Source organism: Melampsora larici-populina, assembly GCF_000204055.1.
Source record: "Melampsora larici-populina 98AG31 unplaced genomic scaffold MELLAscaffold_2, whole genome shotgun sequence".
Classification (NCBI taxonomy): Eukaryota; Fungi; Basidiomycota; class Pucciniomycetes; order Pucciniales; family Melampsoraceae; genus Melampsora; species Melampsora laricis-populina.
The window spans coordinates 941,464-1,013,552 of NW_006768766.1; the positions used below are offsets into that span (position 1 = coordinate 941,464).

General features: G+C 40.0%; 10 protein-coding genes across 10 annotated transcripts in view; 4 read left to right on the forward strand and 6 right to left on the reverse strand.

Moving 5' to 3' along the window:
* Positions 1-1,012: 1,012 nt before the first annotated feature.
* Positions 1,013-2,269, forward strand: MELLADRAFT_101668 (uncharacterized protein; the record flags this gene model as incomplete). Its single annotated transcript, XM_007404211.1, has 6 exons — positions 1,013-1,300; positions 1,321-1,340; positions 1,494-1,572; positions 1,608-1,644; positions 1,987-2,186; positions 2,237-2,269. 6 exons carry the CDS (start codon positions 1,013-1,015, stop codon positions 2,267-2,269), a joined length of 657 nt encoding a protein of 218 aa, XP_007404273.1.
* Positions 2,270-6,332: 4,063 nt separating this feature from the next.
* MELLADRAFT_58970 (uncharacterized protein) lies at positions 6,333-6,806 on the reverse strand (the record flags this gene model as incomplete). The annotated part of the gene is made up of 3 exons (XM_007404758.1): positions 6,333-6,475; positions 6,547-6,657; positions 6,731-6,806. The coding sequence occupies 3 exons, from the start codon at positions 6,804-6,806 to the stop codon at positions 6,333-6,335; spliced, it is 330 nt and encodes a 109-aa protein (XP_007404820.1).
* A 3,787-nt stretch (positions 6,807-10,593) lies between these two features.
* Positions 10,594-11,743, forward strand: MELLADRAFT_101670 (uncharacterized protein; the record flags this gene model as incomplete). The annotated part of the gene is made up of 5 exons (XM_007404212.1): positions 10,594-10,849; positions 10,930-10,994; positions 11,058-11,394; positions 11,519-11,645; positions 11,719-11,743. The coding sequence occupies 5 exons, from the start codon at positions 10,594-10,596 to the stop codon at positions 11,741-11,743; spliced, it is 810 nt and encodes a 269-aa protein (XP_007404274.1).
* A 3,072-nt stretch (positions 11,744-14,815) lies between these two features.
* Positions 14,816-15,337, forward strand: MELLADRAFT_32759 (uncharacterized protein; the record flags this gene model as incomplete). The annotated part of the gene is made up of 1 exon (XM_007404213.1): positions 14,816-15,337. A coding segment is annotated over one exon (522 nt), but the record flags the coding sequence as incomplete, so codon positions are not given.
* Positions 15,338-18,706: 3,369 nt separating this feature from the next.
* MELLADRAFT_89000 (uncharacterized protein) lies at positions 18,707-19,971 on the reverse strand (the record flags this gene model as incomplete). Its single annotated transcript, XM_007404757.1, has 6 exons — positions 18,707-18,793; positions 18,839-18,946; positions 19,104-19,456; positions 19,534-19,589; positions 19,633-19,775; positions 19,882-19,971. 6 exons carry the CDS (start codon positions 19,969-19,971, stop codon positions 18,707-18,709), a joined length of 837 nt encoding a protein of 278 aa, XP_007404819.1.
* Positions 19,972-26,533: 6,562 nt separating this feature from the next.
* Positions 26,534-26,879, reverse strand: MELLADRAFT_89001 (uncharacterized protein; the record flags this gene model as incomplete). Its single annotated transcript, XM_007404756.1, has 2 exons — positions 26,534-26,540; positions 26,620-26,879. The coding sequence occupies 2 exons, from the start codon at positions 26,877-26,879 to the stop codon at positions 26,534-26,536; spliced, it is 267 nt and encodes an 88-aa protein (XP_007404818.1).
* A 15,992-nt stretch (positions 26,880-42,871) lies between these two features.
* MELLADRAFT_89002 (uncharacterized protein) lies at positions 42,872-44,816 on the reverse strand (the record flags this gene model as incomplete). The annotated part of the gene is made up of 5 exons (XM_007404755.1): positions 42,872-43,323; positions 43,406-43,675; positions 43,766-44,125; positions 44,203-44,282; positions 44,368-44,816. The coding sequence occupies 5 exons, from the start codon at positions 44,814-44,816 to the stop codon at positions 42,872-42,874; spliced, it is 1,611 nt and encodes a 536-aa protein (XP_007404817.1).
* An 11,455-nt stretch (positions 44,817-56,271) lies between these two features.
* Positions 56,272-56,586, reverse strand: MELLADRAFT_101673 (uncharacterized protein; the record flags this gene model as incomplete). Its single annotated transcript, XM_007404754.1, has 1 exon — positions 56,272-56,586. The coding sequence occupies one exon, from the start codon at positions 56,584-56,586 to the stop codon at positions 56,272-56,274; it is 315 nt and encodes a 104-aa protein (XP_007404816.1).
* A 4,775-nt stretch (positions 56,587-61,361) lies between these two features.
* Positions 61,362-62,444, forward strand: MELLADRAFT_58973 (uncharacterized protein; the record flags this gene model as incomplete). Its single annotated transcript, XM_007404214.1, has 5 exons — positions 61,362-61,431; positions 61,592-61,690; positions 61,762-61,989; positions 62,070-62,094; positions 62,147-62,444. 5 exons carry the CDS (start codon positions 61,362-61,364, stop codon positions 62,442-62,444), a joined length of 720 nt encoding a protein of 239 aa, XP_007404276.1.
* Positions 62,445-68,922: 6,478 nt separating this feature from the next.
* The window catches only part of MELLADRAFT_101675 (uncharacterized protein), a gene marked incomplete at both ends in the record, with an annotated part of 3,769 nt that continues 602 nt past the window's right edge, over positions 68,923-72,089 (reverse strand). The window contains 5 exons of the mRNA XM_007404753.1: positions 68,923-69,005; positions 69,204-69,252; positions 69,472-70,032; positions 70,590-70,906; positions 71,863-72,089. The exon at positions 71,863-72,089 is cut by the window's right edge and continues 602 nt beyond it. Of these exons, the coding sequence (XP_007404815.1) occupies positions 68,923-69,005; positions 69,204-69,252; positions 69,472-70,032; positions 70,590-70,906; positions 71,863-72,089 (1,237 nt within the window). The remainder of the gene's footprint in view (positions 69,006-69,203; positions 69,253-69,471; positions 70,033-70,589; positions 70,907-71,862) is intronic.

The window sequence follows — 72,089 nt, forward strand, 5'->3', positions numbered from 1 at the left end:
TACCATGTAGATCTTCATCGTGCTGATAGCTCAGACATGAGCAGTCCAATGCATAAGCACAAGACTCATGCGCGAGTTGATCTGGGCTCATCCTTAGCGGTGGCTGAGTTTTTTGATACCCGCAAACAAAAACTGCACAAATGTTGCATGTCTGCTGTAAAGGAAGCTCGCCTGGCGTCCGGCGCAATTTGGGAGGACACTGTGTATCTTACCAAAGGAGCATAAGTGTTGATGTGATCTGCGTCCAGCCATTCCCATCACTTTCCTGATTACAGGGAGATCACAAACAACTTGCATGATCATTGCACGAATCATCCACCCATTGATTGGAAGTTCAGAGGTACAGGAGAAATGAACTCCATTCCAAAGATAAAGAAAATCATCCACAAGATCTTGCAATACATGGTTAATTTTGATTACATCTGGTTCCTGTGGGCCTGGTGTGATTCCGGCTAGATAGATGTTTTAGGGACAACAGCGGTGTTCTGGAGGTAGATTTAGACATATCAATGAGATTGCACCAAGTGATGCTGATAATCCTACCACTTTGTTACCTCATGGATTGAACCAATCCACACCCAGACAGAAAGCAAGGTTGCCACTGGTAGCAGTGAATGGCAAGTTATCACATCCTTTTTGATCCTTCCACATAGGGGAATCCCAGATACTAGACATGGTTGACAAAGGCGCTCTATGACGTAATGAGGTATCCAGGAGGTTTTCAATACCGGGTCTATTCAAAAACCTAGCAAGCCATGTGTTGAAAGATTGTGTGTAGTGGATACGGCGGGGGCGGGACCAATTTTCTTGATAGAATAATTCTTGAGCACATACTTGACTTCGAGCCGGTCCTTTATATATGCAGAGCAATGGAGCTTCTTTGTTTTCATATAAGCAAAAGCAAGCGGGGCAGCATATCTTCTTCCGTAATTCAGGCTCCAGCTTCAACTTCTTGGTGACTGTCCGGATATCAAGGGATGTACCTTCAGATCCAGGCTTAGAGGGATTGACAATGTTCAATATTTTGAGAGCCATGTTACTTGCAGAGGTGATCAAGTGGTTGAATAGATATAAACAGGCCACCAAGATCATGTTTGTAAGGGTTGTGTCCGGAAATTCCCGAGGCCCATGGCTATATGATTCTGAGGGCACATCAAAAAGTCACTTCTTAGTAAGGCTTGGTCGGAAAAAAATTACAAATGTCAACGAACCTGCATCAAATGTGGGTAGATTTTTATTGGCTTTTGAACTTCTGGGGCCGTTTTCTTCCAAGTTTTCCAACATGCCATCATCTGGTTGGGTTTGATTGGAACTGCACAGGGGAGTGGACGAGCCAACAGGTGAGGAATCAATTGGGTTTGTGGAGTTTTCATTGCTTGGGTCTCTTCTTGGTGTACTCTGAGCATGAGGGCGGTGATGAGCAAATTCTACAGTACACCAATCTCTTGCAGCCACTCTTGCGTGAAGTTCTCCTTTGTGCTTTCAATAAGCAGAAAACTTGCAATCCCATCTGGTGCCGTTTGGAGATTTGCTGAAGGCCTTGCATTCTTCACGTTTGCAGAGGATAAGCATGTTCGTTGGATTTGATTTGACGGATAGAAAACCAGGATAGAGATGTTCCAGGAATGAACTGTCAAATGTATGGTTGGTAATTTGTGATTTTCCAAATTTTGACTTTAGAGGTTGATAAAGATAAATTGAAGGTGGTAAGATAGGTAATGTAAACTTTTCTCCTTCACCACGAAGTGGATTATGATTTATGCTGATGTTTTGTGTAATTTAAATAAGTCTGTGATTTAGACATTCAAAGACTGCAAAAGGGTCAATACCTCTATTGAATTAGACGCCAAAATACATCCTCAACTAAATAGTAAGAGGTTCATAAGTGAATCAAGTGAACTCACCCAAAGACAATCAGATCTAGTATCCACTATATTCTTTTGATTCTGTTTGAGAGACATCTAAGACACTTTGGTTTGATGGCAGGTGGAGCCATGTGGTCACCCACCCATATTCTCAGCCATGTCTCAACAAGAAACCTTGGTGAAGTAACCGGTTACCAAACAATAACAGTATACCAGAATAGAGGCTTTGGAAGGATATGTCCGAAAATCTTGTCAGATGATATCATCTTCATTTATCTGATCTTTGAGATTTCATCCAGAAGCAGTGGGGAGCATTGCAAAGTAAGAATTGGGTATGTTTCAGCTCTAATTGATTATATAATCAATTATAGCTGAAACATATTGATGTGGCTACATATATGTAGCCACAATTTTACTTGCCATTCACAGCATTCACCCCTAAAACCATCATGAGATTCATCATATCCCCCACCATCACCCGGAACATAAATCACATTAAACTGCCTTAAATCCTTTCCTACCCGCCTCATTCATGGTAGCCTCTCTAACCTTCCGTAATCAATCTGGATCACAACCTCCATCTTCTTCAAAACCTCTCTACTAGTATAGGTATCCTCCTCACATCTTTGCACAACCTGGTCATCCTGCAACTGCTGATAATCCGGCAAAATCACAGAAGCTCGTGACAATACCAATTATCTTTCTGCCAAACTTTTCCATTCCCAGTGAAGTACCATGATAGACGTACCTCTAAAAAGCCACAAAGGACTAGTTGTGGCTGCTTGATCTAAATTTGATGAGATTTTGGAGTTGCCTGAAGATGCACTCCGCAAACGTTTTGGGGAACTGGCTCTCCTGGAAACTAATGAGTACTCGCTTGTACCAATAGTCAATGCTGAAGTCAGGACCAACACTCAAGGCCTCCCTCAAGAAAGTACTTCCAAACGCCCAGCCACATCTCAAGAAGGTCTTCAGTCAACCTTGGCTTTGGAAGACTTGGAATTGATCAAGGACTTAATTGAAGCTGACTTCAAGATGATTGAAGCAGCTGAGTCAGATTCAGATTTGGCCTCAGTATCAGCAGTCGAACATGAAGAAGATGTCTCAAGTGACTCAGCAAATGCAAGCAAAGTGGATGGAGATGCAGATCTTTGTCCCTTTTGTGTTGATCCACTTCCTGCTCAACTTTCAACCAAGCTCATCAGATTGAAGGCCACTTTATTGGCACTGCCCAACATCCGCAAAGGAATATGGCATGCAGGATCAATGTCCTTGCCGGTAAGTGTGACTGTTTCCAATCTCCTCAATTCTTTATTTGGTGTCAATGTCATATGCAATGTGTTTATGATTTATTGATTTTGTAAACAACAGTTGGCCCAAACTGCGGAATTTTGTTATTTACATCATGCCGAACTTGAGACTATCCCACTTGGTTTTGCAAAAGGATGGCCAACGACCATTGAATTCGATGCTTTGGAAGTGTATGTACTTTCCACTGACCCATTGTTTGTTCACAGTCTGCTAACTGTGTTATGTTATTGTTCCACAGGCGTGTTACCAATCACACTGAACTCTTGAGCAAGATAGTCGACCAAAGTGAACCATCTGTTTACTTGGAAGAGGCAAAGAAGAAGAGCAAAGGCAGTAGACGTAGGGCACCTGATCTGGGCAACTTTGAGATGGAGCAACCCGGATAGTAAGTTGTACTAATCTTTCTCTCATTTCAACTGCCTTTACTAATATTTTCTTCCGTCTATTTGACTTCCAGTTATGGATATCAAGGTTACATAATAATCATTTCCACACTTGAGACTATCTTTATTCAAGATCAATCATCCCAGCATCACCTTTGCTTGGAAAAAGCCGCTCCTCTAACTCCAGATTACTTCCTACAACAAGTTCTTCTCCCTGAAGTTACTCTCTGTTTGATTTCTGAAGACATGAGCTTCGATGGAAGGGATCCTCAAGTCCAGGAAACTTTTGAAGCAAGTCGTGAATTTGGTGCAGTGGTGTTTCCAATGCCAGAGGACTGGAGACCAACCGCACTAAAAAAACAACCACAAAAACACAAGAATCAATCATTGAGCGCATCAAATTCCGTCACTGTTATGAGGACCCATTCTGACAAACTGGTTTTAAAACAATTACCCAAAGTTGTTATCCCATACATTGAGACGGTTTTCAATTTACCCCCTTCTGGCAATTGTGGCTTCTGCGCCATTACTCAAGCACTCCGGATTTACAGCACCAACTGTTGTATTTTAATTTGCTATCAAATGCACAAGGAGCTCTCATTTTGCAGGGAAGCCTACAAACAGTTGATTTTGACTCCAGGGAGTACCAAGCCACGGAGGACAACTCGGCAAACAAAACCTCACACCACTGGAATCATTGATGATCTGCTTGTTTGACTTCAACCCCAGACTCAAAAGTTTTGGATGCTCATGCCGTACCCTGGCTACGTCATCTCAAGTGCTTACAAGTGCCCAGTGATCTCTTTGGATCCTAGCAAAGTGAATTCTTACACATTCTTTCCATATCACACGCCACCCAACAACAAATGTCCTATAATCCTTGCCTTTGTTGATGGAAATCATGTTGTCAGTCTGGGATTTGGCGCTAAATTAGTTCCATTTCCTGAAGTTTACAACCAGAATGCCTCAGCCTCAATCCAAAACTCCCAGGTACCGGCGTGGTTTAAAAAGTATAAAGTGCAAATGGGTTGGTGGGCAAATCAAGGTACTTAGTCACAGGGGCAAAAATTGATGCTCACAACTATGTGAGTGTTGAAATGTTCCTGTTTTGTTTCCCTTTTCTTTCTGGTTGTCAGCTGATTACGTGAACATCAGGAACTGAGCAGACAAACTAAGCCTTCCTCAGCCTTTATTCCTGAGCAAAGAAGTCTGAGGAAGGGCTGATCCTGAGCGGCATTCCCTGGTTCAATAAGTTCCAAGGAATGCCACTAATGTATAGCTTAGGGGCTGAGCTGAACTGAGTATTCCCTTAGCTAAGTCTCTGAAGCATCCCCCAGACGGATCACAGAGAGTCAAGCTTGCCTCAAGCTTCATGGCTCCGGAATGAAGCCTGAGGCCCGTCTGCTTGTTCAACTGAGCTGCTCAGCTATTCCTCAGGGGCATTCCTGAGATCAGAATGCCCCGGAGGAACTCACTGCTCATTGGCTGAGGGGCTGCTCAGTTCTGCTCAGCTGCTCAGCTAGTCCTCAGGGGCATTCCTAGCCGGATCAGAAGGATCCAAAGGATGTCACTGAGTATTGGCTGAGGGGCTGCTCAGTTGATCTCAGCCCCTCAGTGTGAAAAACTTTATCCGGGGATATCACTGAGGATTAGCTGAGCAACTGAGATAAACTGAGCAGATGGGATGGCACTTTTATCAGGCTTCATTCCTTAGCAAGGAAGTCTGAGGGAAGTCTGGCCCATCAGTGATCCAGTCAGGGGATGCTACTGAGTATTTGCTGAGCAGCTCAAAGGGGACGCCCCTGTGCAGGCTTCTTCACTGAAAAATGAAGCCTCAGGAAGTTATAGTTCATGTGTTCATCTTCATGTTGAACAAATTGCTGAGTATTCAGTGACCCATGAGCTGATCCTGAGTACTCATCGGAAATCAGTTATTGCTCATCCAAGATAGAAATGAGCCTTCTCAACAAATGTCAAGTAAAATATGAGCACCACAGGCTGATCACCGGAACACAACCAAGATTTTGAATTGAATCAATCTGAAAGAAAACAAATCTTTTTTGGAGAATTCCAAAAAGTCTACAACGCTCACATGTATGTGAGTATCTATTTTGGCCCCTGTGAGTGTGCTTGGATTGGTAGCAACCGTTTTTTCCAACTTTTTTCCATCTATTTTGTCTATGCTGTGCCTTTGTACCTTTATAATTCAATTTCTGTTGTACATACCTGTCTTTTTGTCAAAGTCTTCTGGGCATGCTTTTATCTTACTAATCTGTTGTCTTATCTTCTTCTATGTCATCTTTTGTATGCTATTATGCCACATATGTTCAATTTATGCTATGCTATGTTATTTATGCGCCATACCATTGATGTGTGCATCTGATTTCCATTGCAGCAATTTAGAACTCAAATCTAAAATGCAAGCAAGTGTAAAGAATTTTTAGCATTTCTTCTGGATCAAAAGAATCCCTATTTTTTTCAAATAGTGCTTCATTGTATCTGACTTGGCCACGAACCCTTCCCACCTTGGTGTATTCTTAAACATGGTGAGGACTCTCATGCAAAGCATTGCAACTTGAAAGTCCACCCTCTACAAAACACAGGTGGCTGCAAGATCCCAGAGGAAACAATTGCTTTTCAAAACAAAGCTTGCCACTTTGTTTTGATGCAGCAGTTTATCAAAAAACTTTTAGAAAGCCACTTTCCAATCTACCAAGTGAAAGAATCTTACAAAAACCTTCTTACCAGGATTTTATTGAAACTATTATTTTGCTCATTGATGTGGCTTATCTACAAGAATGTGGGCATTTTTGCCTGCCTCAATATCAATCATGGAAGCTTCTACTCTTCTAATCTCTGATAGGATCCTGCCAAGCTGTTGTATTGGTTCGTCCAGGGAAGTTGAATTAGATCTGTCTGTTAAAGAATTAAAACAAGTCAGAGGAAAGAGTTAGATCTAAAAGGGTGAAGAACAAAGCAATATTTACCAATTCCCAGTTGTTTTTGAAAGCTGATAATCACGTGAACCATTGGAACCTTTTCCTTCAAATCATGTAGATATCTTTTTGTTTGAGTATATTCTTCTCGCAACCTGCGGCCTACAGCAGTATATATAGATGTTAACTGAATGATAAATAAAAAAATAGTGATATGAGACAACATGAAGCTTACATGATTCCTGTAATTCCCCTTGTTCTGCCAGCTCATTATGAACATTTGCATCTTCCTTTGAGTCAAAATGCAACATATTTCTTATTGGAATGTGGAAGATTTAATGATGAATGATGTGCCACAAAACAAGATACAAAATACAATGAGTTGAAAATTTGAAAATACACTCACAATTAAAGAAGGACTGGTGAAATCAGATCAGCAAGATTAAATTGTTATTATGTTCGATGAGCCTTGTCCCTGAAGGACAGATAAGTTTGTGATTTTGAGAGCTCAGAGGTGTTTGTAAAATACCTGAGAGGATCAAGAGTGAGGCTACAAGATAATAGAAATGAAATGTATGATTAAGGGCCCGTTGTAGAACTCCTACGCAGTGTAGCGTAGGCTGAGCCGGAGAAGGTTAGAATCACAGTCAAGGAGGACGGATGAAACTACGGTTCTGTGAAGCTGCCTTCAACCTAAAGAAAGTTCTAAAAAAAATAAGTGAGACAAATTTTTACAACCCCGCCGTTACAAGTTTCCCGTAAACCTAATTTTACCCCGTACAAGGATTTTCAACCTTTCTAACCCTATTTATCCCTCCCACAATTCAGCCGCACACACAAAGTTAAAAAAAACACAAATTAAAAAACACAACTTGTCCTGGAATTGAACCCAGGTTCAGTCCTTTCTTTTGGCCCTGACTTGGCCATGATCCTAGTCTGACTCTTATACGCTAAAAAATAAATAAATAAATAAAATAAAATAATCCCAACCCTTCATCCACAACTTCAACAAAGCTCCAAGAACACACAACACTCAATATCTTGAATAAGTAAGTCTTCTCTTTTCTAATCCACCTTCTTAACTGTTTAACTAACTAACACACTTCTCATCCACTTGTTTTCTCAAATTTGGACTTCCAACACTTTAACACTACAGATAGATCACTTCGATCTTAACACAAACACTAGACTCAAGAAAAAACACAAGAGCCAAAAAACACTGCACTTTGATCGATTTACTACGATCTCCACACACATGCCACACACTTTTCAACACCAACAACACCCCCCCTTTTTATATCTTCCAACCTCTCCAACCACAACTTGGCCTCACAGCCCTTTCTCCCATTTGCTCCGATCGATTCCAATGGATTCCCATGCCAAGATCCTTCCCATTCGACTCGATTCTGGATCTTTTGAACCAGGTATGTTCTTCTTCTACTTTTCTCATCCTTGTCTTTCTTTCTTTCTAGTACTAATGACATCATCTTTTGTATTCATTCTTATTTAGCTTATAGTTCTAACCCTTCCCAGCTTAACTCCTTCCTTCAATACTTATCAATTCCAATTTCGATTTTTAGCTCTTCTCTCTCCAGGTAAGTTCCTTTCTTCTACTTCTCTTTTCTCATGCTAACTAACTGCAATCTAACTCCTGCCATTCCACTGCTTTTCAATTTTGATTTCGACTTTTTCCTTTGATTGTCCGAGTTTGAAATACCAGGTTTGTTCTTCCTCTCTTATCTCCTTCCTTTTTCTCCCATTCACACACTAACTTTGGTTCCCTTTTCTTTCTTCTTGTTGATTTCAATTCTAGGCCTTGATTTTGATATTCACCTTCTCACAATGATAGTCTATGTAGTTCAATCTTTGATTTTGAATCTTCGTCATTGTCCATATGTAAGTTCTGTTCCTTCTATTCTGTTTAATCGCTGAAACTGACATTATCAACTCTTCATCTTGATCTCAATAGTTTGAATTTTGATTTCGATTTTTGACCTCATTGAGTAAATCTTTATTGATCTTCTAAGTATCTGATTGATGATGACATGATACTTTTTATTCAGTATAGGTTTGTACACTAAAATCAAACCTAATCCCTTTTCATTTTGTTCTAGTCTTTGATTTAGGTATCTAATTGATTCAACTTGTTGTCTTATTATAGTTTTCTTGTAGTCATGTTGATTGTGTTGATATAGATGTCTTTAAATGTGTCTTCAGACTTTTACTCAAAAAAATAAAACTATGGTGAAATGAAATGGATAGCACTAATGATCTGTTCAAAACTTAATGTGCCATAGTGAGATGATAAAACTCATTTTAATATGTTATCTATGCATGATATCTTTCATAATGATGTTGATAGCAAAGCTGTAAGTTAGTTGTTTGAAAGCATTTAATTGTTGAATGATGAAACAGGTGGCTTAAGCAAAGCAAAGAGAACACTATGGCATGTATACATAAAATAATATCCTTGTGTAATTTGATTTCCACACCGTTTGGGTTGTTTTCAGATATTATCTGACCTGAAAACCAAATTTTGATTTGCCCCTATCTCAAGGGGCACATTGAGATACTGGTCTTTCAGATATTGAGACTGCCAAACAGTGATCCAAAAGAGGTCAACAGACGTCTGTTGACCTCGCAGTGATCATATTTCTGTTCGGTAACAACCACATGAGATTGTATGTATCTTTTCATTCTACTCAAACTTTTGAAACAATCATCGTTGACCTTCATTGTTCTCATCCCACTGTAATCTTTCCATTCGATGTATCCATTCTTCTTTTGAACTCAATCTTATCTCTTTAATAATCTAATCGGTCAATTTCTTCATCTATATACTTTGATAAATACATTTTAAATTGATCTTTTAATAATTTCATCATCTAAATCTATGTTATCAAATTGACGATTGATTCTAGTTCTACTACTGTTCAAAGGTAAGATCAATCAAACCTTTTGAATCAAAGTATCATTGATAGCATTTTTCAAAGTTTAGTATAACTATTCAAATAAGATCGTCGAACAATATCCTTTATAAGAATATCTAAACAAGGCAGAGATGAGATTATAAAATGATCAAAATAGTAAAAACTATTATGGAGTGAGGGCGGATGAGCAAAGCAGTGAGGATCGAAGAACATAAGGGTGTGTGTGGGTGATGAGACGTTGAGAAGGAGATGAACAAAGAAGATAGATGGAGGAGGGGCACATCGAGATAGAGCCTTCAGATACGGCCAAAAGGCTGTATCTTGATGTGGACCAATATCTTGTTATTGAAGATCAGATATTGACCTCAAATATTCGAACCAAACACTGATCTGATTTCAAATATCTGGTCGAGATTGGATCCAGATACAATATGGCCGTATGTCACTTTTTTGGTGTGAAATTTGGCCACATCGTATCTGCTCGCGGTGTCCGAACGGGCCCTAAGGCATTTGCAATGTCAATCTGGTGATTTAATTATGTTTCACATGATCTCAATTAAGCCCAATCTATACCACTTCCAGACCAACCAACCTTCCTGTTCAGAATTGAGCATTGCAGTTGAATTATGAGATGTATTATTTGTTTATTTTAATTGTGCATCATCAGTTTAAATATATTGAGATCCTCTTCTAAAAGTACAAATGTTACACGGAGGTTGTCAGAATGTTTGGATACTTTTCCAAAGATATCTTGTGACCAGATTCAACCCATATGTTCAAAAGTGACTTGATCAAACTTTTTCCTGGCTGTGATTGTTGATTTCACCATGCATAGAAACCCCATGCACAAACAGATGAGAATTGTAGTCAATTCAAGTCACACAAGTCACAAGGAATCAAATAGCATCGTAATTGGTGATTTGAACAGTGACTTCAAGATATAGTGAAATCAGTAAGGGAGTGGGGAGCATTGTGAAAAAAAGGATTATGCCCCAGTTCTTTTTTTCTCATTGAAGTTCAATGTTATCTCCCTGGTCAGGGAATGATCATTGTGAGGACTCCCTAAATATTGGTTTCAATCCTTCATCGAGATATTTTTCATTACATACTAACTATTTAAATCCAACCCATGTGGGATCCAGTATTCCCTGACTTAAACATTTCATGTATGTCTCCTGATCAGAAATTAGAGTCAGGAAACTCACCTCCATACAAGGACTTCCCGAACATGGCTTCTGTCAATCAACACAAGACAATTCCTTCAACTCGCCGGTTGTCCACTCAGAAGATCCTCAATCCCTGGAATGCCCCCTCCCAAGATTCAACCCTCACCTGGCAAAAACAGAATCCAGATGTATTGGGAAAGCGCAAAAGGGCTGCAGAATACAGGGGTACAATACAGGAACAAGGAATGATCACTGGTGGTAAGTTTGTTCTCTTGACCACTTTCAGGAACTCCATAAGTAGAATACCAAAGCATCTAACAACTTTATACTGTTATCAGATGGGAAAACATTAGATACTATGCCAAGAATATCCAGTCAAAGTGTGATTGCATCGGAAGTACTGGTAAGTCATGCACAAAACAGTACCCAAAAAGATTTGGTCTAATACGCAATGCTGTCCTTTCAGTCTGCCTATCATATTTGTCCAGTCCATCCAATTCATATCTCATCATCTTCAGGCATGAATATAGCGGCCAACTCTTTCAAAGAAGGTGGATTCAATTTGACACCTGAGCTTGAAACAGTCCAAAAACCATCACCCACAACAATGTGCAGTTCAAATAATAATTCTGGGACATCCACTGCTAAAGTTCTGAACAATAAATCAAAAAGAATTATAAAACAACCTAAGATTGAACACAGAAATGCTTTTTCAGTCAATCATCAGGTCCGGAAGTTGATATTCTTAGAACCTTTCAAACAACTAAACAAATCACTTCCAGTCAGGAAAAATGAAGCCTTAAGTACAGTATCCAAGGGAAACCCCAAAGATCTGATATCATTCCACAATCTCAATTGGTTTTGAGCCTAAAACAGTGGTTTGTTCATTTGTCAGAAACATTTGCAATGACCCCTTGGTTTCTTTAGTGGTCCAGAAAGACATCCCACCAATAAAAGCTGAGGTTTCCAAGCAATACAGGCAAAACCAATTGGCCAATAAATATCAAGTCTGGTGTCAAAATGATCCAGGGCACAAAGCTCAACAAAGACGAGGGTGTGTGGTGCATTTCCTTGACCTTCAAGGACTTCATTCTAATTATACTTTGTTTGAATTGTTGCACAACCAGTCACGGTATTAAAGGAACAGGTTAACATTCTCAAATAAAAGTTTTGACATGTTGAACAACTTCAGGAAGAGGTCATATTTTTGAAGGATCAAGTACATATTCTTCGGACAGAATTGAAGGTAGCTTGTCAGAAGACAGATTTTCTTGAATGAGATCTGGCTGTGGCTCAAATTGTTGTGGGACAACTTATTCATGTTTTGGAGACCAAGCAATCAAGTTTGACTGACACCACCATTATGACTTCAAGGATGCCGCTGGCAGCAGCAGCCACGGCCATGGCAGCTGACCCTGCCCCAAATGTGTCTGATTATTGATTTGTATTGCGGATCCTACACCCAGATAATCTACTCTTTCAGGAGAGTTGATGTATGAGATAAGCAGCACTCTGTATGGGTATCTTTCATTTATGGTAGATATGTAGTACTTCCAATTATCAAATTGATTACGACTCTTTCAGCTTTGAAGTATGTCTCCCGACTGGAGGAAGCACCTATGATTCATCCTTAGAATTACGATCAAGGATATCATACTATTGTAACAGTCAAGAGCAACTTGGATTGGGGAGGCAAATGATTGTTTGAATCACATTTACTCCAAACACATTGTTGATAAGGATTTTCCCCTGGTGTACTGCCTGGACTGCTTCTGGCTCTCTTATCTCAATACTGATCATTCTTATCAAGATTTTAATCCATTTGAGCAGAACACCAATGAATGTGACAGACCTTGAAATCCAAAGCCAATGATTCCTCTGCATAAGCTTTCTCATAGCTAGGAGTCCATTTGACACTAACCCGCTGGGAGATAGCCTTAGGGCATGACAGAAAGGGACCCAAAAGATAGGTAAACTGATAAAGGAATTTTTAACCCAGAGATATCAGTGATAGTTACATACTAAGGATCCATGTTCATACAGCAAAGATTACAGGCTGACCAAAATTTGGTATCTGCGGAGCAGAGAAGGATAGGTGTCAGTAGATGAATGGGAAATTTATGAATTTAAGCCTACCAAAATTGGTTTGTTTGGAAGATAAGATATTCAGGCAACACAGCGGGATGATTAGGCGTCAATATAAGTATGATTAACTTCAAGACCAGAGGAGTGTCAATCTTGATATTGAATAAGCTCAGAACCATATTTGATTGACTTCAAAAGCGAGGTGTTTCTTAATCTTTATCTTGAAATTTGATTCAAGAATCCACTCAATGACTAAGGTTGACTGTATGCCTTTGTATTGCAAGTCATGTTCTTCATACATCTCGGTCAAACTGGCATCAAGCTAACCCAACTGACTCAGTGCAGGAAGAGGATTTCTTTCTTTTGGTGTAAGCTCAAATCCTCCCTCTAAGATCATACTTATTCTTTATATCCTTTGGGGTCTTGTGCAGATCATGGACACTATTAACCTTCCACTTATCAATTGCTCACAAGATGAATCAGATATTGTGAAGCACAACGAAAGCACTGTGTTAACACAAACAGTGAGTCGTTTTTTTTACAATTTAACTCCAGACCCTTTGGAACTGCAATCACTTTTCACTACAAAAAATATAATGTTTTCTGGGCAGACAACGCAAATATTGATATACAAAAATATTGGGCGGTCAGGAGGAGGGCAAAAAATACAAAAAAATATGGCTGTTGTTCCTGGTGTTGAGAGCTTCAATTTGAGTATCTTGTTTGTATTTTTAGAGTGCATATTGTTGAACGTACTAACAGAAAACCCCATATTCATCAGATGTATACCTGTAACAGATGCTGAAATTTGGTTCCTCAGATTGGAGAGGACAATTTGGTTTCTACAAATGCTCATAACTTTTTCAATTGGCAAGGAAAACACTCGATTATTGGCTCATTAGAAAGCTGAGCTCTGCTTCCAGATCTTTCATTAAGGTGATGGGGCTGTGTCCAGCTTTGCAAAGAATCTATGTGGCTTTGAAGAAGATATTTCAAAGTGACTATAGCTGCCTTGTGAGAGAAAATGAAGCCTTGAATTGTTATGAAGACATTTAGAGAGAGACTGTGGCTTTCTAATGAGCCTAAAAGCGAGTATTTTGACCAAGAATTGCGAATTTTATGAGCATTTGTAGAATTCAAATTGTCCTCTCCAATCTGAGGAACTGAATTTCAGCATCTGTTACAGGTGTATATCTGATGAATATGGGGTTTTTTGTTAGTACATTCAACAATATGCCCTCTAAAAATACACAAAAATACTCAGCTTGAAGCTCTCAACACCAGGAACAATATCCATATTTTTTTGTATTTTTTGCCCTCCTCCTGACCGCCCAATATTTTTGTATATCAATATTTGTGTTTTCTGCCCAGAAAACATTATATTCCTTGTAGTGTTTGACAAACTTGAAGGATATAGCTGACAAGCCCTTCCCTGCAGGTGGACACATTTCAAGAAATTTCAAAAAACTCAAGTCCTAAACCAAGTGTAAAACTTCCCTGCTCAACATCTCTTGTACAATCCACAGGAGCTTCAACAATCTTCCATCAAATTCTGCCCTTGGCTATGGAGCAAAATCAAAAAGTTGACAGCCTGGTAAAAAGTTTATTACTCTTGGTGATACCAACTATCTTGATACTCACCAGGTTTTCTGGTTCTAGGAAGCTGAAAAAGATACCTTACCAGGTTCAGCTTGGCCAATAGAAAAACTGAAGAGATTGGGAAAGGCTTTAAATATCAAAATTTTACTGTCTGCTTTGGTGATTCTCTTGGCCATGAGTTGAGTGACATGTAATTTCTCTTCCGGCAAGGATGTCTCATCAGCATATTCTGAATACACTTCAAACCACCTCATAGGTATACTACAAATTCTGAAGAGGCCGGAGAAGAATTTTCATGCTGAATCACATATGGATACGAAGAAAATCTGGAACACACTGGAGCAAGAAAGAATAGAAAATCACAACCAATTTCAACAAGGCCAGGTACAGGAGGAACTTTCTTGACTCAAAACATCCCTGAACCTCTTGGAAGCAGACATTGCCCGTATCAAAACCAATTTTGAGAAAGCCACCAAGGACCAAGACACTCGCCTTCGTTCATGGATATCTAGTATCTTCACAGCAGGCCTTAAACATTCACAGAGGCCTGACTATGCCCTAAGTTCTGGTGGAGCTCAGATATATTATTGGATGACATCACCCACATACAAAGAAAAGCCAGCTACTAAATTGGCAAGGTTGTTTAATTGGTTGGTTGGGGGTCCTGTCAAGATAGAATTTCATCCACCCTCTGTTGCTTTGGATCCTGACACAAACGTAGGAAGATGTTGGGCCATGGAAGGACAGAGAGGCAGTCTTGGAATTTTTCTGGCTCAAAAAATCATTATTGACGAATTGGTGATAGAACATACTGATCCAAGCATGGCATTTGAGTTGGAGTCAATTCTTCAGAAATTTGAACTTTTTGGACTGAGTGAAATGCTTACTAGTCCTGTTAAGCTAGGGGAAGGGGTTTTCAACATTTCCAGTGCACATATCCAACACTTTTCTATACAACCTCAAATTCCTGTGGTCATAGTCATATTCAATGTTCTCTCCAATCACGGGGACCCAGATTTCACATGTATATATAAGTTAAGGATTCATGGACAGATGGTGTGATGTTGAGAATTACTATACATGCTAGCTACTAACATTTCTGTTAATAAAAGTCTTGCCCTTTACTATTAATGATGTTTACCAAGCTTGGACAATTGTCAATGACTATTTATGAACATGTGACTATCAAAACTATGTTACAGATTCATCAATATATGATTGAATTCTGTTTGTTGGCATTGAGGTATTTGTACTATTGGCCTCAAATCACCGAGAATTCAGCTCAGAAAAAAACACCTAGAGGTTCATTATCCATATTTCCCTGCTTCCTTGTTCACTTTGTATGACAAGACTAAATTTTGAGAATAAAGCAATGGAGGAACAAACTAGCTTCAATGAGAGAATCCCAAATTTTTTGATTCACCCCTGATCCCCTATCTCCTAGAAATAATTCTTGTGAACTGTTTAATTGTTCTACTGGCTGACAGAATTGAATTTCAATGATCTTTCTTACATCTCTTCTGCATTACTTTCAACTTTTGTAAATGTTTGCATTGAAAATTTCTATTCAAACTTTCACTGTCTACCACTGGATCAAAATAATAGATAGCTGTGTCTATATAATATAATATTTGCACATAAAATACTAAGCAAAGCCAGTGTTGCACCTTGGCCCTCAGTGAGTAGCCAAGTAATTTTATCGTGCCTCTATATAATTAAGCTCCATACATGAATTGAAAGCATCATCCAAGATCATGACAGCATGATTCTAACATAGCAATTTCTTTACCCTGGTAATGATTACAATGTATACTTTCCACAACCCATCTCTCTAACTTTAACAGGACTCTTGAGGGTACTGGAACTCCTCAAATTGGACTTGCCACAGGAACATGATGTTCTGATTTTTGCATTTCTCAAATCTTCCTTACATGTTATATTCAAATATACCATCAACAATGATCTGCAATTTTACCTACTATACAACATAAATTTATGAATGTAGGATTAGATCCTGTGACTTTAAGGCAACAAAAAGTTGCCCTCATAGAGGAGGACTGATGGAATGAAAGTATTCAGGCAAGTAGTATTGTATTCAAGATATGTGTAGGATCTTAGTGCATGTGAGCTGGCTCACAGAATATGATTGAGATAACAGAAGACTAATGAACCAAATCAGATTCTAGAAAGAAGACTTACTTATTTGAGAAAGGAAATAACTTATGCGATTCACAGTTATTACTTTTTGAAATTGATTTCATGATAGGTTTATTTGAAATCATACAAGTTATGAAGAGGTTCAATGCCAGGGTTCTCCATCTCACAACCTCTGATGCATCATTAATATTCAAACACTTTGGTGTTTGATTCACAAATTCAAAATTCAGAATAATACCAGTTGTCCAGAGAGTCAATGCCAGGATTTTCCTACTCAGAACCTCAGGTGAATTTTGAACATGTCATAGTTTGATTCACAAAATGGGAAAAAAAATGAATGAAACCTGCATTAAGAGGGAAGATCAGTTAGCTGAGAAGCCAAATGAGAAAATAGGTTGAAGGCTGATGAACCAAATCAGATTATGAAAAGAAGACTTACTTAACTGGGAAAGTTTATGATATATCTCATTAATGGTTGATAATTTTTGAATTTGGTTTCATGATAGGTTCATTAAGAATGGTAAGATTTCAATGGAGGTTCAATGCCAGTATTTTCCGACTCAGAACCTCAGGTCAAACACTTTGTTGTCTGTTTCATAAATTCAAAATTAATGATAATGAAATCTATAGTAAGAGAGAAGATTGCTTAGCTCATGAACAGATTATAGAAAGAAGATTGATCAGCCAAATCGGATCATGGCTGAGAGAAGACTTACTTAATAGGCAAAGTTGATAATTTACGCAATTCATTGTTGATAATATGTAAAGTTCATTTAATGATATGTGTCTGTGTAGGGTTTGCACATTGACAAGCCCACACCAACTCCCTTTGAGGCAGAACACAAAGCTGTGAGTGCTTGTCAACAAGCAAACACCACCCGGACACAGTGATACAAGTAGTCAGAATGTTCAATGCCAGTATTTTCCAACTCAGAACCAGATCCTTGTCGAGAGTATCTAAACATTTTGTTGTTTGATTCATAAATTGAAATTTCAGAATGATACATGTCCTCCGCAGGGTCAATGCCAATATTTTCCGACTCAGAACCATGGGTTACTCATGAATACTCAACTTTGTTGTTGGTTCCATAAATTCAAGATTGATGATAATGAAACCTATAGTAAGAGAGCAGATTGGTTAGCTCACATACAAAAGAAGATTATGGAAAGAAGACTTACTTCATTGGGAAATTTAATGATCTACGTAATTCATGGTTAATAATATTTGAGGTTTATTTCATGAAAGATTTATTAAGAATGATATAACTAGTTGAAATGTTCAATGCCAGTATTTTCCAACTCAGAACCTGATGCCCATCAAGAATATCCAAACACTTCATTGTTTGATTAATTACATGAAATTTGAAAATTATACAAGTTTTCCAAAGGTTGAATGCCAGTATTTTCCGACTCAGAACCTCAGGTGAATCATGAATATTCAAACACTTTGCTGTATGTTTCCTAAAGTCAAGGTTGATGAAAATCAAACCTATTGTAAGAAATCAGATTGGTTAGCTCATGAACCAAAAGAGATTTTAGAAAGAAGACTGACAAGCCAAATCAGAACATGGATAGAAGACTTACTTAATTCAGAAAGTTTATGATGTACATAATTCATAGTTAATAATATTTAAAGTTAATTTCATGATATATTTATCAAGAATGATACAAGTAGTCAGAATGTTCAATGCCAGTATTGTCTGACTCAGAACCTCATCCTCGTTGACAGTATCTAAACACTTTGTTGTTTGATTCATAAATTGAATTTTCAGAATGATACAAGTTGTCCGCAGGGTCAATGCCAGTATTTTCCAACTCAGAACCTTGGGTCACTCATGAATATTCAACTTTTTTGTTGGTGCCATAAATTCAAGATTGATGATAATGAAACCTATAGTAAGAGAGCAGATTGGTTAGCTCACAAACAAAAGGAGATTAAGAAAGAAGACTTACTTAATTGGCAAAGTTCATGATGTATGTAATTCATAGTTGATAATATTTCAAGTTGATTTCATGAGATTTATTAAGAATGATATAACTAGTCAGAATGTTCAACACCAGTATTTTCCAACTCAGAACCTCAGGTCAATCATGAATATTCACACACTCTGTTCATTGATTGATAAATTTGAAATTGAAGATAATGAAAACTACAGTAAGAGAGCAGATCAGTTTGCTCATGAACCCATTCAAAAAGTAAGAGAGGATAATTACTAACCACATGATCTTGATTTGTGCTGCTACATATTGATTAATCAGTTCCTGCATGACTTCTCAACCTCTACAATCATTGTTAATACCTTTAGGTCCATGAGTATGAATCCAAAGGAAAAAGAAACCCAAGATCTCCATTAGAGACCACTTGTATTTGATTGGTTTAAAACCAGAGAAAAGGTAATCACTTACCACGTATTCCCGACTTCCAGTTGCTACATATTCATTCCTCAATCCTTCTCCACATTCATCAAACTGTTTGTCATCCTCACTACCTTTATGTTCATCACCAGCATGTTTCTAAAGAAAACACAAAAACCAAGATTGAAATCAGAAATTGAACACATGTCATCTATCAGGAAAGAGAGCAAGAGAGGCGCAGATCTATGAAATCAACTTAATCACTTACTTGAGGCAATCAAATTGGTATGAGTGATCAAAACACCCTCAGGTTTACCTGTACTTCCACTTTATACATAATGCAAGCGATGTCCTCTGGATCTGCCTTTACAGTTGGATGATTGCTCTCGGTACCAACTTCACGTAATTCATCATATAGTAAGACTCTGGATACAACTCTGATATGCAGTCTTAATTCTTGAATCTTGGACATGGATTTACACTTTGATTCACCATCATGGACCACAAATTTCAAGCTAGGTGTTTTGTCAATCACAGATACAAGAGTAGTGAGTAAGTTTGAATTGGTGAATAGTCCCAGTAAATCAGTTTCGTTGATCGAATGTTCAAGTCCTTCTACACCAAACAAGTCATATGTGGTAGCAAATGTAATGGCCAGACGTCCGGAAGCTGAGCCAGACAAGGTGTTCCAGAAGATGATCAATAAGAAATCAAAAAAGACCATCACACAACAAAATCAATCTTACCATTTGCCATGATTGGCAAAGCGGGCTTGGTAGAAGAGTAAGTTAAACTTGTGTTCCTTTGTCAATCCCAACTCTGTCAAACTGTTTAAGATCACGGACACTTCCTCCAAAAACTGCTTAAAGGTCCAATACTTGTAATCCCTCAACTCATAAAACTCCCACACTTTATCCTCCGTAACTTCTTTACCACCAATCACTTTAGTAACCCTTTTCACTTCTTTGTGAACCTTGATAATATCAGGCTATCCAACCGCATTAGTAGTTGGGATTTCTTTAGCAGCATATTCGAGAACATCAGGTGAGGTCGCGATTCTAGCTGCCAGTGAAGTGACAAGGTCATGGGTAGACTTGTATGATAGACTTGTGTGACCTTTGAATTTTAGTTTCACCAAATGGAACTGAGTCAGCAATTTCAATTGAAGTTGGTCCTTGAGACATTTTGAAAGGTTCGGAATCAAAAACTACAATCAAACTATGTACAAAAGTTAGATTATCAAAAAAGAGGATGTTTCAACCTTAACACACAGAAAAAAAGATTATTAGGATCTTGATTTACCTGGAACTCAATTAGGCCGAGGTGGGGGCTTAGAAATTGATGGGTCTAGAGAAGAGGCTAGATAGGCCATTCTACCCATTTCAAAACCAATAGCAAGTGTGACAGAACAAGGATTTTTGGCAAAGATATTGGTATCGGAAGATGTGAAATTAGACATTATCAGTAAATTGTGATTCAAAGTTTTTTTACACAAGTGAAAGAGAATATCATTTTTGGACAGACCAAAAGAAACAAGGATTATAAACTTGATTTATCAAGTAGTGAGTTCAGGAAAGCTTGATTTGACAGGGTGACCAAAGAGGCGAAAAGGCAATCAGATGTCTCTTATGGACACATACCGTTCTGAGTTTTAACTGAATCCGTACTCAAACCAAGGCTAAACCAATCAATTGTCAAAGATATCACAAGAGGATTAGTAAGAAACCCCAGAATCACACGAAGTGTAATATAAAAGACATACCTGTATGCTGTGATCATCGAGTAATCATTGTGAAAGGTAGTCTAGCACTCTAAGGGCGCTTTGACTTAAGCAATTTCTGGTGAAATTTTGCATTCTGTGATGCACAGAAATCTCATTCTGTGAAATGTGTTTGATATGTTATTTACAAGCATTCTAGAAATCACAGAATGCTTGTAGAATGCAATTTCTCATCACATTTTAAGAATTCGATCCAAGTCCATTCTTGTACACAGAAATCATGTTCTGTGATTCAAAGTTTTTTCCAATATTGGACAAGTCCCCTTCTATCGTACGGATGCTCTCAAATTTGTGACAAGTCCCACTCTCACGTACAAAATACTACAAACCCCTCAACACCCCCCTTCCATCACCTTCTTTCACCATCACCATCCTTCTGAATTGCACTCAACTCATTAAGGGTACTCAAAGCAAAGTATGTAGCGCTACATACTTTTCGCTACATACTTTTTTTGGCGGGGACAAAGAAAAAAAATATACTTTTGGCCTCGCCTTCCCCGCCAAAAAAAGTATATAGCAAAAAGTATGTACACGTACATACTTACTTTGAGTACCCTTATTCAAAATCCAATGCCTCGATCTGAACATAGCAGTAACGATGACATGGAAATCGAGCTAGCCAAAGAAAACAAATCAAAATTGAACTCAAACTCGAAATCGAAATCAAAATCAAAATTGAACCCAAAATCGAAATCGCAAGCAAAATCGAAATCAAAATCACAACCAACCTCCATCAGCAAGTTGATCAAAGTCAAAGACAAGAACAAAGATGAAGTTAGTAAAGTTGAAGATGATAAGAAGGAAGAAGAGGAGGCTGCTGGTGGTCTATGGACTCAACAACAAACTCTCTTTCTCATTGACGAGTTCAAACATCAAACCGACTTAGGAAAAGGGAACAATGGTGGCCTCAAGAATGAAGCCTGGAAGCAGGTCTTGATTAATTACAACAGTAAGTTCAAAGTAACTGCAACACTGTCAAGATTAAAACACCAAATTCAAAAGGTATGGATTGTTCTTTACCTTTACCTCTATTGACTCCTTTCCTTTTCTCACTACCCTTCCTTTCCAAGTGGTGCAGCACTGATAGGATTCAGGCTGCTCAAAACCACATCTGGGTCAATTTGGGGATTGTCAGGATTCAAGCCCAAATCGATCTCTCTTCCATATCATCAATTCTCATCTTTCTTCATACTCACTTTCATTGTTTTAGAACCTATACTCATGCCCATCTTGCTTCTATTGTCTTTATACTCTTTCTTTTATTTGTTTGATACATAGTTAAAGGTCACTTATAAAGCTTTTGATAAGATTATGGACTCTTCTGGTGCTCCTGGAACCAACACTGTAACTGGTGAGGTTCACGCAGAGAAGGACTGGTGGGACCACTGGATCAATGTGGTCAGTACTATTCTATTTCTGTATGTTCACTTTTTTGTTTCTCTTTTGATTTAATACAATAATTTCATGATAGGCTGGGAACAACAATGCCAGACCAATTTGGACCAATGGTTTTCCAGCATAAGAAGCTGTCTCAGCCATCATGCCAGAGAAGCACTTACGGGCTAACCGGAATGAGGGTTTTGGGACCCAAAGCAAGAAGAAGCGGACTGCACCTCCCATATCTGTTGGTTCCAATGGAAATGATGAAGGTAGGTTCCATCTCTATCCCTCTGTTATCATATTCATTACTATTTTTGATAAAAGCTGACCCAATCTATGACGTAGGACATACTGCATCTGAGAACGAGAACAACTCAAATGAAGATCAAGCTCAATCTCATGTCTCTGATTCACAAAAAGAATCTGACATTGAAAATATCAAAGGTAAAAAACCGGCTGCTGCACAAAAGCAGAGAAGAGCTGTAAGATATTTTTTCATTGGTTTTTATCTCTTTTTATCGCTTCTTTTCAATGGTTACTCTTTTTTGTATTTTCTATTCAATCAATCTGATCATTTCATTTTTCTTCTGGATTCCTTTTTGATTACCGCTATCAAGTCAGCAAGTACTAGTGAACCAACTAGAAAGTTTGCAAGACATCTAGCTTCTGCTAAACGTCTCACAGCTGCCAAACTTGCCCTAGACAACGGGGATTATGATGATGATGCCCCAGCAAGACAATTTGTACGCAGCAAGAGAAGCCCAGCTAATTCAGCACCTTCAACTTCTAAGCAATCACGCACCACAGGAACTAAATTAGTGGCTGAATCAATCAATCAAGCAGTCGAGAGAGTTGTGGGCTTGAAGGAGAAGAACAAAAGTGATAAGGTTGCAATTGCCAGAATTAAATCCAAACAGCATCCTATGCGACAAGAGGCAATGATTATCTTCAACAAGGAATGTGGCAAGCAACTCAAGAAACATCATATCATTCTAGTGGCCAATGAATTGAAAAAAGACAACACTGCATCCTTTTTTTATCATATGGATGCTGCTTACAGATGGGACTGGGTGAAGAGCGAGGCTGGTATTTTGAAGGAGTATCAAAAGGTAGATGAAGTAGATGAAGATGAAGAAGATGAATGTACGGAAGCCCTGAGCGTGGGGTCCGCCAACCCCCTCAAACACATAAACTCAACGCATTTATTCTACACACCTTTTGCTTATGTACACACCCAAGATCTTGATTGCGACTGTGGCCTGTTCCAACTCAGCCATCCACTCAAAATAAAATTAATCACACTACGATGGAGCTCACTTCAACTATTGTCCATCCCGTTTCGGACGCCTCTACAACCATAATCAAACACCTTCAAGACCCAACCTACCTCAACAATATGTTATCTCATGACACGACATCCAAATCTCTCCCTCCAATCGGCGGTATCCCTGCTTGCAAAAGTCTATTTTAAACTTCAGCAATGTCCTCTCAATTTGGCCCATCAATGTATCTGCCACATAACTTGGTCTTTTGATTCTCAAAAAGGTCACTGCATTCAAGGTGGGGCTCTGTTCGAAGGGCCCGAAGCGTTGACATGGCTTCAGTCAACGCTTTTCTTGGCTTGGGCTTTGGAGGACCTGGTCTCGGGTTTGAAAAACATGTTGATATTGTTGCACACTTTTGTCCAGGAGCAGGGTGAGTCAATTCTGACTTTCTTCTTACATGCAGTAAACATGCTCGGAAAATCGAGTCTCAACTCGGTTTTAATCATATGTACTATCCTTTACTTTGTGCTCCTCTGTTCTTATCTTCTATCTTCATTTGCCTTGTATGACTTTTTTGACGAGTTGTCAGAATACAGTATCCGTTGTGAAGGCTCGGTAGTCCAATACAAAGGGGAAACCCAGGTGATTCTTTTCTTTGTTTTACATGAAACACACATTTTTAATTGATGCAATATGTCAAATCAAAAGCCCTTTAAAACAAAACAAAACTGAAAAAAGTTTGTTGTAAAACCATTTTTTTACTTTCTTAATGATTGTTCTTTATGGGAAAACAATTCAATAGCTTCTGTGTAGAACAAATCATTTTTATGATTTTTCAAATTTTGGTAATTATATATGAGATGTGGATGAAAAAGACTTTTGATCTCAACTATTTATATTGATATCTTCGGACCTTGCTGAAACAGTCTCTTGGTCTGTTGTTGAATCAATTCCAAGGTTGAGCTTAAAGTATGAGGAGAGGAAGGAGGACATGAAGTGTCGAGTCAGAGTCCAGACTCAAGAGATGAGTGTCGAATTTGAGATGTTGAACTTTGAAGTGGTATGTCAATGTGTGTAAAATTTGAGCGGTTGGGTGTGGTGTGTATGTATGTGTTAAGTGGGTTGGCGGACCCCACGCTCAGGGCTTCCGTATGAATGATCGTGTTTTTCATTTTGTGTCACTTCTTATTTTGTATCTCAGAACTCAAGTATTTCATTTTCTATTTCATTCTCTATCATTTCTTATTTTGTATCTCATCTCCAAACTCAACCAAAAAACAAAAACACATATAATATAGTAATTATTGATTTTCTCCTTTTATTGATAATACAAACAATGGCCAATGTGATACAAACAACAATGACCAGACAAATCAGACAAAACTTGCAGAAGAGATAATGAAAACATGAGATGATGGTATTAAAAGCAATATTGAATATAAACGTACAATAACATCTTTAGACTCGTCTATGTGCCACAGGTGCATCAACATAATCATTGAACATCTGCTCAGCAAGTTGATCTCTTTGCTCAGATGCTTGAGTACGCTGAGTAGAGCTAGGCTCAACCCAATCAGGATCTTCATTATTGCCACCCAACCTTTGTTCCAATCTCTCTTTCAACATGTACTCCTCATAGAATTGATCTTTGCCAGATTCAATTCGGATAATATTATGTAGTACACAACAAGCTATCACAATCAAGACTTGGATCTTGTATGGGTAGGAAGGCATCGAAGCCAGTATTGGGAATCTCATCTTTGATACACCAAAGATCTGTTCAATTATGATTTGAAGTGAAGAGTGGCAATGATTGAAAAGCTCTTTAGCTGTCTGGGGTGTGAGACCAGAGTGTTTCCACTCCTTGAGGTGGTATCGTACGGACCAATAAGGTGCAAGAAATCCTGGAATGTTGGCGTATACAGCGTCCGCAACATAGAAGCGGTCTGAAAAGAGATTGACACACACAAAGTCAATATAGATCAATCTAAGATGAAAGGAAGTAGCTTACCTTCTGGAACTACAAACTGCTGTTCTTCAAGGGCTCGGTGAAGAACACGGGCGTCCACATGAGATCCCTCTAAACCAGCATATACAAAAGTAAACAGCATGTTGAACGAACATCCAGCTAGGACGTTTTGGCTAAGGTCCCCCTTTTGATTTCAATGAGCTGGTTGACGTTCAGGTGGGACAATACAAGGAATATGGGTGCTGGGTGCCATCAATGGCACCCACACACTTCTTGAAATACGGATACATTCGAGGGTTGTTCCAGATCTCCTTTGGACAAGCCTCACCACCAGTAGGTTGTACGATATAAATAGATTCAAGTGATGCAATTGATTGGCAGACTCTATTGAAATATTTGCTGATTGTGTGTCCCGATTGTTGGAATTGTTCTCCAGCTGCTCGATTAGTTCCTGAGTTTCCAATGATGTATAGAAAGATCATAACTTGCTCTTCCTTTGATACACTACGCTTGCGGTGGACAACAAGTTTACCTTTGAGGGCTTTCATCAAGCCCTTGAAAGCTAGCTTGTCCATGCGACACACTTCTCTGAACCGGACATCACTGCTTTCGAGAATCTCCTGTGTATATTCATTTCCTCGAGGTTTTGATGTCCTACAAGGAATCTTTGCGCTTGAAAGAGAGGTTATATAAGCTTGACCGGCTTCGATGATTGACTTAAGAAGTTGGATTGGTCTTCGAAAGGATGATGGAGATGAGGAATCAGAGTCTGTATCAGAGGAACTTGACATGGTGATGAGGAACTAATTGATGGCAATCACAATTATAAAAAAAAGGAAGAGTGATCATCTGTGATCACAGGAATCACTTTTTGTCCTTAATGCTCATCTAAGCAAACATGTCATTACCTCATTTTTCACAAATTCTCACATAACATGGATTTTTGTTTTTTTTCACGAAAATCACTTTTCTACATGTAGAAAAGTGGTCACTCAGAATGCAATTTCTAGAATTTGCGACTAAGTGAACGTGCCCGAAGAGCACAAGAGTCAATGAATCGAGATGAGATCGTAGTATCAATATGCATCAAGACTAAAGTCACTCACTGGGTTAAACTTCCCCCACAAGATATACACTTCAGCATTTCCACTCTCTTGACCTGGTAAGATTCAATGTGCGAAGGTACAGGCAAGTTTAAGGTCTTGTTGATGTTTTTCAAAACTCAAACAGAAGCAAAAACTTTGTCTCGTAGACAATTGACCACGCAGAAAGATAGAGAGATTGTGAATGAGAAGAAAAAAGACAAGAATAAGACTTTTGACTTTGAAAAGGGACTGTATGACTGAATCGGTCTATTGACTTTTCACTTTTTTGGAGGATAACCAATGAAAGATTAGATACTTTTCTCAGTTAATGAAGTAAACAAAGATTTACTTACTCTGTCCAATCTTTATCTGCATCTTCACCCTCCTCTTTCTTGTTATCTTTGTCATTGGATTCACCTCCAATGATTTCATCAACATCAACTTTCTCCTCCTCAAATTGAGCCTGTGAAAGTTCCTGACTCACTTGTTCTAGTCTATCTCCCGCCATTTGATTCACTTGCTCCATTTCTTGCTCATTCAGATTGTATCTTTGAGGGAACTGAGCCGCTACACCCTTTCGGATCCATATTGCACTCAAGATCAATGAGGCCATCTTTGTTTGTATTTGACATTGTTGTGTTCTTGGGGTCAACTTGAATTCAACAACAAGTTTTCAACACCATTTTCTTCTTTACTGCATCTTGATCATTAGTGAAGAAGGGTTGTAGAAGCTGTTATGATTAAATGAGATCTAGCAGTGGGTATCAAACTTACAAACATTGCTATCAAATCCTTCAAACAAGTCAAAGAAGCTAGGTCTAGTATAAGCTGAGATGACTGCAGATGCTAATTGATTCAAGTCCAATTAAGTAGAGAAGTATGATTCATTTGAAAACCATTTGAGCAATTTGAGAAATTTAAGTGATTTAAATCAATTTGAAGGATTCAAAACAATTGGTGAATCCAAATGAAAGACCAATGGTGTGATTGAAACAATTTGAAGAGAATCTTGACTATCTGTAAAAGTTGAATTGAAATTTGAAGTGATTTGAATATATGTGAATTGAAAAGTTGTCTAAGTAATTGAGAAACCATAGTAAACCAATTACCAGTTTAGATCATAGATCAATGTTGATGAATCAAGTAATTTTGTGTTCAATGAATTTGATTAGGATTGGTGGTGGTGAGGGTTCAATTGACTGAAAGTGAGTTAAGAGTAAGTGAGGTGGTTGTTCCAAAAAATCAAAAGGCACTCAAATTGGACAGGAGTAATTCATATAGCAAATCAAGTGTACTTACAAGATGAGTTCAATGAAAATTTGGAACCCAAATTTAGGGGTAGGGAAATAATCCCGGTCCCAGAGGGGTTTTACTTAGGGAAAAATTTACTTGTAATCCTGAGGTGTTAGTCTGGACTGCGGCCAAAATGTGGTTCAGAGTTTTTTGAAAATCAACCACTGAGTGAAGTCTGTGGATATTACTCTCCAGATTGAACACCATTTGAAATATTCCATTCGAATAGTTCAAAAAGGTAATGTTGAATTCCAATTTGATCCTGTGATATTAATAGCAAATTATGTGTTATCTCATCACTTTTCAGATTCTCAGATTAGGCATATATAAAAATCTAACTAACAATATATTCAAAAGATACAGTGAGCAACATCGTAAATCAAGTACAAACTTAACTCAATCAGCTGAATTGGAAAAGGTCCAGTACATGAAAGTCATTATTATATTGACTTCTCTTTTGGATTCAAAACTAATCCTGTTTCAATTTTTATATTGTAATTACATGGCTTTCACAGACATCTATTCAAATATGTTCATACACCAATTATCAAATCACACCACGAGATTATCAAACAACTTTGATTCAAACTTCAAGCTTTTCTCGGATTTCAGCCCAGATGAATCCACTGAACTCAAAGAATTACTACACTCAGTATCTCTCAAAGATTACATCATGAATTTTTTAGCTAGTCATGCAGCTGCTCATTTTCCTCCGTGTTACGATCACAAACCACAACATGATTTAAATTTCATCATTGATCTTCAGACTGGGATTAAGAAATTCCAGACAGAGATGGATTTTTGTGCTAAAAGTACAGGCATGAAATTGGACTTGGAGATCTACACAGTTTTCATGGCAACAATCATGCTGCCCATGCAACTTGTTTGATTACGCGAGGTCATCATACGATCTTTAATATTCAAGAAACTTAGCAGGTATGTATTTCAAAATTTGTTCATTAATACTTCCAAGGTACTCATCAATTTCATTTAACAGGGCTATGCAAGCTCTCTTGACACTACAGATAGCATCTTCTTACATTTTGACTGGCCAGACATCAAAGGGGGAAGATATTGTTGAAGATTTCATTACAAATGGACCTGTGTTATACTGCTCTTACTGCAAATTACATATTAATCTATCTTGACCGAATCCATTCTAATTATCTCTGTTAGTGTGTCTTGAACAAATACTAAAAAACAAGCTTGAAATAAAATTAGGTAATTCTTGATATAGATCAAAACAAGTATTAATCTATCCTTTTCAATTTCAGGTTGAACATATGTACTTTTTCTCAGCCTAAAAATATTTGTTCCAAGAAATCTCATCAATTCACATTCACACTTCAATTCCAAAACCAAGTAAAAAACAAATTTGTGAGAATAACCTGGATATCTAAAAGCAGCTAGAGACACTTCACCATCTCCCAAAGTTTGACATCTTAACCACTCTTCTTTATAATATCAATCCTTTTCAAAATTTCTGAATCCAAAAATAATCAAATCATGAGGTTGATTTTGATTTTCGCAAGACGCCAAAGACCCAAGAGGAGTGATTCCAGTACCCTGTCTTATACAAATCACAAGAGTTGTGATATAGAGTGGGAAAGTAAAGTCACCTGGTTTGATACAAATTGGAATTTGACTACCTAGAAATCTTTTCCCCCACAAAAAACGTCATTGTGAATAAGTTTTTTTGTGAAGATCTTTTTACAAAAGAAGCTTTCAACGTACCTAGGTTAAACTTAGATAACCAACTTGTACAAAGGTCTTTACAAGGAATCACAACTAATTAACTACTGCTACAAGTAAATGAATTTGACTAGGAAACATCCATAATAAGCCAAAACATATTGAGTCATTGATCCTGCAAACTCTGAGACTTTGTAAAGTACTACATTACTTTGGTATTCCAGTACTAGTATAGTACTTTAGTACTATTGTATCATGGCACTATGGTCTGTAGCCCTACAGCATTATGGCACTGTAGTACTGTAGTACTTTATCACTACAGACTATAGCAGACTACGGTGCTTTTGTACTCAACCGGAGAGGCACTCACTTTGTACTGCTTCATCCATGCTACAATAACCATTGTAGCTGGATACTTCCCTTCCCTTTGCCATCACACACCAGCACCCTGAGCCTGGTCCTGACACATAGTAGCATTAGTACTACAGTACTACAGGACCCTTGGTACTATAAAGTACTATATTAATATAGTACCATACTACCATTAGTACCACAGTACAATAATAGTGTCCAGTACTACAGTACTAAAGGACCCTTAGTACTATAAAGTACTATAGTCGCCGTGTCTGGGAAGCGTTTGCTTGTCAAAAAGCGCGCACAACTTCCCTTTCTGCCTCAAAGGGGGTTGGTGTGCGCTTGTCCAAGAGCAAACCCTAAACGGGCACGGTGAGTACCATGAGTACCACAGTACTATAGTAATATTCCCGTGTACTATGGTAGCTACTGTAGTACTATATGGCTAATAGGCCTGTACTACAATACTATAGTAGTAACAAAATACTATGGGACTTAGTACCATTGTAACATAGTACTATAGATGGTACTATAGTATGTAGTACTAATGTAGTACTGTAGTACCATGTTAGGTACTACAGACAATATTACCATAGTACTATAGACATGGTACTATAGTACTACGTGAGTACCATAGTACTGCAGTACTACATACCATAGTGATATGGTACTTCGGATTATGGTATTATGGTACCACAGTACTATAATACTAATGGCACCATGGGACTACGGTAACAAGTCCTGCATTACCATGTTAATACTATAGCACAATTGATACTATATTACTGTATAATACTAACATAGTACTATAGTACCAATAGTATCATACTTCAAGATTGGCACCGGCCTGTATCAGGCATGTTCAGGTCATTCCGGCAACCGCACCAACAGATTATCTGGCTACCGGATAATGTTAAAGGCCTTTCCAGCATCCGGATCTGATGAATGCTTGTAAAGGATCTATAGTTATCCTCACTGCGGGGAAATGATCTTTCAACAAACGGGACGGGAAGCTCAAAATAGAGAGCTGAGGGAAGTTTTTCTAGAACTAATGTGTACTTTAAATTCCTAGCTCCAAAAGGATGATAATCAAAACATTAGTTTAGATTCCCTTAAGGGATTACATCTGAGTATATGAAAGAAATATAATAAGAGATAGTTTTATAAGAAGAAATAATGAAAGACTCACCTAGCTCCAAAAGGATGATAATCAAAACATTAGTTTAGATTCCCTAAGGAGCCAGGAGCGTGCGTGTCGACAGTTTGAATAAGTATGAAAAGTTGAGTTTGGGTATAAGGCTAACTCTATGCTTGTAACACTACACAAAATGTCATCTTTACCGGGCGGTAAAGAAAACTACTGACATAGAAAAGTCCTGAGGCAACAGGAAGAGAGCTAAAAATCTGAAAAAATATGCACCTTGTTCCTAAACGTTGGGGCGTCATGACGAGTATTTTTTTGTATTTTACACACATATATTGGTTAATGTACTAACAATAAAGGCTGAGAATCATCAAAAACCCACCTGTAACAATACCTGAAATTTGGCCCTTGACTTTGAAGATAGGATTTTGGAATCTTCAAACATCAATAACTTTTGCAGTTCTGAATCAAATCACTTGATTCAAAGTGCATTAAAAAGGTGAGCCTTTCCTCTACATTTTTCATTGAGACATCACATCTGTAGCTGGTCTAAAAAAGATCCTACAGAGCTATTCATGCAGAACTGTTTGAACATATGTAGAGTGTTTAAATGACTAGATAGCACCTTACTAACATTATGAAGTGTGAAGAAGAATAGTTCAGCTTTTGAATGAACCAAAAATCGAGTTATTTGGAGCAGAATTGCAAAAGTTATTGGAGTTTTTAGACCACAAAATATTGTCTTCATACTCATGACCCATATTTCAGGTATTGTTACATGTGAGTTTTTGATGATTTTCAGCGTTTATTGTTAGTACATAAACCAATATCTGTGTGTAAAATACAAAAAAATACTCATCATGACGCCCCAACATCTAGGAACAAGGTATATATTTTCCAGATTTTTAGCTCTCTTCCTGTTGCCTCAGGACTTTTCTATGTCAGTAGTTTTCTTTACCGCCCGGTAAAGATTACATTTGGTGTAGTGTAATGAGATATGTTTTGTAATGCTGTTGGGAGATAGCGTTACAATGCTCCCATGGATATCTGGCCAAAATCCGGATCTGGGGCTCTGAAAATGTGGTATCCAGCGTGTTCAGGCCATTCCGGCTCCGGAACCAACGGATTACCCGCCACTGGATGAATTTGAAGCCCTTTCCGGCATCTGGATCAGTTGGAGCATCCGTCGGATATCCGGCCAATATCCGGGGCCGGTGCCCATCTTGAGTACCACATACCATAGTACTATTACAATTAATACCATAGTCTATGGTACTATTGATATAGTATTATAGTACTATAGTACTGTAGGACCATTACAATTAGCACCATAGTCTATAGTACTATAATCCTAGTAGTTATATCCGTTGTCTAGGATTACAGAGAGACGGTGGGCCTCGTTCTTTGTCTAAACCCAAGTACATTTTCAACTGTCAAGATCAAACTGCGTACATAAGAATGGATTGTTATGTAAGGAGAATCCACATTACTTGTAGAATTTTATACAAGACGCAGGTTCAATGAACGTGCGCACATTGACCATTTTAATGTAAAGGACAAAAAACAGGAACTACCATTCTCTTTCAAGCAATACCAAGTTAATAAAAACTCCAGGATCTGGTAGTGTAGATCACCACATCTAACAGAAAACGTTGGTGTAGATGTATGAAAAAGTTACGCTACCAGCTTCTGTAACACTTTTTTTGCATAATTGATCCAGTGTTCATAGTACCATAGTACCATAGTACTATAGTACTATCACAATTGGCCCAATGGTCTATAATACTATATTACTACTTCTGTACCAACTTGCTCGGCCCAATCGAAATCCATCTTGTCCACTGACTTGTAATGTTTCAGCGGCGTCTTGATCTTCTGTAGCATGAACTGCTTCATCAGGTCCACAGTCTTGTTAAGCGGTGAAATCATTGCACAGTTCAAGTAGTAAAGGGTGAGCTGCGTCCACTCCTTCTTGGCAACCAGTTTGTGTACCTCTGAGTAAAACTTGAACATGAGAGATTTGTCAAACTGAGCGGATTGCTTGTAATACTTTATATTAACATGTTTCAGTTCTACCATTGCAACTGGATCTTGTTGGAGACTTCCAGAACCTAACCTTAGCAGCCAAACGGCGAAGTCCTCACCTCCGGTCCCATCTCCCATTTCCACACCGCGTAGCCGAAGGTTCTTTGTTAGCCTGAACTGTGCCACAGACGGCCAAATGTAACTATGCTTGATTGATGCACGCACTGCGTCCAGCAGGCTCCCGTGCACTACTACCGGTAGTATCTGGCGGAAGTCACCAGAGAATAGAGTGACAATACCCCCAAAAGGCTCATTGTATGATCCGAAGTCTTGTAAGGACCGGTCAACGCACTCCACCGCCGACTTGTTCATCATTGAGATTTCGTCCCACACCATGAACTGTGCCTGCAGCAGCATTAGGCCTACTTTGTCTGTTCTGGTGAAGCTACATGTTGAGGTATTGTTAGGTTTGAGAGGAATTCCAAGTTGTGAATGTGCTGTACCCCCGTTTAATAAGAGTAACAATGAAATGCCAGAAGAAGCAACACAACAAAGGGTAAACCATGCCCGTTACAGTAGTGTAAACAGAGGTTAAGGAGGAAGGTTTTACCACATCCACCGGGACCGTCTACAAACAGTAGCCCCCCCTCACAATCTTCAATCACTGTTTGTACATATTCAAATACCGTCCTTTTCTCTGCTGTCAGGCGTGACAAATTTGCCTTGAGGTAATTTTTGCTGCACTCTCTAGTGGTACCGTTCTCATTGTCGTAAGCTGTTGGACCACCAATTGCAAATAATAAACTCTGGTCGACTGAATCCAAGCCAACGTCTGCTAGAGTTTTCCCCACATGGCTGATTATGTTTTCCATTAGAGAAAGTGTGTAGTTGTTGATCTGCGCAGTCGTTGGCTGGATGGTTGAAGACACAAGCGCCAGCATGTACTCACAGTTGTCCAATAGGTCATCAACATGGTTAGACCAAACTCGCATGGGGTTCGCAGGCGGGATATGTACTAATATCAACCCAAATAATTCACGCAACTGCCTGCCCGTCTTGAAGCGTGCTGCCTCGGTGAGACAGGCCTCAATATGGGTGTCTGACATCAAGAGACTCATTGCATCAGCGGCAGCGCGGTAGCTCTTGTATACTTCCCCACCTATGCTCCTGATCGCACAGAATGAGACTGGTCCCCTTAAATGAGTCAGAAGTAATTGGAGATAATATCTTTTGCCGTGGCTTGGACCTGCAAAGTGTAGACGACTAATTGAAAATGTGTTGTTTGCGCAAGCAATTCACTGCTTGTCTTCTTTTGACCACCAGTAGTGCTCTGTCATGTCCATGTAGAGTAATGATTGCACCATGCCTTAGTATGGCATTCATTGCACATAGATTGAAAAACTCAGTGAGAGTTGTGCCTGATGCCCTTCCAGGGTTAATCACATTGACCAGTTCTTTGGTGTTATTGAAATAGACTGTATGTGCAATTTCTAGGTGTAGCGCAAGGCAAGTTACGGATGGCCATTGACCCAAAAGGACAAATTTGTACAATTGCCAAACAGCTAATCAAGGCAGATGTAAGCTCGTAGTCCAGTCATATTGAGAGAATTTGAAGAGGCTCACCTTCTGCTGCTGCAAGCTCGCAACCATCAATGAAATTGTCTGGCTCATTCTCAACCTCTTGATTCACCTTGTTTATATTGGGATTGTATTTGTTCATTTCATCATACTATTTGTTATTTCTCTTCATCTATTTCTATAATGCTTCAAGGGAAAAAGTATTCCATGCATTGACTTGTCCAAGTGTGTTATTCATAGAATTATATGTACAACCCAATGTTCTGTGTTATCCTTCCTTAAAACCTGAGCAGAATTAATTCATCATCTCTTCACATTTTGAAATTGATATTTTGCCATGAGAGTATTGTCAGTATGTCCTGATTATCAATCTTTTCACAAATTATAAGACTTCTCAACATACCTCTTTAAATATTAGATACATCATATCAAATGTGCACAGTATACAGGTCTTTGTCTTCATCTATTCCTATCAATGCTTTGAGGGAAAATTTAAAAACGTTCCACACATTGACCTGTCTAAGTATCATTTATGGAATCATATGTACATCCCAATGTTTTGTCTTCTCCTTTCTTAAAACCGGATCAGAATCAATTCATCATTCCTTCAGACTTTGAATTTGGTCTTGTTGCTTGAAAGCCACTCATCCACTGCTTTTACAAAGCAAAACCTCAATGATAATACCACTGATTTCATTCATTTCCAAAAAGTTCGAAAACTAAATTCATTTTCAAGCTTTGGGACAGAAGATGTTCAGAACACAGCATGATAAGTGTATCGTATGACACCTTATTTGGAGAGCAATCATCAAAAATTCAATAACTTATACAATACATGATACAAAGTGTGATTTGTTTCAGACATACTACAGATACTCTTTTCCAGTGATCTTGTAATTTTGGGACTTGGGTATATTGATCTTGCTTATGTTGCGTGCAAGCCAGAATCCAGCAAAGTCAAGGAAAAGGGCCTTGGCCAAATGATATCGATTCAACTCACGAGGCTCCCACCTTCCTGTGCAAAGAACCACATCTTTCAAAAAATCAACTATGTACAACTAGAGAATGAAAAGTTGGGTTCCATAAGATCATTTGTGACAAGTGAGAAGTTGACCGCTTGGAGAGTAGAGGGGGATTTATTTGAGGTTGTGGTTTTGTGGACTTGGTGGACTGAGGGAATCAAGAGACTTCATCCAAAGGAGACTTCGTCCGAAGTACAAGCGTTTTAGTAGCAGCCTTCCTCTGCTGATTCGGAGCTGCATGTTGTGAGTTGAGACAAATCCATGACAAGTTGTGTTTGGAGAGGAAGATGTGAGAATGTATGATGTACAGGTCACAGTGACCGTAACCCTTTACCGCTGGGATGGTGACAGTTTGTTTCAGCACCGGTCAATCTTTCTGATATCCACTTCTTCGCAATATCATCCATTCTCAAATGTCGTCTTTGCCCAAGATCCATCTTTGCGACTGCACAGAATTGGGATGCGCAAGTCAGGCCTTTAAACTCGGCGGAGTTTTATATTGCGGAGTCAACCGAAGCAAGAAAAACGCAGCAGCACACGCAAGCAAGCTAGAAGCCATTCAGAAAGCAAGTCAGCACTCTGTGAATGGCCTCCCACCGCAAGTTTGAAACAATCAAGATAGGGATCAGTCATTGCACACACTGACAAGAACGGTACCCAGGGTTGCACATGAAAAATTTGTTGTATAAACTTATCTGATTCTGATGAGCCTTTGTTCCTCTTGGTGCATGGCCTATCTAGAGGCGGCAAAGGTCTTTGAGTACTGGAAATATCCCAAATAATGTCCAGCAACCCCCACGATTTCAGCACAAGGAGCGGACTCTTTTGATAGACAATATGCATTATGATGAAGTTCCGGATGAAGGATCCCCAATTAGATCAAATCAGACATCCCCGCCATCCCGATGGGTTGACACTTCCACATATTGTATCCGGGGTGTTCATCTTTGTCATCCATCTTGTCTGATTGCTATGCTCATGGCGGCTCACAGCAACATCACCTCCAAGACTAGTCACCAACAATGTTGCCAGATGCTTCATTTTTCTAAGTTTCAAATCCAACAAGCACATTTTGAAACAAAGTACACAGGTGTTCCATTTTGGGATGAGATACCAACCAGTCTTGCTACCGTCTTTGACCGTCTCAAATTGAACATCAAAATCAACTCCAAGCTCTGCCGTCCTACCTGCTTTGCACTGAATGGTACAGCCTATCCAAAGAACCAAGCCAACTACAAGCTGAACTGTGATCATATGCGATTCATGAAGGATCCAACCAAGAAGAGACAAAAACCAGAGGAAATTGTCCGTCACCCTTGTAATGCCGCCCTCTATACACCTTTGCTGAAAGCTCATTGTATTTTTTATCATCAGTCCTAAAAGGTATCGTTGGCCAAAATGATGATGCTGCCTGAATTTTAGTACAATTTAGATGCTTCATTACGCTATACAAAGGATGATCCTTTGGTAATGTCAGATATATGGGACGGCACAGTGTGGAAGACATTTGAATTTTTGGGGGGTCTCTACACTCGGAGAAGTGGTCATTTAGTGTTTGGATTTTACTGCGACTGGTTTAACCCTCATGGTGGCAGATCTCGGCGACAAATCTCAACTGGAAATCTCCATCTTGTCTGCTTCAATCTCCCTCCCACAATTCGATACAAACGAGAATACTTGTTTCTCTATGCTATTGTTCCCGGTCCACGTGAACCCAAATTGGATCAAATCAGTCACGTCTTGCGACCGTTGATCACTGAGCTCAAAGACCTTTGGAAAGGTGTTCACTTTACATCAACGGCAAAATACCCTAATGGCCGCCTCATTCGAGTTGCTCTGTGGCCACTTATCGCTGACTTGGTTGCAATGAGGAAGATCTCCGGATTTGCATCGCATTCTGCAACTCACTTTTGCGCTCATTGCAATTTAACAGACATGGATGAGATTGATATGAGTAAGTGGCCAAAAAGGTGCAATCATCAGATTCATGCCCAGGATTGGCAAGAAGCTTCAAACCTAGCCGAGCAAAATAAGATCTTTGCTCAGTACGGATTGAGATACAGCCTTTTTTCTGAGCTCCCTTACTGGCAACCGCACAACTTTGTCTCTATAGACATTGTGCACTGCCTTCTTCTTGGAGTTATGAAAGATCATTCAATCTCAATACTAAATATTGAGCCCGCAGGAAGGTCATTGAAGGCTCTAGAAGAATCAAACGCGGAAAGAGGAATTTATGGAGATTTTGATGTGGGTCATACTGTCTATCAATATTCTCCTTCCTGGTCCAAAGTGCACCTGAATCATAAGGCTCATTTGATTGTCTTAGTTTAATCCCCCATTGGGGCTGATTGGCGTTGGAACATCTTTAGATGCTCCTGTGTTGACGTCTCATTCTGAAAAGAATGTCGAAAACCAAACTGAAACTGCCTATAACAACTCTTCTCGTAATCCTGAACCTTCAGAAGACAATGAAAATTCAACTGAACCACTACACCACAACAGCAATACTACCAATTTGCACCGTGCTGATCGGGAATCCAATAGCAAAAACTCCACCAAACTACCTACCGTCCCTATGCGCAAGATTTTACCTCAAAAGGTTAAACACTTTGAGATAATCCCTTCACATCTCAGAACTCTATCTCTCGAGTATCTGAAGTCTCCAAGGTGCAAGGAGGATCCTCCCGCTATCCAAAACTATCAGTTCAACTTCTAATACAAAGCAAAAGAGGACTGAAAGTGAAAACAGCACTGACAGCAGTCAATCCGATCAAACCGTACGCAAATCTGTCCCTCAACCGCGTAAAAGACCCACACAAAACCAAAAAAGACCTACACGGCAAAAGCAAAAGCAAGCACAAACCAAATGTGAAGTTCCATTAGATGCGATAAACTTTCCGCCTGCAGATTTGTATAGCCTCCATCAGGCCATGAGAAACGCACAAACACCTTCCTGGATGACTCGTGTCCCTACAAAAATTGGGACAGTAAGTTTGGGGTATATAAAGGCTTCCGAATGGCTAACTTTCTACACAGTGTATATGGTTCTTGCAACCATTCCACCAATCCCCAGCGTCAGATCATGTGCCAGAGTATCATAAAGGTTGTAGAGATAGCCAACCTCACTGTATCTCGGACTTGGACCAAGGATGATGTATCAAAGTTACAGTCCAATATGCATTGGTCGCACGTCAGCGTCAAATCAAACATGCACTTTCTTCAACATGTACTGGAAATTGCACGTCTTTTTGGTCCCCCTGCTGCCACAGCTAGTTATTTTGGTGAACGTATCAACGGAGCTCTATCTGAAATTCAAAACAATCGTCATCCTGGTATGTCCTTCTGCTTTTCTTCATCTCTCTGTGGTTTTGCTGATGATCCGTTTTGCAGATGAATTGGACAAGACTTTCTGTACTGCCTTCTCTTGCGAGGGATATTTTCTTGCTCTCTTGAATCAAGCCCCAACATTTCTTGATCAAGCGGAAGTGCATATCAGGAATTCAGCCATTGAGTCACTCACAGGTGTTCCATTACCAAAGTGGAAGGATCCATACCTGGACAACCATTCTTATCAAACATGGCTGAACTTTTTAAACCATGACATCAATCAATGATACAGTCTATTCTCCACTTCAATCAACATTGATTCTCATACGCCACAGATATATGACACAGTGCCAGCTCTGATACAAACCACAAAGCGGTTGAAGGTCTCAAGGAAAACTTACTTGAGTGATTCCCTTTCCAAAGGTAACAGCTGGATCTCTTATCATCACATAGGGAAGATAGCGTACGGGAAAATCAAATTGTCAATTTCAGGTGTCTCTAAATTTTTGGACTAGCACACAAACATGGAAAGTCAGTATGAATAAGACCTGAACTGAGACTTACACTCACAACCACGACCCATTTACTGTTGCGGAAAACCTTGCCGTATACCAAAAGCTTACCAAAGCCCAGAAGAAAGAAATCTGTATTCTTTCCAATGCCGGCTTAAAACCAAGAAATATCAGACAGATCCTAGCTCGCGACACATCAAACCCTCCCCCACTGATTCAAGACATCAACAACGTACGCGCACAGCATTGAGATAAATGGTTGAAAGGAAGGTCTCCAATGCAAGGTCTGATGGATCTTCTGAAAGAAAAGGATTGGGCCACTCGAGTTCAAACTGACTCCGATGGCAAAGTAACCGGCTTACTGTTTGCAAGTCCTGATGGTATACAGCTTGGAAGACGCTTTCCAACTGTCCTAGGATTGGACAGCACATACAACACAAATCGGTTCAAGTTTCCAATGCTTCACGTTGTAGGAACTACAAATACCCATTGGTCCTTTACTCTGGTGGTTATCTTTATGTCAAACGAATCTGAAGCGTCTTACGAGTGGGCTCTGACCCAGCTGCAAGCTGTGGTTTTCAATACCAAGACAACAGTTTTACCCAGCACATTCTCCACCGATTGCGAGTTGGCACTGATCAACGCTATTCAGAAAGTCTTCCCAGGTTCGCATCACCTCCTCTGTATCTGGCAATACAACCAGAATTTGTTGAAAAACTGTCGTAGCAAAGTTAAGAACACAGATGGCAAGGTTGATACTGCTGAATGGGAAGTGTTCTTAAAGCTATGGAATTCTTTCTGTTCATCATCAACCCAAGTAGATCACAATGCCAATCTTGAGGCAGTTACACATTTCTCTAAGAAGCATAACTTCTACAATTATCTCAAAAATACGTGGCTCAAACATAGTCACAAGTTTGTTGTTTTATTCACATCCTCTCACCTGCACTTTGGTAATTCGAGTACATCCCGAGTTGAGGGAGCCCACAAACACATCAAGTTGTTCATCTTTGGTGGACAACAAGTTTCCTATTGTGCTTCCAGTCACTTGCTCATGCATTGTCACATCAAATCAACAAGTACGTTGGGCATGAGGGTATTGAGACAAATAAAACACTCAGCAATCTTCTGAAAGCTTTCAGTCTTCTCCTGAGCAAGATTACACGTTTTGCCATTCTGAAAGTCCAACAACAGTACAATCTTATACCCAATTGTGCTAGTTGCATGTGCACTGGAAGTTTCCGTGGTGCGTGGGGTATGCCTTGTGCACATGAGCTAAGAGATAGCCTATGTACTGAAAGTCTCCTCTCACCTGATAACTTCCACAATCAGTGGAAGTTGGGGCTTGATCTTTTGATCCCAACATGTGACAACATAAGAGCAAGGTTGAAAAGTAAAATCGAACTCTTGTCCAACCTACCCGAGCATCAGCTTTGCCAAGTACATAGCGAGATTGAGATGATTGAGTCAAACCGGTACTCACTGGTGATGATTTCCAATCCCAACATCATAACCAACGGTCTGGGTCGCCCTACACTCAACGCTCAAAAGAAAAGGTCAAAAAACTCAACGGACCAATACAAATCTAACTTTGAAATTTTGGAAGAGCGAAACAAACGGCCTTACACTTGTAGCAAATGTCATGGACGTGGTCATCAAGCAAATAACTGTACACCTGCTCTAGCTGAAGCATCTGCTCAGTATCCAATGCCAGAGCACCCTTCCCAGGCCCCAAAAAAAGTGAACTTTAAATGTAGCCAGTGCAAGAAGGAAGGACATCACCGTAATAAGTGTCCTCAGAATCAAGAACTTACAGCAGAAGCACCTCTGGCGCACAGACTCTACGATGAAGAACCGTTTGTAGCTTGTGTAATCTGAACGGTGTCGAGCCCCAAAGCAGTAGACAGACTACTCCGACGCTCAGACTAGTTACATATCGCGGGCTCAAGTCACAGTCGAGTCATTTTCAGACTAGTCTGGCCCCACTAAACAAAATCTGACTTGTACAAACTCGAACATCAGCCAGACCAGTCTGACAGCACTACACAGCATCCCAGACTAGTATGTACACTGGATCCAGACCAGTCTGTCTGGTCTCAAAAGACTCCTGACCAGTCTGGTCTTGACAGACCCGTCTAGATCTGACTACTCGCCTCAAATTTCAGATGGGTCTGTTCAGACCAGTCTGATCTCCATCCACGAAGATGGACAACACGCCAGACTGGTCTGTGTTGTATCATCAACACTCGACAGACCCATCTGAATCTGACTACAGTCACCCAACACAACACTCACTCAAATTTCAGATCGGTCTGTTCAGACCAGTCTGATCCTCATCCACAAAGATGGACAACACACCAGACTGGTCTGTGTTGTATCATCGACACCCTCCTCACTATCTAACACCTCATTGATCTACGCGTCCATGTTAGTCAGACTTCTCATGGTACTGAATCGATTTTTAATTGTTCTCGATGCAATCCTCACAGCCTTTCCATAGCCAGTCAGATCAATCTGGCCTTTACCTGGATTCTTCAAAACCCTTGCATTGTAGAACGACACCAATCTCAGCTTCAAGCTGATGTCTTGTCATTCAAAACCATACTCATGATATATTATTCTTGAACTTGGTCAATTTGACAATCCGATTGAAGTCAGTGAGAGTATGAAGAGCCCTTTATGCGACCAAATTTTGACCCAGCCAAAAGACTCCACCTCAAAGAGAAATGCACCACCAAATCAAATATGAATACAGATATATTCAATGTATTAATGTATCAATGTCAGCGCGATATGTACAGGTGAGAAAGTTTTTTTTTTGATTGAATGAAGTTGCTGCGTCAGGATTAAACTGTTTGTGAGATATTGGGATTGAAGGCAAAGAGGCTGGAGCAGAGCTAGGAATCGAACTAAATAACAAAATCAGTCATTAAACAAAATGAAACAGGACGGGGGAGGGTGGAGATGAGTAAAGTGGAGGTATAGTCAGAAATCGATCCTCATTGATTCTGACTTGATCAAAATGGGTCTTTGAGCTGATGGATAGTTGTCAAAGATTGGTCGACGGTTAAGAGTGGGCCGGATGTATCAAAGATGAGTGAGTATTGGCTCAAATCAGGGATCTTAATCGAGTAGGTGGTTGGAAGTGTTGAATTTTGGTTTCAACTTCCTGAAATCTACAGCCCATTCCAATTGATTTAACTTCATATGTATATATGAACGATGAATCAAATTCAGAATCCAGAGTCCACTATGATTGAATCGTTACATGTTTGTATAAGGGAAATACGTTTTCAAATGAACAAGTGAGACCCTGTAGATTTTGAATGACTGGAAGAGGTTTGGTCGGTCAAGTAAATAGATAACAGCATATATGTAATTGAAAAACATTGACTGAAGAGAATTGAGTCTCAGAAAGACAACAAGGGTAATCTGGATTGAAGTTCGTTTGAAAAAAGAAGAACCAAACGATTTTCATGTAGATGACACATTGAAGGAAAAAAGAAAAAAGAACAAAACAAATTGATTGATAAATAGGAGAGCCGGCTGAATGAGGATATTCCAAGGACATAACTTCTGATACGATATGTGGTTATCAATATCAAGAGGTGTCATACTCCTAAAGTCTGATAAGATGTTTGCTTACTCGGTGTCAGTGTCAAGCAACGTCACATGTACCTCCCATTGAATCCTGAGTGGTAACTGCAGGTGGTTGAGCTGTTTGAGTCTCAGATTGAACTGGCTGAGTCTCAGATTGAACTGGTTGAGTCTCCGATTGAGCTGGTTGAGTCGCGGAATGAGCTGGTTGAGTCGCGGAATGAGCTGGTTGAATCTCGGATTGAGTGGTACCTCCAGCTGGTTGACCTTCACTTGAGCCAGGAAGCTCTAGCAACTTGAGCTTGAACTTGCCACTCCTGATGTCGCTAAGCCAATTGCGTCGAGCTTTTGTGTCCATAGCCGTGAAACCTTTGTTGAAGTCGGCCATTGATAGAGTACAGTCGGTGGCTCGTTCGACAATGACAGGGATTTGACGGTCTTTGATGGCTTCAAGAGGATTGGGTACTTGAGGAAAACCCCGAGTCGGAAACCGAGCCTCACCCACAACATCTTCTGCGAGTGGTGAGGTGGTCGATTAGGGTTGGGTGAGTGGTGAAGCAGAGAGAGAAAACTAAGAACAAAGCAAATGACTCACTTAACATTTCATTCAACTTGGACCTTAAATCATGCTTGTCAATGTCCGATTGGTTTTTTGGTTTTTGAGCTTGAGCAACAGAGGTATTCTTAGTTCCTGCTAAGACCTCTTTTATAGCATCGAATGTTGAACCGTGTTGACAATACAGAGGGAAAACTGTCTGAAATTGAGCCTTCTTAGATACCCAATCAGCCATTTCGTTCCGGCTGGTATATTCTCGACACCAACCATTCCCTGAATCGCTATTGCTGCAAGCAATGATATAATAATCTATCCCCACCAGTTGGTGATCTCGTGCAAGCTAATCAAGATCCATCAGTGAGTGCTTTGTCCGATGAAAAGAAAGGAAGCTAGAGGAACTTGCCTGCTGAGCTGTCTTCTTGAAACATTGGAGTGACCGTCTTTCTTCCTTTTGAGATGAAGCAGCCGGTGTATTCAGCTCTTGATCCTTAGCCACCTTTTTCAAATCTACAAGGTCTTTGTAGATAGGACGGTATCGAGCTTCGTCCTCAGGGCTGAGCTTGGGTACCTCAGGGACAAGGATGGAGGAGTCGCCAAAGACATCATCGGTGATGGTGACAGCTGAATAGTCTGGATATCCGCCAAGTGCATAAAAAACCGGCGCGGTGAACACACGGTATTCATCATCGTCGAGCGCTTGATAAGTCTTTGAATTTGCTTGGTTACGGGCTGTAAGCAAATTTGAAGCATCTGGGTGGCCTCAAGGGGGCACTGAGAATGTAATTTGTGTTAGCAAATCAATCACATCACAGACAGAGAGAGCTTAAAACACTCACTTGCAATATCTTTAGCTGCAAGTGCGAAGCTAAGCCATTGATGCCAAGCATTCTCGCCATGTGAACCACCCAGCAAACCCCTGTGGAGTAAGGGCAATAAAAGGTAAAGTGAGTAGAAGTGATAATAGCAAGAACACAGTTATATGTGTAGTCAAAAAAACTCACAAAGCTCGTTTCAGTTTGATTACACTGACCTTGGCAACCATCGCGAGCATGTGAAGACTATGATCTAGATTCTGGAGAAGAGCCTGTCCTTCAGAAATAACAGCCGCACTCAACTGATGGTTGGTTGATTTCTGTTTGTGTAACTGTTCCTCAATGCGTCCGAGAGGCCAATGAGTCTTTGCTTTATGATAGTTCTGTAACGTGATTTTACTGAGTTCAAGATCTTGTTCATCATCTACACGATTGGTTCCAGAAGATGTTTGCTGAGTAGCCGACGGGGCAGGCAGTTGATTAGAGTCTGTAGACGCGCTTGCATCTTCGGACTGATTGACACGTGCACAAGGTGGCTGACGTCGGGAGCGTTTAGCTGCTGGTAAATCGGTAGGTTGTGACCGTCCTTCCGGATTAGAACGACTGACACGTGTGGTGGTTTTTCGGGATGGGGCCATTTCGTAAGTAGAATAAACGAGTTGCTGAATTGAAAGTACACAGGATGAAGCTGTTTCTGATTTGACAGTCTGATTCGTTGCTTGAAGATTTTCTGTACAAGGTTAATATGAAAGGAAGGCGATGAGTAATCTTGGGAACAGTCAGCCATGTCGGGGCACCTGAAACCCCAGAACACCCCGGGTTTTTTGTTGGCCTAAGATGAGGTTTGAATCAGTCTCTAGTCTACTTCCGTCAATCAAGGGGTTCAACACCTTCTAAATCTTTGAAGTTAAATCAGAGAGATACATTTGTGTTGTATGACACTTATGAGACCCTTTGTTGCTTGTTTTTTAGGACCCATCAATTATATTTGTGTGTAATTAATGTTGCTGCTCTAATATGAGTTTAGCCCGACACATATTACAAATATAACTTTTCACCATCTTGAGAAAAGCTCAAGGGTGAAAGTTTATCAACATGATACAGTATTCTTACTCAAAAGGCCAACTCTTGGTGGTTCCAGGACCCACCAAAGATGCACCTATGAACCTTTTTGTGGTCATATAGCATAATTTGATTGCTCTGTAGGAGACGGCATTCTATTTGAAACTCTATAATATCATAAGAATGGTGCAAGTGCAAAGGCTTTGGTATAGTTCTCAAGTGTTTGAATTTAAATGGACCAAATTTGAATTCATACACCAAGAAGAGACATCAATATGCCCCTCTTTGTGGACATATAGCATTTTGTAAGATTATTGTGGTAAACTACTCCACAAGTAAAACTTTTGTTGTTTCAGTTCAAACTCAAAAGTTGAACTAGGAGTTTATCTTTTAAATATTATTCCTTAACTTACACCCATTATCTTAGGTCTCACACCCATCAAAAGTACGGCTACTGGGATATTTTAGCTGCATAACCCTATTTGGAGAGTCTTGCGGTAAACTGCTCCACAAGTAAAACTTTTTGAGTTTTTGTTCAAACCAAAAGTCAAACTGGGAGATTATTTTGGAAGTGATCTACTTTGAGATTGACGTATCTTAAAGGGTCTCACACCAATCCTAGGTACATCTACAGGCCTATCAGGTTGCTCTGCAGCACCATTTGGACAATTCTGCGGAACCCTGCTCACTTGTAAAACCCAAATTGTACAAACCCCAAAGTTCAACTTGTAAATATTTTTCAAGTAAATGAAGTAAATGACATTAAATGAACATTGAGTAAGCATTTTTTTGGTTTAATTGATAAAAGCCAACAATTGACCTTGCTTGAGGATATTGGACTATATGCCAATGTTTTGGCATATTGATATTTTTATGCTTGTTTTGCCCCATATCACACAAACTTTGCCCTTACTCACATAAAATATTACATTATTGTTTGTTCAGGTATTCCACACTTATCTGTTGAGGAGTGATCTTTGAATCTATATCTTGAACAGCAATCAATATATCTTTCTCATAACTCAAATGTGTCTATCAGCTCTGGATGGTTAACTAATGGCTATTGGGGAGCCAAATGAGTAACACATGAGTGTACAACCATTCTGTCTTGTGTCTCAGTGTTGGTCAGTTAAGTTTTCAACATAACTTATGAAATCTTGAGTTTCAAAAGGATCATAAGTTACATTTGTCTGCCTAATGATAAACAGCCATTGTGGGTTTACTAAAATGACATTTTCTTCAAATAAGAAGTATTATGTATTTGTTCAAGTGATGAACTGGTTTGTCTGTGTTTTCCAAAAACACAGTCACCCAATGCTACACCAGCAATTCCTCTTCATTGTTTATTGACAAGTCATAGATTGATTGTTGACAATTAATAGTATTGTGTTGTTATAACAAACTTCCTGCAACTTACCTGGATATGCACATTGTGGTATCATACTACTTTTCATGGGAGCAGTAATATGGATGTTGGTCTTTTAACCAAATCATCATTTTGCAATCAACAATCCCATATATATGCAAAGCAACTTGTGCAAGGTGAACCACTAGAGTGAATAGACTACGAGAGCACTGCTAACTTGCCATTCCAATAACATCTTCTTGCTTGATGCCTAAAGGCCACTGGCCACCATCGACATCAAGCTTTCACCTTTTTGTTTGACAGCAGTTAGTTTTCAATTGCTCACTCAATACATTGAACAGGAAAGTTCTTAAACAAACTAAAACGGGGCTCACGAGCTAAACGGTAATATAGTTGCAATATACTTTCACCCTTGATTGGGATAGTTGGGATTCACTGGACAGCATCAAGAAGTATTTCCCGATTAGATAATCGTCCGTCATCGTCTGATAGATGCTGCAAATTAAATGAAAGGAGACCAAAGCGTCTGATACTGAGGTTTTAGTCAATAGCTTGCTGGCTCATTCCCTAAAGTCGAGATAACCAATCATACCTACAAAAGCACACATCTTACTTGTAGCATACCTCATACGGAACCTTCACATACTCAAATGGGTACCTCTGGCCGAGCAATACAGTGCCCTCTTGGCAAACAATTACCAAAACGCAGGAAGTTGGCCGAAACCGAAGCCCTTTGCGAGAAAGCCAAACACGACAAATCTCAAAGTGACTGGGGTAAAAAAAAGTGTGAGGAGCTCAGTCAAGCTCTGGAAAATCACCCTAGAGTCCTGAACGATGACCATCTGGAAAACGAAGATGACGAATATGACCCAAACAATCACCTTGCAAACTTTTGGCCGCTGGAAGACAATATGGAAGAGGAAGATCAAGATAACTTAGATAATGTACATACATATGTACAACTGGTCTCCGGAAAGACCTACAGGCACCGGCGGTTACAAGAGCATCTACACTGGAAGGAGATTATGCAAAAGGTCTTCATTGCATTTATGAAGTCATCTGAACAAACGTCCGAATGGGGTGATGACATGAGGTGGAATCAAGACTTTAATGATGAAGACGACTGTTCATGTGGACCAGGACTCAAGCGAACTCGCGCCATAGACACTTTGGATCTCATTTGTGAGAAGGTTTTCTGAAGACTGTTTCTGGAGACTCGTCTGATTTTATAATGCAACAGATCGCAGGAAAATTCAATTCGAATTTTGTAGATGCACCCCGGATCAAGTTCGTTTGATCCGCCAAGGCTATCTGGGAGGGTCTCCTAAGAATCCAGAGACAGCTTTTTCCCTACGGCTCATTCGATTTTATCATCTAGCATGGGAGTACTGTCACTCTAACATCCAGCCATTCTCGCTCATGCTTGATCGATACTTAGATGCGCATAATCCTCTGATAACAGTACCTGGGACTACAGAAGTAAGTTAAATAATCTCTTGAAAGTAGCAAACGAACCTACGGTCTTGAGCTGAAGACTTTGGCCACGGACATGTTAGCCTCGACTTTGGCGCAAGCCTCTTTCAGCAGCCGTGTACTGCTATCGACAGATCCTCAAAATGATTGAGGAACTTGAGGCTCGCAGCCTCAATCTTACGGCGTTGGAGCGGCTTGCATCAAATTGTCCGAGATGCTTCGGTCCAGCAGGTGCAGGCGGCATTCAAAAGGGTCCGCAATTCGTTGTCTGTGTTGATGGTAACTTTCAACAGAGACGCCATGAATCAGCAAGTAAAGAAATTCAGGAGATAGAGTTATCAACTCCTTCTTTGTTTGTGCATGCTGAAGATGTTGCTCGATGGGAGCCCAATCCAGCAGATACTACACGGTGCAATGTTCCATTGGTATGTAGAGCTATATATACTCATCGAGTGGTCTATCAGCAACTGATACAAACTTCTTCATAGGATCCGTGTACATCACAACACACAGCCGCCGCCGATCGTCGAGATGCATCAAGTTGGAAAGGCTGCGAAGAGACCGGCCTCATTGGTCTAGCATGTCGGCATGACCACATGCTGAAGCTTGTGAATGTCATACAAAGTGGCGAAAAGTGGGTTAGTTCCTCATTATCAACAACTTTAAATTATGTATTTATCTACCTATTTGGTTTTGATAACAATCCATAGGGCCTATTTTGTGCACGCCTTGATTGGACTCCTCTTCGATTCCATCCTTGAAGCCCGTACACAAACAAACGATGCCAGCGTAGGTGTCTTGTATGACATCGGATGTACAATGGAGAAAGGTGTGATCAGGGTATGTGAGTTGGTAGAATTTGTAGCATCAGAATTAACTCATATCAGTATCTATCTTATTTTATGGGATAGAACAATCTCTTTGTTGACAAACGAATCCAGAAACGTCTTAAATTTGGTACCTCCGCATTCCACGCATACGTCCATCAGTGGAGCTGCCAGTTGCAGTACAATCCACGACTAAATGTTGGATGGGGTTTCTCAGATGGCGAGTGCTTAGAACGTAATTGGCGGCATATATCGCCAATCATTTCTCCCCTCCAATGGGCCTCAAAACAGACCCGTTTGGATGCAATACATTTGAAGGTTATGCATGGTATTTCTATTAAGCTTGTTAATGCAGGTAGGTCAGTCGTTCATCTTCTAATCAATACAAACCATTTGTAGTGATCGATTTTTGTTTGCTGAAAGCCAAGTCAGCCTCTAGCAAGCTGAAAATAGCTGAAAAGAGGCTGACTGAAGCTCGTACGGTTCTTAATCATCTGCAATTGACTGTGGGACTCGCCATCGAGTACTTTTCTGAGCAGTGGGAACGACAAAAAAGATGTCAGTCAGAGTTAATGGCTGACAACTCCCTTCAAAACCTCCAAGTTTGACTTCAACGTCTGATAGAGCTGGAGGAAGACTTTAAACAAGCTCAGTAAGTTGATTTTGTGTACTGTGTTTATCTAATTCATGTTTTCACCTGTTGTTTCATCCCGCTTCTTAAACTAGTGATGATTTTGAGAAACTCCGACGCAAAAGGCAAAGAACATTGTCCAAGGAAGAGCACGTAACCTTAAGAGCTCTGCCCTCAACCCTGGTGTCTCTAGAAGACTCTATAGCTGACTTGGTGATTGAACTAGGTGGTGACGAGTTTTGAGATATGCCTGAGGTCAAAGGTTAGATGATTTGACTCCGATATGTCATTTTCTTAACAGTGACTGATATCTTTGGAATGCTCCTCTTTAGACCCAAAAGCTTGAATGATGTTACGAGTTCGAGTGGCAAAAGAGAAGCTTTATGAAGCTAAAGTTGGAAAGATTGAGTGGCAAAAACAATGGGACCAGCCCGGAATTGGTGAGTGAGGGCTCTCTCTGAAACATTTGTATGACTGGCACTGATGCAAATTTTACGTTGTGAACTGCATTGCTGAAGGGACTACTGAACAATCTAGGTACAAAAGTGTGATGGACAAGAGGAATAAGGCCCTACTCCAAAAATACAATAGCTACAAGACTAGCGTTGAGACCTATCATGAAACATACCCAGACTCCCCACCTCTACAATTACCAACAATCGAGGAAGTAAAAAGCCTAGATATCACAGATCCGTTTTGGAACATAGGCCACCTAACACATCCTGACGAGCCGTGGGCGGTGGACTTGGCAACTCAGACAGGAATTCAGGCTTTTCGTACTAAAAGGAGCGGAGAGGAAGAACTTGAGAGAATTAGCTATGAAGTTCAAAATATGGTGAGATTTGCTTTGATGACGGAGGAAAAACTTGCAGCGCTGCTAGTCCTGAGTGAGATGGGTGAGTTGTATTCACATGTGGTGTATTTTGTTTCCTGCTGACATCTGTTTATTCTTAATGTAGACTGGGTCGACGGCTGTCCAGGTGGAAGACGTCCAGTTGAGTTAGTTTTGAAGAGTGGGCTGGTCTCCAAGTCGTCTTGGGAAATGAGCCAGAAAGTGCTCAAAGCTTTACATATTCGATTAAGCCTGAAGTGGTGCCGCACTTGGATGGTTTGGAATTCGAACGTTCCATTTCTTCTTCGAAGGACTGCTCAATACTCACAAGAAAGTATTCAATCAATTGACATATTGATATTGAAATGGAAGAGCTTAATTGAAAGGTCGACTAATATGTGGGAAAAGATTGTACACTGCCAATCTGTACCTGCCCAAGCGATGGATGAATTAGAATTGATTGAACAAGATTTGATGATAGCTGAAGATGATGTAGGAGTTCAAGTTCTATATGAATGATTGAAATGATTTTCTTGACTAAATTCGACGTAAAAGGATCAGGTGCTGTTTAGCCTTGATTTATAATTCATTCAGTTACTATCGAGCTTGATGATCGAGTTGATCTGTTTATTGTTGTTTTTTGTGAGTATTGGTTCATTTCAGCCTATCAACTTCTGCTCTTTCAACAACCTTAAAGATGCCTGCAATTGTATGTGATCGAAAACAAATCTAAGGTTGTTGAAAGAGCAAAAGTTCATATGACTTGACTTGAAACCTTGATCCTTGAGTTCGGACATGTCGTGGTAGTGAAAACACAATATCTTGCCGATAATATTGATGAACTTGAATGAGTTTTGAATTTGAATGATATAGAAGTTCAGCTTGAAGTCAAATGAGGTTTTCAGGTTTGACCGATGTAGTGCAGTTCCGACCAGGCTGATGCAGATCAGTAGAAGGTGAGCGTTCAAGTCGAGTGTGGTGGTAGACCTGTCTGTAGTGATGGGTGTTGGTTGATATAGAGCAGACCAGTCTGGCGTGTCAGACCGGTCTGACCAGACCGATCTGATACGCCAGTCGAGTGTTGTGTTGGGTGACTGTAGTCAGATTCAGACGGGTCTTTTGAGACCAGACTGGTCTGGATCCAGTGTACATACTAGTCTGGGATGCTGTGTAGTGCTGTCAGACTGGTCTGGCTCATGTTCGAGTTTGTACAAGTCAGATTTTGTTTAGTGGGGCCAGACTAGTCTGAAAATGACTCGACTGTGACTTGAGCCCGCGATATGTAACTAGTCTGAGCGTCGGAGTAGTCTGTCTACTGCTTTGGGGCTCGACACCGTTCAGATTACACAAGCTACAGACGGTTCTTCATCGTAGAGTCTGTGCGCCAGAGGTGAGCAGAAGAACTAGCCCTTGACAACGGAATCGATCCCGAAGAAGCTGTTCCAGTCAGCAAAGGAATCAAAGAATTCCAGGTTGATGACCATTCTACATCAATCAAAGATGAAGCTGAAGGCCAGGTCAAAACCCAAGCTTCTGACTTATTTGCTAAGACGGATCTCAATTTTCCTTTATCCGATGACAGTTTTGACTTGAACTGGCACAACGACTTATGGGGTGATGGACCAAGATGTCCATTATGTGATGAACCATTACCCAAGAACCCTTCTGAGAAGTTTAAGGAGATGCTTTCCTTTCAGATGGCTAAACCACATGCCAAAAAGCGACCGCTTCCTGGTAACCGGGATCTGGTGGAACTTCCGGTGTGTACATGTGTTCTCATGTAGACACTGCTATGCGAGCTTATATTTTTGAATTCCACCGCTAGTATGTTAAAAGAGCTTCAACATGTGAACAGCACAAAAAGGAGTGCAATATAATTCCACACGGGGAACAGCTTGGCTGGCCCTCATCAATCAACTCAGAGTTGTTGAGCAGGTAGGTGTCCTTCTATGTAAAGTTTCAAACAGCGCTAAACAGGTTGATTGATACAAATATATAGGCGTGTTACAGAACTTGAGGAAGCCTTGAGACAACTTGTGAGCCATAAAGAGGACTCGGTATTCTACGCTCAAGCGACTACGTCATGGAGAAGACATCGAGGCAACAGGAATCATATGATGAACAATTGGGAGGAGTTTGATGTTGAAAAGCCCGGATAGTGAGTTTCTAGATCTCTTTCCTTCTTTGATTCCAGTGTCAAATTAGCTGAATGATTTTGGTTGATTTTTGATCATAGCTATGGCTTGATTGACCTTGAAGTGATTTTGAATACCCTGGACAACATATTCACCAGACCTTCCTCAGCTAAGCTCAAGCTCGATGACAATCAAACTTCCCCTTTACCCACCGATATTTTCATTTGGCAAGTGTTAGTTCCAGAGGTAGCAATAAGGTTGATTGGTGAAGATCTCAACCTATCACCAAATAATCCCCAGGTGCACTCTACTCTGGAAGATAGTCGGTTGTATGGTGTTGCACGCTTTTTGGAAGCTGAAACCCATGTAGACACTGAAGATCTCGAGGTTGAGAATACACCTTCCGTTCCATCTTTTCGAAACAATCTCACTGCTAGATTCCTTGCACAGGTTCCAGAGAGAATGGTACCTTATCTCGGTGTAAATTACAACCCACCGGGCGACAGACACTGTGGATATCACGTCATTGCTGCTGCGACTGGAAACAAGGGGACAGGGGGCTACTTGTTAGTTTGAAAGAAATTACTTGAAGAATTCACCACACATTGCAAAGTCCACGAAGGTTTCTTGGCAATACCAGCATGACCACGTGCAAAGCCTTGTCGTGTTCAGGACAGATCTCAGCTAGTAGGTGTTGCCTCTGTGGAGGAGGCAATCAAAAGGCTCAACTGCAAAACACTCTCATGTACAGACGACTTCTGGCTCAGCATGCCCACCATGGGATATGCGATAGCCAGCGCTTTTGAACGGCCAGTTATCTTACTTGTCAAAGAAGTATGGCTGTGTTGGGGCTTCCTCCCCTATCGAATAGATTTCAATCAATCCAAACCAATAATTTTGTCCTTTGTTGACAACAAACACTTTGTAGGTTATGATGTTCAGTCAGGATTAATCCCCTTTCCACCGCTCTTCCGCCAGGGCTGGACTAATTGTGGAATTCCATATGTTACTTGTTGGAAGGCCAAGTTTACCCAGTCTTGGAAACTCTGGCAAGATGTAGTGCTTCCCTCTCACAAAGTGAAACATTGACAGTCTGGCCGTTAAATTGATTGACACTCACAGCCCCCAGCTACTAGGCTCTGGCAGGCCAGAGATTACGTCGGCTTCAAGAAAGCTTCATGAAAGATTCAGAAAGATTTCAAACTGACTTCAACATAATCATATTGGCCATTTGCCTGTCCGACCACCAAAATTCCGATGTCATCATATGACGTCATAAATCTGTACACACCTGCTCCTGTATTCACAGATCAAGAAGATATAGTTTATTAAACTTTATCATGTAAATTGACTGAGTTATTGAGGTTTGAAAAAAAAATCACGGATAAAAAATACTATTTTTGTACTATACATAAGAGTGGGATCTTGGATATCTTGAATCTCTATCAATATACATATAAAATAAATTTCATATTCCACTGTACAATACATGTTTCTACATTTTTCATTTTTGCAGCCTTTGTCCAAAAGGCATATTTCTATATGTAATTGTGAATTCTACATGAGCAGTCCAATCTTTCCCTGATTTGTTGATTCTAGGAAGGATATGGATAAATTGATGACAGAAACTTTTGGAATTATTATTTACATGCATACCAGTCTATTTGTGCCTAATTTGGGCCCTGCAATTCATCACAATTTGCCTCAAGGTCAAAGAATTTCAGAAAATCCAACTTCTGTATATAATCCACAATTACATATAAAAATACTACCCATAGACCAAGGCTGTAGGGAACAGAAATTTGGAGAAACATAGTGCGGAAAATATTTTCAAATTTAATCTATATGTATATTGACAAAGATTGAAGATATTCAAGATCCCAGTCTTGTGTATAGTACAAAAATAGTATTTTTTATCCGTGATTTTTTTTCAAACCTCAATAACTCAGTCAATTTACATGATAAAGTTTAATAAACTATATATTCTTGATCTGTGAATACAGGAGCAGGTGTGTACAGATTTATGATGTCATATGATGACATCAGAATTTTGGTGGTTGGACAGGCAAATGGCCCCATATGATATTATGTCACAGGGGCCAAAATTGATGCTCACATGTATGTGAGCGTTGTAGACTTTCTTGAAGTCTCTAAAAAAGATTCATTTTCTTTCAGATTCATTCAATTCACAATTTTGGTTGTGTTCAGGTGATCAGCCTGTTTTGCTCACATTTTGCTTGACATTTCTTGAGAAGGCTCATTTCCATCTTGGATGAGCAATAACTGAGTCCAGATGAGTACTCAGGATCAGCTCATGAGTCACTGAATACTCAGCAATTTGGTCAAAATTACAATGAGCACATGAACTACACCTTCCTCAGGCTTCATTTCTTAGTGAAGGCCTGCACAGGGGCCGTCCCATTTGATATGCTCAGGAAATACTCAGTATCATCCCCTGGCTGGGTCATTGATGGGCCAGACTTCCTTGCTAAGGAATGAAACCTCATAAAATAGCCATCCCCCTGCTCAGCTAATCCTAAGTGATGTCCCCTGGATAAAGCTGCTCACACTGAGGGGCTGAGATCAACTGAGCAGCCCCTCAGCTAGTCCTCTGTGACATCCTTTGGATCCTTCTGATCCCAGGAATGCCCCTGAGGACTAGCTGAGCAGCTGAGCAGTCCCTCAGCCAATACTCAGTGACATCCTTTGGATCCTTCTCCCAGGAATGCCCCTGAGGACTAGATGAGCAGCCCCTCAGCCAATGAGCAGTGAAATCCTTTGGATCCTTCTGATCAAGGAATGCCACTGAGGGATAGCTGAGCAGATGGGCATCAGGCTTCATTCTGGAGCCATGAAGCCTGAGGAAAGGCTGGACCTATGTGATCCATCCAAGGGATGCTGCAGAGAATTAGTCAAGAGGATACTCAGGTCAGCTCAGCCCCTAAGCTAATCATAAGTGGTGTCCCTTGAAGCCTACTGGACCAGGGAATGCCACTCAGGATCAGCTGAGCAGCTGAGATAAACTGAGCAGATGGATCAGCCCTTCCTCAGACTTCTTTGCTCAGGAATAAGGCCTGAGGAAGGCTTAGTTTGTCTGCTCAGTCCCTGTTGATCACATAATCAGATGACAAGCAGAAAGAAATTGGAAAGAAAAGGGAAAGAAAAGGAAAGCAAAATTGAACAAACATTGAAGAAAACACAAAAATTTCAACGCTCACACCTATGTGAGCATCTATTTTTGCCCCTGTGTGTTGAAGTCATTTTGAAATATTTCTGAATCTTTCATGAATCTTTCATGGAGTCAGTGGTAGGCTCTGGCCTACCAGAGCCTAGTATATGGGGGCTGTGACTACAAGCTTTTTTTCATTGTAGTAGACTATACAAGACTTTGTGAAAGCTGTAGATCTTAGATCTTATATTATACAAAAAATCCAATAATTAGATCAGTAACATAGATTGGTTTCAAGACGTTATAAGAGTTGAGAGCCGTGATTCCTGTGAGCTTGTTCATACTTGCTGGTGAGTGAGATGACCCAGATCGAAATTTGAGGCACATCGAGAAGTGTTCAAATTGTATTGATGGCTGACGGGTTGTCGTGAGAAGTGTTGGTGTTGAACTGGAGCAAGTGGGAAATGCCGAGTGACTTGGTGGTACACAAGATGTGGAAGTCAGAAGTGTGACATGTTACATGTCAATACTAATTCATAATGTGAGAAAAGGAGACAAACTTTTAAAAAAAATAGAAACAAATGTGAACCAAGTGTAATTACAAGGATTTCAATTTTGCTTTGAACGCTTCCATCTCAGCCTTCTGCTTCTCACTTTTTATCATATCACATTTACGGATCAACTCATCTGCATAATTCTCAACCAATGTTTCTCGATAAATTTCCCACTCTTCATCACTCCTGTTGCCTTGCATGTCAGTAATCTGGTTGAGACGTTGAACTATACTTTTAGCAATTTGACAAGACAATCCAAATCGTGTTATATTTGCGTCCTCCGGTTGAATAGGTTGATGATCATGAGTAAAAGTCTTGGAGTGAGTAATATAGTGTTTGATGTCTGATGCCCAAACCATTTCAACAACTCCATCACATCCATCAAAATCAATCTCAAAATTGTAGTCAGGAAATACAAATCGAGCTCCTTTAGTATAGCCATGCTTTGAGGTTCTTCCACGTCAATAGAGTCTCCCAGTATCTCGATGAATTAGACCAAATAATCCAAAGGTATAGCCAGAATGATTGTTATCAACATGCACCTTGTTAGCAAACTCGTCACGTGTGACAACAAAATTGGAACCAAAGACACGTCCATTGGGTGATTTAGAAAATGACTTTGATGCCCAGGATGGTCATTCACAGTTGGATTGAAAGGCACCAAGGGATAGAGAGGAAAAATGTTCAGCTAGGAAGTGATTGATGTAAGGAAGATACATCTGACGTCGTAAGTCATTTTCCATACGAGCCACAAGTCGTGCAGTGGTCATTTTGAAAGCGTAAGGACCTAGTATACAGAACGATAAAATCAATGTCTCCTCAAAATCATAGAAAAGTCAAAAAGATCATACTAATAGATACAAACCACCAAATTTTTTCTTCCTGTATCCACCATGAAACCCTACCACAAACATCTGACCAGACTTCATGTGCTTTAGAGCTTCAGCTGCACCATTTGTCACACAGCAATATCAAGCAGTTCCATGTTGATATAAAGTCATCATTCGTTATTGAAGTTTTCAAATAGTTTTGCACACTCAGGTACAAGTTCACGCTTCAATTTTCCGTTGTTCAACCGTTTTTCAGTATAATCACGTTCGTTGAATCGGACCACAGCAAGGAGCTTGGTTCCATATTTATTCAATAAGACTACAGTACCAAAAGTGAGTGATAAATACTTTTGTTTTCCATGCTCATTTCGAAAAATAAATGTAGCATCTCTAGGAAGACCAAATTGATCACAGATCTTTTGTTTAAATTCAGCACGGATGGGAGCTCTTTTCTCAGCTCGATTCATGTTCAAGATTGGATCAGAAGAAGGGGTTGGAGGATTTTGATGATTAACCCAACGAGCAACTATCTTGCTTTTCTTAATTGCTATTCAAATTTCCCCTTGATGAGCATTGAACTTCTTTTGACTGTGTTTACGTGATGGAGATTTGTATTTGTTCTTATCACTAATAAAATGTAAAAATGAAATATCATCAGTTTAGGAATCCTAATGGTCAGAGAGCATCACACGTTGAGTGTCCATCCAACACTTGGATAATGATGACTAGGGCTGGCATAAGGTCTGCGTCAAACCCTACCCACAAGATTCTGGTGCGTGAAGCCAACCCAGTCTTGGGGAGGACAAGTACAGTTGAACCTCATGAAGTGACCGTAGGTCATAATTATCCAAAACCAAATTGATAGTGGAATGGTGTTGACATCAAGTAGTCCTACATCCACAAAGTGAAGAATGAACATGCAAGATACAACATCATCCACTATCAAATTGGCCTGTGAGACTTCTGCGTGTACTGGTCTCTGACCATAATGGAAGAAAGAATGAGGTTGAATCTCACATCATTATGAAGATTTAATTGGATGAATCGAAAGATGAAAACTCTCAATTCCTTTGCAAAAATTGAGATGACAGTTTTGAGGTTAAATAAATTTAATTTGATTGGTTTGGACAGTGAGATGTTAAGACAATTGATTTTGGTGGAATGTGATGAAAACAAATTGGTTTGGTTGAATTGAATGGAAACAATTTGTTCCGGTTGAATCAAATGGAATCAATTGTTGGAATTGAATGAAAACAATTGTTGGAATCAAATGGAAACAATTGTTGGAATCGAATGAGAACGATTGTTGGAATCGAATGAAAATGATTTGTTTTTTGTTTAATTGTGATTTGTTTTTTGTTTAATTGCAATTTGTTTTTCGTTTAATTGAATGAGAACAATTTGTTTTCCGTTTAATTGAATGAGAAAGATTTGTTTTGGTCGAATAGTAAATTGAAATGATTAGGGGTAGGGGAATGATCCGCGTCCCACAGGGGTTTCACTTTGGGGATCCCCAAAGCTCCGGGGACGGGGCGAGGGCCTAGACATGTAGTGTGTCATGTCACAAGCAAATGAACAATACACAAGGTGGCCACTTGGTGAAGTTGTGGGTCAAATTTGACATTTGATCTTCATGACCGCCCGGTTTTCAGAGGGGGCGGTCAGCGTTGCATACAGCTGAAATCTGTCCATACAGGTGAAATGCTGTTCACAAACGCCCGGAATTTGAATTCCGGGCGGTCACGGTGAAGCGCACCCGGGCTGGGTTTAGTATTTTCCTTTTTTATTTGGCCTTTTTCTCCTTGAGTGTTCCCATTCAATTCCAATTTTGCTCATTATTTGGGCAGTAAACCCTTTGAACACCTATTGTTAGCCGGGTCTGGCTGGGTTACTATTATGAGCCGTACCAGGCTGTGGGACACCTATTGTAAGCCGTGACAGGCTGGGCTGCTATCCTAAGCCGGGCCAGGCGTACGTTCCTTTCCATTTTAAATATGTCATTATCTACCTCAGAAAAAGGAAAAAATAACAAAGTGGTAACCTTCTCTTTCACTCACTGTACCTTTGCCTGATACATTGGCATAGATACAGTGTTTGCAGATTCTCTTTCTTGAAAATATTGAACATTTTCAACTATTGAGACAACTAGGAAACATGATCCTAAGATAATAGAACGGTTCTGGAGTATTGGAAGTGTGATATGGAGGAAAGGACAAACCAAGAAGGATGATATGGAGGAAAAAACCGGAGTAAATAGGAAGGAAAAAGCGGAGTGCGTGACTTCTAATACAAATTGTTACTTACCACTGGTGTCTAATCCTTGCACCTTGCTTCCATCGCCACTCTCTTCTTCTCCTTCTTCCCCCTCTTCTATTCCTTTCCATTCTTCTTCTTCACCCAAATTTTGATTTTCTTCCTCATGGTTCTCTTGATCTTCTAACTCCTGTCTTTCATTTTGTCTCCTCTCTAACGTTGACCGTCTCAACCCCCTAGGTTGTCTTCCATGCATGCTTCCATTGTTTGATAGAGGTCTATTTGAAGTGTTGCTTCCAGCTCCATTTTGACACCTTGCTGTGTTCACTCCTCTCTTTGGTGTTATGAGACAATTTCCAGGTTTGATTCCTGTAGTTGCTGCTGCTGCTCTTGTTGGTCTTCTATTCAGATTAGCTTCTGTTTGCTCAATTTGATTTCAAAGGGACATCTTCTATTTTGTTTTTTCTTCTTTCTTAACTTCCTAAGTATTTTGTTTGGCCGTGTTGAGTTTTAATTTTATTGATTGAACATATTGTTTGAACTTCAATTATGAAAATAAAGATTTTTTATAAAATCCAAAAAGGTTAAAGGAAAAGGCAAACCTTAGGATTGGTGTCCCAAACTTGAGCGTGAGAACTAATGCACTGTGCAAATGAATCGTGGGCAAGGAGAATTGGTTTGTAGTTCCTTCCCCCGAAATTGGGTTTGTGCATGACATGTAATACTATCTGTCGTGTATTATTTTCACCGTTTGTGGACACAGCCCACCAAAGCGTTCCTTTTTTGGTGTGTTCAAACCTATTTCAATATGCCCTCATTTCTCTCTTACATATTTTAACATCAATGGTGTAGCTCTTGTATAGTCCACATAAGTCATATACCATACATTTTTTGGTATTTGACCCGTCAGCTTATCTTGCTTTTTAGAAGAACTACTAGCTGCTATATTCAGATCTAATTCTATCCATTGGTCATTAATGATTGTAAGAGGAAAGTGAATATCCATTTTCTTTAAATGTTTGTTTCGGTAGTGATTAGATGATCTGAAATTTTGATCTGAGACCAGACCAGTTTTGTGACCCTTCATGGGGTTCATGTTCTTAGCTGATCCTGATTGTACTGGTGTTTCTAACAATTTCACAAAAATCAACAATTTTTGTATTACCCATGGCTAACACCATCTTTGCTATGTCTACAGATATTTCTACCAACAACAGATGTCAGTTCCTAATCTCCTTACACTACGAAAAAAATAATATTTTCCGCGCGGAAAATAAAATCCTACATGTTTCAAAATGAAGAGCGCGGAAAATTTTAATGCTATGTAACCTCACATTAATTGCAATCCTAGTGTTACAAACACTCTCATCACTCATTCACTGTTGGTTTCATAAGCTCGCTGTACTTTGTTTTTGAGTCAAAGTCTCCTACTACCGAGATTTTCATGTGAGAAACCCTCTGGAACCCTCCCATTATGCTCTGCACAGAGCATACCCGTCAGCAGAATCTTATGCCGACATTTGAAAAACTTCAATTAAGAATGATACTTTGAGTGGCTGATGTGACCAACCATGTACTCATGGCTCTGTATCCGTTTTGCTGTTTGGAATCCGCATCAAATATACACAAATATTCTATAGTTAATTACACTAATGCACATGCACGTAATTGGATATTCCCAAGAACTCTGATGTCACCTATCTTTCGACTTTCAACACCTCATTTCTCAGAAGATATCAAATCTCATGACTCCTCTTCTTCAAAAGTAATTGGAAGCAGGTGGGGAGTCATCAGGATTCAGCCTCATGTTGGCACGATAACCTCGAGATCAAGTCATCCCAACATTTAGGATATTCTGGAATACGGAATTTAATGAAGTATGTGTACTCCAGCTAGATCCTGTTGTAACCGTACATATAAAGCTTAATTAGTCCATGGTCGATTCCTCCAATCATCCAAAACCAATCATAATGATTTCAGATAGATTTGATCTGAACATTCCTGGAGTCGGCAAGCAGGCCATGCTTGACTGGATGCACATCAATCAACCTATGACATTCATCAAGAAAAATGAAAGCAAGAATGAAGTAGCTCAGAAGGTGCGAGAGGCGCAACCCGACCGTAAGCCCCTACTTTTGTCCTCCTCGATCTTGTTCTGTATATCTCCATTTTTCCCTTCTTATTCTCGCAATTATATATACTTAAGGCCAACTCGACTTTTCTCTACGTGTGCGCATATATCATCTTAATCATTATCAACTCAATACTTTATCTGTCATAGTTTTTCCTGACCCATTCAGCAAAGAGCCTCTGAGTCTGGACTGTCAATCTATAGCATTGAGAAACCCACATCCGCCGGAACCGTCAGCTTCAGCAAATGGTATTTCTATGGTTTTTTTTCTGTCCATTCAAGGTGCCAATTTGATTGTTCCTCCCTTTTTCAACTCGCAGAAATTAAAGTGAAAGACACAGAAGGTGTCATCAAAATGAAACGGAGTTCATCGCCTGGGAATCAACTGCCCAACAAGAAGAGGGTAGTATTGGGGAAATCTTGCTTATCAAAAAGTGCACTTTGCTCCCAATTACCTGGAGCCCTAGATCAAGGTGCTATCAGAGTCGATGGCAAGGTAAAAAGAAAGGCGAGTCTCTCCTACACAGATCAAGTTATCAAAATAAAAGGTTTGTATCATCAAATATACACTCATCATCGTGCGGGTCTTCTTTTGTTTACAGAGTGTTTGATACGACAGCTTACCCAGCCCCAAAGCATCTGGATCTCACAAGGTTTGTCAACTATCAACCTTTTTATTCCCTCCATCTCTCCAACCATTTGAAGATACACTAAAGGAAAGGATGATCATCAGTTCAGGGAGGCGTCCAAGGAAGCAAATCTTCGGCCTTTTGATTCAACTTGTTCTGAACGCGGTACTACTAGTGGTATTGTGAAGGTAGAGGTAGAAGACCGAAAGCCATTCCACAACCGTCAGAAATCGGACACTGCCCCTCAAAGCAAGCCAAATCCAACGACTGCTCCTTCAATCAACCCCTCAGAGTCCGCTCCCCACATCACCCAGCAAGCATCACAGCAAGAACGACTTGTGTCACTGACTCCCGAGGACACCACACAGCCTTAACAATACGCTAACGATCTTATATTCTTTTCAGATCTTGATTTGTTTGAGCTCGAGAACATTGGTGGGCTTCCATCTTTTCTTCAGCAATTTGTTGGTCCATCTGACAATTAATCTCTATGCTTAGTGGACGGTCGAGACATCCTGCCAATTGCGCCAAATTATCAGAGTGTTCAGATCACTCCAATTGCTAGCTCATTGATTCCAAGCAATGAGACTGAATCAAATCCATCCAACCATAACACGAAGAGGTCAGGTCTCAATGTATTCCAAGATGAGAGACATAGATCTCTTCAATGTGTGTTGGTATATTTTCATAGAATTGTATTTTGATCTTTCTTTGAGCTGATATTCAGTAATCTTTATAGTGTCTATGCTTGAAGAACGTATGGATTCTATCGAGAAAAAAATTGATTCCCTTCAGGAGCTTCGAGCACGCGTGGCAACTGTAGAAGAGGACATTCAAGTGGTTCGACAGCGCATTGCTTGCGTGGAAACAGATAACCAAAAAGACAAAAAAATCCTTGAAGAAGTCACTGAAAATCGTATGAAACTGCTTGAAGGTAATGTGAAAGAATTACGCTCGGTGTTGACCAAAGCAACTGGCGATGTTGAAGCACATGGTAAGGTACTACTAGGCTTATTAGAAGAAGACTATGATGAACAAGGATCAGAAAGGAGCATAGAAGGAGTGGAGTCTAGCTTAGGTAGTTTGTGAAGGGTATGGTGTTATTATACTTGATGAAGAATCTCACATTTGTATGTTATGAGTCAAACTTTGTGGAATTGGAATTTTTTTGAGTGTTCACCTTTGTAAAAATGAGCACAATTCGAGAACTTCGATAGATTTCCACAAGTATCAAGTGAGAACAGTTGAAGTGCCGCAAGCGACTAGCGCTAGCTAGTGACATAAGGTAAGTTTACGTTGACAGGAGCCTACAAAGACAGAAAAGACTTTCTTTTTGTCATTTTACTGTCCATCTCACCTTCACGATTGACTTGATCTTGATCTTTATCACCAGCCTCCTGTTTTTCAAATCTGTCAGGATACGATTAGCTGTTTCCTGACAGTATTGCTTATTTTCGTATATTGAGGCCGTTATATTGTCTCCATCTTGATCATTACAAACAATCATCAATGCACTGCTTGACTAGACCAAGTCTAATTGTTATTGTAACTACCTTATTTTATCTGTAGTTTGTATCGATATTTTTCACACCTTTCAGAAAAGAGGTGTTTCAATGTTGTGAGTTGGATGACTATGTCTTATTGGAAGGATGAAACATCACAAACAACCTGAAGGAGTCTGAGAATGAAAAGAAAAAACAATCACAGTAGTTTTGGACCAGAATTGAAAGAGAACACAAAAACGGAACAGAGAGCGAGTGATTACTCCAGATCTTTTCAGCAAGGAAGAGGTTTAAACAAAATACGTGAAGAGGAAGAGATAATATATCTAGAACATATATGTATACTAAGAAACCCCCTTCCCAATGAATTCCTGATAATTCAATTCAGCAACCACTATTCATATTTACCACGTATTTTCTAATTACTCGATTTGACCAGCAAACAACGCACTAAAACAACGTAACCAACTGACTATGAAACCCTTCAATTCTGAACCTGAAAACACATCCTTGATATTTGCGCACAAACCAACTCTCAATTATAAGGTATAAGTATTGATCAACATGTGGCTTTTGATATATGGTGTCAGATATGGCTAGGTTTCAGGAGAAAGTTGATGTTTGACAAGGATGTCCCTAGCAAATTGAGTCTCAATTGATCACTGTCGAGTAAATTGAGAATAATAAAACTTCTTTTTGAATGAAAAACTTACCTATGATGCTTGAGAAACGCTGTAATGAATCCAACATCTTGGACGCTCGTATTAAACATTTGCTGAAGGTATCTCAATGAAGCGTTTGTACATTTTAACTTTTCTTCGAGGTCTTCACATTCCGTTCGTGAGAGATTGGGCTGCCGTAACCAAAACTGAAGACTTTCAATGGACGCATGAGAATCTTGAAGGTGGTGTAAAGTCTCGTGGAGGGCCTCAATGGCTTCAGTTTCGATAAGCGCAAGTGCATCAATCTCTTCCTTCTGAAGAAACTTATAATTGGTGAGGAAGTACATGTTTAATTGTTCGGATGCAAGTCGATATTTTCCGTTCTTGAAGTTCATGAGACCCCACGCATTGAAGTCGCCAATCCGTTTTGTGTTGAGATCTGCACTGGAGTTGATCCATCTGGTAGACTCTGCAGGTATGTAAATGGGGTTTCCGCATAAGGCTTGAACATAATTTTTTTCACGGTTGAAAGAGGTGATGAATTGAGTTAAACACGGGGCAATCATTTCGATGAAAACTTTCAAGAGGAGCTCATGATTGTTGAAAGCATTTTCAGTAAATCGAAGATGAGGATAAAATGCCAAGATTACCTCCACAATCTGGGAGGGTGTTGCTTTAGTTATGAACAAGTCGGGATCGATCCTAGGGTTATCTTCACCAACGACGTATTCAAGGATATAAGCAGGTAGGAAAACGGAAGAGTGGAACTCATTGCACAACACCATGATGCACTACTAATTGATTTAAAGATGATAATAATCCAATATATGAAGAGAGGGATCTAGAGGACGAGATGGGTTCAGATGGGGTCGTATATTATATGAACTTTGGGGAATTGCACTGATCAGAAGGTTGTAAAGCTTTTGATCTTATGTTCTTTCCTAGATGGAATCAACGTGCATATAATCAAGAGTAATTAAGTATAATTACTGTCAATTATATCCATGCACTCAAACTGAGACACCGTAGATCCCCAAAGTTGATTCAGGTTATTTTCTTGTATGTACAATGTATTTCCATGTATTTTGAACAACTTCTCGCTCCATTCAAAACATTGAATGGTAACTAAGAAGACTGTACATTCCTTTTAATTATCTGATCAGCGCGTCATGAATTGACAAACTCTGTGGCAAGCTACAAGAATATCGGTGTTGTCGTAGATCAGAAGTCGGATTCCCTTATAGCTTCTGCATCCCGAAAGTCACAGGTGTGTTTTCTACGTACCAACACGGTAACATTCATAAAGATAAATGATATTGGATAAGTCAGCACGTGTTATGATCATTAGAGGTAAGACTTGTATACTTGGTGAAGACATCGGGATCAGGTGAGCGTAATAGCATGCGCGCGTATTGATATATGTTTTGAGCCTTGCTGAGCTCTTTATAATAGCCGTCCTGGATCTCTCTGTCTATGGCAATGATCGTGTTGTGTAAATTCTAAAGTTCTTGGATGTTGAAGCAATTGTATTTTTCTATATGACAAGCAAGAGGTTGATCTTATGCAGTACAGTAGAAACCGTGACGGAGGCACAGTTTGATCCACTCAAATGATCTGACTCGGTCCGGCGGATTATCTTGTGCTAATTTGATCTTGGTTCTTGATTATGAATCAATAGAATCTTGGCAATTCCTTTCAATCAAACTTGATCAGAACTCAGTAACAAAAGTATTCATTAACAGAGCAATGGATGTGTACGGTTTTGTTCTTGATGTTGAAAGGCTGTGGGATTAATATTTTCTCTTGTGTCTTCTTGTACACATGAATCCATTCTTTGAGTGGTTGGCTTTGTCCCAATTCCACAAACCTCTCAGAAGAAGTGGGCTCACAAAACAAACGCACATTAATTAGTGGCCCCTCTTTTTGAGGGTATCTGCTATATTTGTTTGAATAAAAAGTCACACAAAGCGTTAAAAGCTATATAAGTTGATAATTTACCATGGACACCAATATGACTAACGTGAAAGGACCTTAATTACCAACCAATCATAATATATTTTGCTCTATCACTGACGCTTGAGCGCGTGGCTACTAGAGCCTGTACTATAATCCCTGTGTGTGATTCTCGGACACAAAGACCTCAGATTTGGCACTAGATGAGGTGGCAAAGTGTAATTATTGGATGACTGTTCCGGCTTGGCAACCAGGAGGATTCTGAGGTAGTTGATTATTAGTCAATCCTACCTTCAAGCTATTGGGTGGTATTTGATGTGATTGGTGATGATGATCAAACTTGATCAAAGGATCTCAGATCAGGCCTTGGATACAGCCAAAATCATAAGATCAATCCTTTCCCTTGATGAGTTCAAATTCTAGGTAAATTCTTTGCGTCTACATCCAGTTTCTTGAAATTTCAAGCATCTTTATGTCACCAGTTATGGCAAATTGTTTTTCTTCAAAGTCACATTTGATTCTATTTTGATTCTTGAGCGATCTTTTTGATCACATTGCAGCAGCATAAAAGTTCTTCACCAGCATCATTACTACGTCTATACTCAAAGCGTTAGGTAATCAATCAATCATGTCTTCAAAGCCCAATTTGACATCGAGCCGTTGGAGTCTACGTAACATCAAATTTCCGGACAAACAGGTCGAACCCTGTCCAATAGAAAGCACAGTGTCAAACACGTCAAGACTGATTGAAAAAACAAAGACCAAGAAAAGGAAAAACGAAACCAATCTGCGACCAAGTGAGGCTTCATCTAGACAAAAAGCTCATTTAAATACTGCTTTATACTAGTTATAAGATGTGATTCAACAAACATGCAGATGTAAATCAGACGACCGATACCACAATAAAAACATCCCTTGAAGATGTGGGTGTGTCAGTGGGGGCAAATACTACTTGTGAACGACTCCTAGACCTACTCAATTCCCGCATCAACCCAAAGAGGCCTCGCCTGTCTGGTGACAGGAGGAGAATTCCGTCGAAACACGAACAAGTGAAGACGACTGTTTCTCCTTCATCCACCGAAAACAATGTTTCTGCATTGCTTTCTACGGTTGATGTCTCAATTTATCATGTTTCGGACTTGGAGGATATCACCGTGTCAGTTTTGCTATAGCACCTCGACGTGCACACACAAAGCCGTTTGAAACAAAAATGAATGATTTTTGTTTTGGAATTGACTGGTAGACTTCGGTGTACCCCAGAACTCCCCTTGTAGACGCCCATCAAAGGCCAACTGGATGTTGCTTGATCAGTGGTTATCTCTCAACCCGTTTCCACAGCCTTTATTTCGTTTTCATATTTCCTGAACAGTCTAGTACTCATCATCCCATTGTTCAAACGTCTTCGCAAGGTTTACGTTTGATGAAATTGTGATTAGATATCTTGAGCCGTCCTGGCTAAATCCTCCTCAGTCTGTAGATAGTAACATCTAAAATCACATTTCCAACCTTTATATTCCAATCATTGCAATCGTATAAATTTTCAAATCGAAGTCTAACAATGCGTTCGTTGATGGCTTATCTGTATCTACGCATTTCTATGCGATAGTGCTAATGCTACCTTCTTCCCAATAGCTTGCGCTAGTCATCACTGGAAGACAGGGACTCCAGTGACTTCGCTGAAGTGTTTGAATGCTTCAGTTCAGCACTCGCTTCCCGAGTCTCAAGAAGCAATCTGCCATTCACTGGCTAGCTTCACGAGGTTTCTACTTGGTTATGACAATATGAATAAGACATTTCCACCTGGTCCGACTAATGATGAACTTTGCACACTTCGGCCTCTCACTCAAGTTGAAATCATGTCCAGCCGACAAGCCTTTTCAACAAATCCAACATCTGTTCAAGCCAAACCTACCAAAACTTCCATGTCTCTGTTCAAAATGTTGTGCCTCACCGACTTGGAAAACCACGGTATTACCCGACTGTCATTTGAATGGAATGTGACAGACAGCTCTTGGAACCGCACAATGGCTTTGTTTGTTGTCAAGCATTGGCAATATGCCAAATCACAAGGCACGCTCACCGACTCAATTACTCCGTCCCACAACACGGAAGACATATGTCTTGGGACATTACTGCGATGGATTCGTGGCTGGGGTGTAGAAATTTGACAAGGCCGTTGATCCGCCCAAAAAAATCTTTGGAAGGAGACCTGCCGCAAGAAAAGAACTGTATGTGGTTCAATGCGATAATGAACAACTTACCGTATACATATTGACGTGTTGTTACTCTTCAGCTGTTTAAATACCGTGTCAATTCACTATCCCGTCTTATAAAAACACACAATCTCCCCCAACAGGCATCTGACATTTTGCCTCATCAAGACTGTTGTTCCGAGACGGAATGGCAGCCTGAAGAGACGCATTGTCTGGCGGTTGGCTTAGTCTGGCGAAGTCAACAATATACTTTGATATTACATCAAATCAACAAGCTTTCTTTCAAGTACTGCGAGTCTACAAAAGGCCAACTACTTGCCTCCTGGAGGTTTGATCAGATTCGGACACCCGCGACCTACACAGATGCAAAAGCTCCTGTTTGTCCCGGCCTGCCGGAGAATTGCTATGACCCTGTATTCCTTTCAAGTTTAAGTACAGAGGCAAAAATTTCACTTTGAATGAAGCCTGTTTCCACTTTCTTGAATACTTTACCTATTCACTTTGAAAATTCTCTTGTCTAGCTCATCTCTCATTTGCATATTGAGTAAGTTTGTCATACATTAATGATTGAGTATTAAAAGTTGGATCAACTCGAAAATCATAAACTTTCATACATTGTGAAGTTGAGAGTTAATGTTTTGAAGATGAAAGCATTGTAACTCCTAATGTCATTATAAAAAGAACGGCTAAGATGTACATGGTGAATTTTTCACTATTAAATCATTAGAATTCTTTTGAATTAGTTTCTTTGATAGAAAGGTTTTGGTTTGTAGATGTAGATGTAAAATTTATTGCAGACTTACAAATGTTGAGAGTATTGGAATCGATTTGTTTCAACACAAACAAACAGTTCTAAAACAAAAAACCAAAAAATGAACTTCAGAGAGAAAATAAAGAGAATTTATCTCGACCGGTCATTCTGAGTAACATCAATTGGTGGAACTGCGTGGGCAGGGTCCTTAAGTTGAAGACATATCGGAAATACTCTGGAAAAAAACATAAATCTGTTAGATGTGACATATGCTGCAATGCATACATGTGATTAACACTTACCATGCTTTGCAGACTGACCAAAGATAGTGTGGCCTTCGAGATGCTAAACGTTCCAGGTTGATTATGAAGTGCCGCACAATGGCCAAACAGATGCTCGGGAAGTATTGATTGGAGTGAAAGATCTTCGTTATACATGACAGTGGCATGCAAGTGAGGTACCAATCGATATGGGTTCCGGTTCTCATCAATGGGGTCAAGCGGTGGGAAAACATGAAGCACAAATATGGGAGTGGAATGACTTTCAGGGTATATAATGTGATGTATTACCCCAACTCCTTTTTTTCCGTGATGATGAAACTCTACGTAGCTGTTGCCAGGATGTTTGCTGTATGTGCTGAAAACCTTGCCGCTGTGTCGCCAGGACGTGGTCTTTTCAAAATTCACGCATGTGGTCAAACCAATCTTTTCTAGTATTGGTTTGATTGATTCACATACATCTGAAGACGGCGATGAGTTCTTTTTTTTAGGTGATGAATTTTGAAGAATTATATCAGCACCAATTTGTTCTGCGTAGTCCGGAGGTACATTTCGAAGGAATTGCTGGAAAGATGCTCGCTGTTGATATTTCTTCATCATTGTCTGCCCGACAACGCCTAGAAACATTTAGACAAAAGTTAGTATGCCGTGTAGAACACGGGGTGTTTTGAGAGAAAACGAGTAACTATCAAGAACTCACCTCGATCTCCGCTTTTAGGTTGGGCTACCATAGTGCCAATTATGCGCTCTCCAAACCAGCACGCAGTGTATGATGGAGGTCCAAGAAGGCGTGATTGAGTAGCAATATTTTGTGCGTAGTGGAGGTTTGGCTTGGATTTGATGGTAGGCCAGATCTTGCAAAGGTGTGTTCGGTATTTGACAAGCAAAACCGGTAATATGGTGAGGTTGTCGGGTGTCATTGTTTGCGAAACGCATATGTTGAGGATCTGGATTGCAAGGGTGAGAGCCGTGTAGATATGGGAGGCATTGGATCTGAGTTCAGCTTCATGGTGGTAGGGGACAAGAGAAAGCACCATATACACTGTATATAAGCTTAGCCACTCGGCCGCTTTGGGTGTGCCAGACGTTGGCATTCCAATCTTTGACGGAACCCTGGTTAGCCACGACGGGACAATGGTTGTTTCAATAGTTTTGTGAACCTGCTCGAGCTCAGTAATGGTGAGACTGGGTCCCTTGGGAACTTGAATCGTGCCATTTGAATCCACAGTCTTATCAGAGTGGTTATCACTCGGTTCTTGGGTTGTTTCCGTGTCAGTCTTCAATTTCGCAGCTCGATCATATTGTGTTTGTGTTGATGAATGGGAAAAGTTGATTGATGAATCAAGGAGGCTTCCTGATGCAGATGAGACGCCTAAATCGATGTCACCAAGGTTACCAAGTGCCAAATTGGATTCAACGACCCTGTATCTTCCATTGGTGACCGAAGCATCCTGTTGCTTCTTCAAACCCTTGCCTGCTGTACAGATTTGCAGGTACGTATTGGAAAGGTCGGCCAAAAGACCCATTATGAGGCAGTGCATGATGTCAATCGTGGCGAATTTGAGGGGCTGCCAATAGGGGAGGTCGTAGAAGGCAGAATGACGGGCCCCGTTACCCTTCATGAGTGTTTCCTTTGCCTTGGAGTATCAGCTTCAATCCATCTTTTTACCTGCGTTTTGTGGGTACGTGCAGTCCTGGGTTTGAAGACCTTCATGTCAATGAAGCTGACATCGTTCAAAGTGATATAACACTTTGAACAAAAGTTTGTTGAAGTATGACCAGAGAAGCCCGAAATCTTCTTCATTGCGGGGACGTCGGCAAGAAGGGGCCAGCATGCAACAGTTATGACTCGGCCTTTGGGATGCTGAGCTGTCTTGCTGAATTTAATTCCATTCCACAGATCTTTAAGCTCGGATATAAGTGGGGCTAAGATTAAGTCCATCTGATCGTGAGTGGGTTCCCTTCGGCTGGGAGTGAAGCCATACAAAAAGATGTTTTCTGCTTGGTATTGAAGATGAGGTGGTAAATTAAAGCAGATAAGTAACATGATACCAGCTTTGTGTTGGCGCCCGCGTTTGGATCTGTAAGGGTCAAACCAATCACAATAAAAGCCGAAAACCAAATTCCCAGACCTCCGTGTGAAGATCTGGCCATCTTTTTTGAATGTACTCCAGAGACTGCCGTCCCAGATGTCTTGCATGTTTCCATCAGGAGGCTTGTGACGTGTCAGAGAGCTGTCAAGACTGTTTTCAAAAGACGGATAGCGCAGCATAGTAGCCAGCCAATGAACTAATCTCTGATGATAAAACAATTGCGCTGGTCGGAGCTTTGTAGAATTCTTGGCGGGAGGTTTGTACAAGTTTGCTTTGCAACGGAATTTGCGTTTAGAAGAGTCGGTGGTGGAAAATCGATAGGCATCGCAAGTTGTCTTACTTGGCGTGCCTACAGGAGGTCCATGGAGAGCAAAGCACACTGGGCATGATAGTGTTCGTAAGATGCGAGCTTCCAGGTGGAAACATTTTATAAGCTTGGGAAGTGAGTTCGGTATTTTGTCCCAGATAGGTTTGGATGAGGAATCTTGGGAAAGGAATGAACTCTTGACTTTAAGCTGCTCCAGCTGGAGTGATGTATGACACGCCTTCACTGAAGCATTCCTCAAA